Consider the following 72,089-nt stretch of genomic DNA (forward strand, 5'->3'; position numbering starts at 1 on the left):
GGACGTGAAAGAGGAAAAAGCCTCGCATAACAAATCCTTTTTGTCATTCTGTGGTATGCTGGGCATTTGAGGGGAGTGTCCTCTTCATCCTTGCTCAGTTTGCTGGCCTCCCCACACTCTTCTCGACATTGTGCTTCTCTGATCTAGGCATGGTTTGGATGTAACTCACCACCTTGAATTTTACACCAGCATCAGCCTTGGTTTGCTCTGGCAATGCCAACACCACGGCGGCCTCTCTGGCCCCAGAGCTGCACACTGCTGCCCAGAGGCCACAGGAGCTCGGGGGATGGCTGGGCAGTGTGGTGGCTCCACCAGGAGGTAGAGGAGGGGCTGCTCCATGTCAGGGCCTGTCCTGGACAGTTGGAAACCGCTCCAAGCAGAGCCCTCTGCTACCCCAGAAGGAATTTCACAGCCCCCGAGGAGCTGCATTTTGGGGCTGTGGTGGGTGTGTGAGCACTTCTGCAGAAGAGGAAAACTCCTGGTGAGTGAGCAGGACTGGAGAAACCCAGGGAGGCCATCAGGGCAGGCTCTGAAAGGCATATTCCTGTGCATTATCTCTGCCACACTTAGATAATCCCAAAATACAGCACATATCTGTGTCTGAACTGCTCTAAAAACGCAGAGACCTCCCAGAGAGGTCTGTGGTGCCACCGCGGGTGGTCAGGCCCTGGCTGACACAGTCCAGTCAGTGAGCTCCTCCCTTCACAGAGCTGCTGCCTGTGCAGCTGCCTGGCACCTGTAAGCATGGGAAAGGCCGGGACTTTCTTCTCCGGACACGTGTGGAGGCCTATTCTGTGGAAAAGTCCATCACCGGTCAGACACTGTACCTGTGGTGTGTTCCTGCTGCTGCTCGTGCTCATCCCACCCATGTCCACAGCTTCAGAGCCCCCCAGAGCTCTGCCTCCCCTTTCAACAAAACTCCTGTGTTTAAATGATGGCATTCCTGGCTTTCCTTGAGAGGCAAGCAAGCCCCAGACTCATTCTGTGCATTATCTTCTTTCTGCTGACAGAAAATCACCTGGGCTGTCTTGTGTGTTTGACTGTTTGCCACTGGTGTAACAGGGGCAGGGGGCTGGCTGCCCTTCCCCACTGGGCAGCGGGTATCACTGGCACCTGCTGAACCTTGTGTATCTCAAGATGTTGCGCTCCCCTTACAAATTTTGTTCCTCGACTATCTTCTTCTACCTCATCAGCATTGCTCACTGTTTTGTGCTGACTTTTGGCACATAAACATTGCTGAACTCTACATTAATGCTCATTTCAGGAGCCTTTAAATGTTGCTGAAGCAGCATGTTGGGGACATAGCATGAACTAGGTTGAGGCCCACCACAGCTGTCTTCCACCTTCCATATCCTCCAAGTACATGGGTTTAATTTCTCAGAAATAGAGCTGTGAGCTGCATGATGGTCTGCTGATTCTGCCCTGGTGCTGAGAGCCTCTGGCTGCCCTGTCCAGCCTCAGGTGGGACCTGCCCATGGCCCAGGAGCCCCATTTCAGCCTAGCTGGGGCTTCAGTCCTGTGGCTTGGCCAGGTTGGTCTGACACACATGGGCCCAAGGGAGGGAAGAACTGACAGATAAGAGGTGTGCCAGGCAGGCCAGCCCCCAGGGTGATGGTCTCCTCTTCTTGCGTGACTTTACCAAGCTAACATACTGGCTCCTGCCTCTCTCCTGAGAGCAGTGTTTTCGCCAGCCAAATATTCTCAGCACATTCCTTACCTAAAGGTATTTCCTTTCGTAATTAGGAATTGCAGCAGAAAGGAGGACTTGGCCAGCAGCACTTCCTGCTCAAAGCTAAATGAAGAAGGAGGTCTTAAGTGGAGAAGGAGGTATCTATAACCTTCCAGTTCAAAGCACTTTAGTGGCCAGTAGTGGCAACGGCAATTACTAGAGCATGGATCTGAATGCTGTTGTCCTTTTTATGATGGGATTTCAGATCTCTTGGATAACAAAAAACATTGTGGTAACATGTTAATTCCTCCAGGGCATTAGTACACCATTGTCTTTGGTTTTAAAAACTTGTGCAATATGGAGTTACCAAGGAATTAACTACATAGATTAAAAACTGGTTCTTTCACTGACCTCTGATCATTGATTCATACTAGTCACTAGGAGCCACCAACAAGCATGACCACTTTTAGCAGGGATGCCAAAGGGTTGGGGTCTTTTTTCTTCAATTCAGTTTGTTTATCAGTTTATCAGTTTATCACTAGACAATGACATAAAACTTTTGCTAGCAAAGTCTGTGGAAAATGCAAATTGGAAGGTAGTGAAGGGGGAGAAAGATGGGTTATGCAAACCTGCCTTGTCCGGTCACAGTCCCATGACACCCACTGGCAGGTAGCTAAATACCAACTTATACAACACCAGAGACAGACATGCAGACTGTCTTGGCAAGCAATAATTCATAGACAGATTTAGGAGTAATCATAGATGAACACTTCAGCATAAGCTACCAGTCAGTTGGCAGCTGAAAAGGCTGATTACACAACCCTTTCATCTACAAAATGAAGCTATCAGGAAGAAAGGGGGCAAGGATCCCTGTTCATGTTTGTGAAAAATCATAGCACGTGAAAGATCACAGCCCATGAAAGAACACTGTTAGAATGTCTTTAGCCTGTGGGCATTTCCTTCTCTATATAGAATATATATGCATGTGCATTCATTTATCTATTTATATAGAGAGATTTGTATGTATGTGTCTGTAATATAAATATATATACTTAGATGTATGTGACCCCTATACAGTCGGTATGTATAAAAGAACAATTATCTTGTCCCAAAGGACTCTGCTGAAACAGGTGACTGTTATCATATGAATAAAACTGCGGAGTCTTATCAGCATTGTACCATTTGCCACTGAGAATTTTATTCCAGTATGGCAAAGACAGCAGAAGAACAAGGATTGGTTTCACAAATGCCCTGAATTTTATGGAGTTTGATTTTCCAAATCTTCAAAGGATTCTTGACCTTGCTGAGAAAGGCATAGAAAGGCCAAGTGGCTGAGGTTGAAGTTGGACAAACTCAACTCCCAAACTGCGGTGGTAGGAATGAGCGTAAGCTGCTGGGAAAGAAATGTCCCTAGATGACTTCTCAAGAGGAAGTCACGTTTCACAGACCGGAGTTCTTTGAAGGAAACAACAGGTGTGTGGGTAAGGGAGATCCTTTTAATATAACCTACTTTTATTCCAGAAAGGCATACAATGAGGTTTGCTTATCAGACATCTTCAAGGAAGCTAAGAAGTTTTGTGATATGAGGGGAGGTACTTACATGTATACAACATTGATCAAAAGATAGGAAACAGTAAGAAAAATACTCAGCTTTCACAGAGAGGAGTGGAGTTTCTTAGTGATCTGTGCAGGAACTCATGCTGCTCAACATATTATGAAACAGTCTAGAGAAGGATGAGTAACAAGGGGACAATTTGCTGGAGATGCTGTTGCTGGAGATGCTGTTGTTCAAGGTAGTAAAGACATGTATTGATTGTGAAGAAATGCTAAAGGATCTTATGAAACACCATGACAGCAAATTAAGATTGGAGATGAAATCCAGTGTACATAAGCATAAACTGATGTACATATGACATAATCCTACCTCACACATGAAATGATGCATTATGAATAATCTACTACCACTTAAACACAAAATCCTGGAGTTATAAACAATAGATTAATAAAACTGCCAGTACAAAGCTCAGTAGCACTAAAACCAAGCAAACTAAGCAATTCAAGTGTTAGGAGAGAACAGAGAGTGTGACACAGAGCTTTATGCCATTGTATAAACCCTGGTTCTCTTGCATCTTGACTCCAGCATGCATTTCCCTTCATATATTGTCCCATTACAGAAAAGGATGGACTTGAATTAGAAAAGGTTTAGAGAGAGATGAAAACGAAGATCCAGAGCATGGAAGAGCTTCTGTACAAGGAATAAGTACGTAGATTGGGACAGTTCAGCATGGAGCAGGACAACAATACAGATCTACATACACACGAATGGCTTAGAAAAGGTGAAATATGTTCTTTCCTTTTCTGAAGGGAAGACTTAGAGCGAGAAAGTAGCTGTTGGCAGGATGAAAACAAACAACAGTACTAGCTCTTAACACCGCGTATAGTTAAGCTGTGCTATTACGATAGGTTGTTTCAGATGCTTAAACTTCACATGGTGTTTAAGGAGAGACTGGAAAAATTCAAGAAATAAAAGACTATTGATAAGTTAGTAAATACAATGTGTTTCCTGTGGCTTGGGAAATCCATGATCTGCAGGCTGGGGGTGGTGGATAAAGAAAGCTGAAAAAGAACTAGAGGCAGCCTTAGCCAACGCACCTCTCGTCTTTCCTACAATATTATAACAGTCACCTGACAGTATTTGTGTCTAACTGATTGACTACGGAAGGAGTTATTACTTATAATCACATGAAAACCTGCAAAGTCACTTTCATGCTCTTCTCATGCTGGTTTACAGCACACCACATATTCAATAACCATATGGGTTTTTGTCTCACAATGCCTTTGAGCAGGACTGTTGTTGTAGCATGGAAGAAACGGATGAAACTCTTTTTGTGTCTTTCCCAGTTCCATACAGGCTGTAAAAAATCAATCAGGGATGGAACATGAACACACTTTCATATGACAAAATAGCTATTGGAATAGCATCCACAGGTAGAAGCAGAGCTGGAGCTGAATTAGACCCACCAAACCCAACAAAAATGCATTTTTTTTTCTTTTTTATTCCTCTCAGGTGATCAGGACAGCAGCAGGATGTGTATTTCATACAGTGTTTGGAATTTCATGGTGGACACAAGACACGACATTGCACTCCCTATACTTGAGCACTTTGTCTTGCTGCTCTGTGTGCAGTGCTGCCTCTTTGTCTGATGGGATTAACTATGTGTGCAAAGCCTCTGGAATCTGGCTGAGACTGGTGAGTCAAGAAGCAGCTGCAGAAATCAAGCTAAAATGTTTGAGTATTCAGCTATGTTTTAGTAATTAGAAAGACTGTAACTGTATGTTTCAGTATACGGCATCACGGCATGTATAATTTTTAAGAAAACAAATGCTTTTAGTTTTGCCAGGCTCATGTATATTAACATTTTCATGGTCACAAGTCAGGACATGAAAGGCTGCACAGGGACAGCTTTCTCTTTTGGTTTTACTGTGCTAATCTATTTGCTTTTGTCTGAAGGTGTAAAGATTGCAAAACCTTGTACAAAGGTGAAATCTTCCTTTTACCTTGTGCAGATTTATAGCTGCAATAAAAGCAAATAATGGTCTTCAGGCAAGAGTGCTGGAGGTGAGGCTGCAAAAAACACAGTGTGTGGGAAGAATGGTAGCTTTAATGAAGTTTGTCATTGGCATTTGGCTTAACAAGTAGCTATAAGCCCTGAAAAATGGATTAAGGTTAGACTGGGGCACATTAGCACACCACTGCTTTGTTACCACATAGACACGGCCACCCCCTGTTTTGGCTGAACAGCCTCAATGCTTTTTTGCAGCAGATTATAGGATAGACTTGAACCTCCTCAGCTGAGACAGAAATCAAGGGGAGGCACCCTCACCAGAGGGAGATTAGCTGTCATGCTCTGACCCTTCTGTGACTTACAGACATATCCATACCCAAAGCCATTTAACCTACAGATTATCCTCTTAAATTGCTGGATAGGTCATCTTTCTGACACACCAAAAAACAAGCCACAATTCCTTAGGCTTAAACTAGGGCAACATCTCTTAGAACATGAAAAACTCCCTTAAAGGGCAGAGCATGCTAGCTTGTTTTCTTTAATCAGCTGAGGAAATTGCATCCCAATCAATCTGACAAAAAAGCTTTCTTCTCTTCCCTTTAGTAAGAAAAAGAAGAAAGATCAAGACTAATAATCACTTTTCTTTAGAAGGTATAAGGTTTAGTCCACACAATTCACCTGACATTTTTTATTACTCTTTTGGTATGAATACTCAGTCATTATAAAGTGTTTCCTCATCCTCTTGCATAAAAAAAGAGCTGATGTGAAAGCTTTAAATAGCTACATTAATAACACAATCTAGTGACAAAGAAGTGAAAATTCCCACCCCTCAGATCCTTCAATGCATTCTTTATCCATGTACTTGAATTTCTTAAATACCATAGTTTCAGAAAATGCTGAAACCATTTTCAATAATTTATAATTCCCTGGCTCTATCCAATATATGTACTTGATACAGGCATAGGAACAACCACCAAAAATTGGATTTCCAAGTCTCACAGCATTAATCAATGAAACAACAACAACAAAGTAAAGTATTTCATATAGTACTAAAGTATCCTTGTTTAATTATATATATATAGAGATCGAGAACCAATGTTAATTGGTTCAATCTAAACTAATTGGTTAATTAGTGTCAACCTAAACTGCTGGAGAAAAAGTTGTAAAAGTTGTAAAATCCAAATGTTCTGATTTTTGACCTAATGGTAAACTAGCTATAAACTAGCTATAAACTTGCCCTTCTTCTCAGAAGAGTTGTAGAAGAGGGAAGTAAAAACACTGCTAGAGTCATGAGGGACTCCTCCCTCCCTCTCCTTAGGAGACCTCCCTGCTCCAGCCAGGAGCAGGATAGAGAACTACAGCTCTGGTTCCAGGAAACCTCACCGGAAATTGAAAAGTCTAAAAATTCTTTTCAAAAAGCAGAGATAAAGAGCTGTAAGGAAACAACATTGAACAAAATATGTTACTTAAGAAGAATCCTACTGACTTCATTCCCAGATCTTTTGATTTGCTCTTTATTATCTTACAGCAGAAAACAGGGTACGTATCGATAAAATAATGACACAGGAAAAAACTTTTCAGTAAAGCTCTATTAAGTACTTCTCATCCCTTACCATAAAAAAACAAATAGATATACAAAATGGGTGTTTTTAAATCATTAGCAAGGTTGGCTGTGCTATCAGTAAAGCAATGAAAAAATTATCTAGGGTTAACAATTGTGATTTCAGTAAGCCTGACTTTATGGAGTAGCTTTAATTTCAGAATTTCCTTATTTCTGATGGCCAAGTTATTTAGAAGGCATGCAGCTCCCCACGTAACATGCCTCTATCTGTCAGGTTAAAAACAAGGGGATCACCTTTCACTAAGCTGTTTACAAATTTCACAGAGGTGTGTACCTATGGGATCCCAATGGGACTCTCACGGACAAGCAGAAACACACATTACTGCACGGAGAGGTAATTACCATTGCTCAAACACAAACTCATAGTTCCAGCCTTGAGCCACTCAGCACAGATACTATTTGAATCATTACAGCAGTATTAGGGGGGTGACAGAAAGAGAGACATTTGTAAGTCCCTTGCCTTCTCCTGCACAGTTTGAAGCTTGAAGTTTCCCTGTAAACTCCTTTGCACGATGATCTGCGAGCCCACCAAAGCACACTCACCATTGGCAGTCACTTTTAACTTGCACCAAGGCTACCTAGAGTAAGAAGAGCTGGAGTGTTACACCTGGATGTTTGTACCAGCATGGAAAGGAGGAGGAAGAGCCTTGCTTACCTACAACTTACGCTGTGTATGCTCTCTGTAAAGATAACGTAACAGAGACTTTGATTTCAAGTGTTAAGGGCCATTATTGTAGGCTACAGGTGTCCTTTTTTTTTTTTTTTTTATAGTCCAGCACAACCTAAAGGGACTGTCAACAAAGAAAGATAAATAATCTTTACACGTGTATTAGAGACTGTGCTTAAGGTACAATTTAAAGTTATGTAGGAACTAAATGTGTTATTTCTTCCAGTTATGAAAATCCTGTCCAAAGGGACTGGAGACATTCTCTCTATTAAAGAGCTGATATTTTTTGATAGATACTGAAGCATTTTTAACCGCTTTAGAGATAAAAATCTTAATAAAAATAATGAATCTTTGAGAAAGGATTATGTGAAATGTAAATGGAGGATATGACCTCATAGCAAATTCAATGGCAAGTGCTCCATTTTTAAGCAGAAGCACACCAGATATTGAAGTACAGATGTGCTCACACTCTGCAAGAGAAAAATAGAAAAGGGGAAAAAAAGAATCCAGTTTTCCTTTTCTTCTTTAGAACTAAGCTGACCACAAACTGCATGTGAGCCAACAGGGCAGTTCTCCTACAGTGGACTATAATGACAGCACAGCTGTACTCCAATCTGTTTGGCAACAAAGAGCACATGAACAGAATCTGATGCCCAACATCACAACTTTAAAACACAGTCAAATGGCTCTTATTTTCACTGCCAGAACTAAACTTTATTTCCATGTGTATTACATACTGGTATTTGATGTCAAATACATTAAAATTACTTTAACAGAGGATTTAAGTGAGGAATACTTATTCTTCACTAAACAGTTTAAGAAGGAATGTAAAAACCTACACGAAAAAAATGTTTAAACGTTGTTTTGACTTTGGCAAACCGAACAGTTAAGTACTCTTCTGTTCTCTCCTCAGGTCTTTCAAAGTATGAAAAAAGCATCTTTTCATAATCATGCAGCTTAAGAAAAAATAGTTTTATAAAATCCGTTTCTTATGCTAATTATGGTTACAAATAAGTGTATTAACACAAAACTCCCAATTCCTATTTTTAAATACAAATACTGTGTTATATTATGAAATGGGGATAATTAAAATATCTCAATGACTACAAATCTAGTAATTTAAAGCAAACTTAAACATGCTGTTTGCTTTTATGTGGAAGAATCAGGATACTGTATGGTTCAAGCACTGTAATAAGTTTTATCAACTCCTTGATGCCCAGAAACACAAAGACATGTATTCAGGTGTGAATAGCACCGGGTGTTCTGCCCCCCTCCTCCCCCTTTAAAAAGATATTAGCATTTATTAAAATGAGTGATGTGACAACCTTCTGAGAGTGACATGCACAGGTAGAGAATTTGCTTTTAAGTCTCCAGCTAACACGCTAAGTTTTAGAGAACACTGAACAACTACTGATGCATTTCTTTGTTACACAAGAAAACAGTGCTTCCACAGCATGTCCTCACTTTTCAAGTACAAAAATATCAGTTATGGGTAGTTAATAGTTATCAAAATTTTTATTGGTACAGAATGAAAGCAGCATTTACTCTTATTTTTTAAACCGTACATCATAAAATTCCCTAGTACATATCTGGAGGAGTAAAATAGGCTCTGTACTATTTACCTGCTATTGATCCTAAGTCCAGATTTAAATTCTTTCTTGGCCAAATACAAACAATATCATTAATAACAAAGGGAAGGCAGTTCCTCAGTGTGAAAGGTCAGCATTTAAAGTTTTACTAAAGCACTATTTTTGAAACAAGACATCACTTAAATGTATAATTACATACACTAAGAGTGGAAAACAAGTTTTTATTAACAAGAACTATTGAGACTGGGCATAAATGTCTTAACCACAAACCCTGGAAACATTATGAATGCTTTGATGTGGTCCTTGGTGACAGAATAAAAACAATGAAGTATGGCTTTTCAATCTTCCTTTAAAAGCATATTTTGTATAATTTTTGTAGGCTTAAGTGATTTTAGAGGACCCCTAACATTTTCCTGTAACATCATTTTCTAATTAGAAGCATTAATTACATCAGTATATTAAGTCATTGTCTGACAGTTGATCATAAACAAAATACAGAAACCATTTGTTTTTGCTTTTTTTTCCTTTAAATAAGGGAGGTATTCCTTTTCTAGTGAGAGCCATCCTACAGTACTATCAAACATTTCAGAGGTTACTACATAGCTTCTCAAATAAAATCCTCAACAGTTTTGTTTTCTAGCAGATATTCAAATCAAGCATATGCAGAGAGCAAGTACAATCAAGTGCAGATAGTTCAAAACTCTCTCTGAAACCTTGTTTTTACGGTTACCCTCTGCAAAATAAAAGCCCCTCCTTGCCCCAGTGAGACAGGGGAGAAGGGGAAACAGGTCTGCCATTCATGTAGGAGTTTGGCTAGCATAAAGTTTTATTAAAGTTGTTAACAAAAATAGTTAAACTTTTTTTTTTTTTTTTACAATTTAACATCCAGTCTGACAAAAGGCAAATCAATGAAAAAATACAAAAAAGTAAAAAAGTGCACTACCGAGTCCAGTATTTTGCTTTAAAGTCATGTCACTTACAGTATATGAAAAATAAACCCAGAAGTGTAATTACTTTAAAATACACCGCTTCCATATTTCAGTATTTTACACATATATTCTATAGTGGAAGAGGAGATCTCTTAAAAACTTTACTCTTAAAATATTGAGGTGCATGTGCCAAGTGGGATAGACTTGGCAAGTTAAGTTGCAGTAGAGAATCCTTTCAAATTTGGCATTCCATTTATACACCTTACCATGCCAGCAAGGTCTGTAGTACCTAAACCTTCTAGTAAGAACAGTAACTTTCTTTAATGTAGATTAACTAATACAGACAACTACAAGAAACGGTGAGGTCAGCAGTTCTATGGGATCTTAAGGAGATACAAGTCCTGATTTAGTTGTCAAATGGTACAATGTCACAACAAACTTTAAGGCCATGTTTTATTTGCTGATTAATGGACAAAAGGCAATGGATTCTCCCCCCCACCAAATATTTTCTTGAAAGTCTGTGCTCATAAAAATCATGAAAAGTTGGAAAGACTTAATTATTGAAACTTTAAATATATTTTACACAATCTTGTTTGTACAAAAATACAAGTTAAATATAAACATAAAGCAATCATGATAATTTTATGTAAATCCATTTTGTGATATTCTGTTATATATAAAAAAGTTTCTCAGCTCTGTCTCATTTGTGAAAAGATCAATACCAGATTGAATCACTACTGGCAAAGGGCCCTAAAAAGCACACTTTAGCATTAAATATGTTTTACATTGTAAGTACCATTTCCTGATTTCATCTTTTCTAAAGACTGGCAAAAGATAGGGCAGTATGTCCATAAACCAACAAATAATTTGGCTACAATGTCATAAAACACAAACACACAAATCTGTACAGTAAACCCAGTAGCTATGCAGTACATACTTGTTACACACACATACACGGACAAGGAATGAAACTTAGTGAGACGCCATTTCTAGTTCACTGTTCTTCAGCCTGGCATTTTGTCTTACTTCATCAAATGAATATGACTTCGTTACCTTTCCATTCTTAAATACTGTATGAAGGAGATCCTGCAAGAAACACCACTGTTTTAGCAAGATTCATTTGCCAAATGAACAAACAACACAGATTACACAAGCTACACACAAACTCAAAAGGCAAGGACCCAAATCAAAACCGATGGGACAAGCTTTTGACTGTCAAGATACTAGATCTTTTCAGCTCTGTCTGGTAACTTTCACTAAAGGTTAGACAGAAGAAAGGATTTAGCCCATCCTGTGCGCAGACAGAAGTTTTGTACTGAGAAATCCCCCTTCATTAAGTTGTCCACATCAGGCCAAAGACAAGCAAACAAAATAAATAAGCTAAATATATCCTACTAGACCAGCTACTGAGAAAGGAGACAATCAACCAAATTTTAAGTACAATTGAACTTCAGAGGTTTAGATTAAATCTTAATTTTCTCTACATCAACTATGGAAAAAACTTTTTTATGTAATGTGGACTGTTAGGAAAATATATTAAAAATGCATCAAAAAGTGCTCACAAGTAGCACACTGAAAGGGCAATAAACATAGCTTTGCACAGAAAAGTTAGCACAAAAGCAATGTTGGACAGCTGCTATGCCTGGTGACCCATGGCTTTAGAGAACCAGGACCCACAAAGGAGCACATCTCCCCACCATTTCCCCAAGTTCCAAAGATCCTGTACCGCATATACAACCTTCTCTAACATCCCATTACAGGAAAATACTTTATGAATTCTTTCACCTGTCAAAAATGAAGGAACCACACATCAACTTAATTCAGACCCCAAGGGTTGTGATTGAGTTGTTTGGAAGAACTTCTTACCACTAACTCCCGTTTATGTATATGTGTGTGTGTGTATATATATATATATATACACACACACATACATACACACACACACACGTATTTATAAATAGATATATATGAATCTGCATCACAAACATATACATGCATATGTGTATATACAACTCTGAAAGTACACTGAATGGTTTGGGCTGGAAAGGACCTTAAAGACCACCCAGTTCCAACCCCCTGCCATGGGCAGGGACACCTCCCACCAGACCAGGCTGCCCAAAGCCCCATCCAGCCTGGCCTTGAACACCTCCAGGGATGGGGTATCCACAGCTTCTCTGGGCAACTTGTTCTAGTGCCTTGCCACCTTCATAATATAGGGCTTCTTCCTTATAACTAATCTAAACCTACCCTCTTTCTGTTTAAAGTAGTTATGCTTTGCCCTATTATTACAGTCCCAGTTAGTTTTTTTTTGTTGTTGTTGTTCTTAGGTCTTTGCATCCAGAGCACATAACTACAGAGTACATAACTGTTTGTTTTCTATGTTTAAATTTCTCAGAGATCTCACTTTTATGCTTAAACAGCATGCCTGGAAAAATCCCTCTGTCTTGTAGCACAGAAATGTGTCTACATACCAGAAAATTCAAGAATCTTCGAGCTTTTAATGGCTGAAGAGCAATTTGATAATGTGTTTACTTTCAATCCCCTTAATTCAGGAAGAGACTCAACATACAGTTAAGCATTTTGTTGCCAGTTCACTGAATACTTAAGAGATCTCCATCTGAAAACCTGAGATTGGCCTAAAGATTGTACTTATTCTACTGAAATAGCACTTAATTTCGTGATTGTGAAGACTTAACAAGGAAACAGACTTTGTAGATTAATTTAATTAATCTTCGAAAATTGGGAAGTTACTCCAGGTATAGAGCATTAACACCTGAAGGAACTATTTACAAATCTCAATGCGAAAGTAGAAACAAGTTTAGTTAAGCTTGTCCCTCTCCTCCCTCCACCTCAAGCTACTATTCAAATACATGACTCATACAGAAGTACTTCGTTAACATATTCTCACAGAATATCCCAAGTAGAAAGGGATTCACAAGCGTCCAACTCCCAGCTTCACACAGGACCACCCAAAAATCAGACCAAGTGTCATGTCTGAGAACATTGTTCATGCATGTCTTGAACTCCATCAGGCTCAGTGCCATGCCTACTGCCCTAGGGAGCCTGTCCCAGTGCCCGACCACCCTCTGGGTGCAGAACCTTTCCCTAACCCCCAGCCTGACCCTCCCCTGTCCCAGCTCCATGCCGTTCCCTCGGGTCCTGTCGCTGTCCCCAGAGAGCAGAGCTCAGCGCCTGCCCCTCCGCTCCCCTCGTGAGGGAGCTGCAGGCCGCCATGAGGCCTCCCCTCAGCCTGCTCTGCTCTGGGCTGAACAAACCCAGGGACCTCAGCTGCTCCTTGTACATCTTGCCCTCTAGATCTTTAACCATTTTTGTTGCTCTCCTTTGGGCACTCTAATAGTTTTTATGTCCTGCTACATTATGAGACACTACTTTTGTGAAAAAGAAGCAACAGTCTCTTGTTTCCAAACACAGCAAAAAAGAGAGTGCTGGTTTTCAAGCCTGAACATTCTACTAACATCCTAGCATTCTACTGTTAGCAAATTTGGCACTGGGGACACTTCTGAAGTAGTGAGATAGGAGCTGAAAAAAAGACAACTGGAAACAAGTTGTGAAATTAAGTTATAACCTGTTTTTTTTTCAGTCTACTTTTTCATGAAGAATGATGTAATAAATCTTGACAATTCATACCTGTCCATACTCTTCAAGATCTCCCTTGCCTTCTTCAAGTGTTACATAATCTCCAGCAGGTGTCCTATGCAAAGACAGTCGGCCTTTCTTTGACCGTTTGTTTGGATCGGCTACTGGATCCTTGAAGACATTTACCTAAAATGAAAGGAACATTGGGCTTTGTCAGACTTGTGTACCCTTATGCAGATGGTGGTAATGTAACAGGAAACACGAAACAGTTTTCAAGAGGCCTCTACTGACAGCATAATGGTAGACATAGTAAAAGACATACCCCAAGACCGTTGGTCACCACATAGCTACATTTGAAGGAACAGTTTAAGAGATCTCTGGTTAGTTTCTGCAACAATGCTCCACCAGATCCAAAGGCAATATTCTCAATGCTCCATTTATTCTTCTTCATTCCTTCTACAATCTAATAATAAAAAGAAAACTATGATGGAACATGCTTTTAGACCATGCCATTTTTTTTCCATAAAAATATACTACTACTTAAACAAGATGCTTTTACAGACAATTAAACCAACTAACATTCAGTTTCCAGGAGATATATGTAACAATGCTGCCAATACTTGGCATACTGTTTGCATTTTTCATTGCGATTACAGCACAGGATAATTATAGAAAGTTTTTGCTGAAAAACTATTATAATGCTGGCACATATCCTTTCCAAACTAGGGTAGCACAGCAATACAATGCCCAGACAATTAGAGAAAACAAAAGACTTCGTGGGAGTTATTTCAGAGCCTTCTGATTTTTCAGAACTATAGGCAGTCCTCAAAGCATAGCACGTATCCTGAAACAAAGCAATCATCTTGCTCATCAACTCTAGAAAGATATTACCCACTTTGACCAATGACTTCAGCAGAGCAGTTCTGAAAAAAATCACGTCTAGAATTAAGATTGGCAATTTAGAGGATGGGAAATGGAAATACATAAAGTTGCTTAAAAAGTTTGCCTTGGCACCTTCTCAAGCAGATACAGATCAGTGTGAACTGCACAGGTATCAACAGTTAATTTAAAACTTACTACAGCATTCCCATCCTCCTCACCACATTCTATCCACACAAACATAGCATCCCCTAGCCTGGAGTCATGGGTGCTCGTTTAGTCACGCTCATAAGCAAGCAAGATTTGTTTCCCTGACCTGTTATTCTTATTACAGACTGAAAAGGTGGCTACGGCCCCGATAAAAGTGTTTGAACTCCTATCTCCTAAATATTTCACTAACAAAAGTGGGTGAGAAAACTTCAGACGAGGTGAAGTAGCAAAATCCCCTCCATCCAGAAAAAGGAAGGTGAGGAGCAGAATGGAAACACACAATCCATGTGGAACAGTGCAGAGTTTCAGAAATCAGTGTCATGTGAAATGGGGTAATCTTTTTTGTCCTCCTGCAAAGGAAAACACCATGGTAGCACTTAACATAACTGTTCTAGGAGTTACTGATGTGAAGTCATTTCTTCAAAGGACAGCTAAGACAAAAATCAAACTTTTATATGGAGGGGAAAAAAAAAAAGACCACTCCAATTTCAGACAATGGTAAATGGGTAGTTAATGTAAATAAAAATATCTAGTAGTTTTCTTTTTATTTATCCATTCAGTCACATGTAGACTGCCTGTCTCAAGGATACTCTCAGAGTCTGAATGCCTGACAGAGGCCAGCCAACACGAAAGGTGGCCTGGAGAGCCATAATTTGAGGGCACACCTCGAACAATTTCCCACTAGATTTTTAGCAGATTTCCCCAGCAGAGATACCATCAGTGAGTCTTCCTCATTCTAATGAGGACTGCTTATTCAGCCTCATCCAACAAACCAAGCAAATGGAATCTCTGGCCCCACCTCCATGACTTTTGCTTAGGGAAACCCTGGGGAAACACTTTGTCCTGAACAAATACTGCCTCAGTATGTGAAAATCCTGTGGATTTTAGTAGTAGCCATTCCACCCTTTCAGACAGTGACCCACTACGAAAGAAATCTATGTTTTCAAGAGATTAAGTTCTCCTGGAAGTAGTTTTAAAAGGGGTATCCATGGAGGATAAGGGATTTAGTACCATCATGGTGCTAATGAGATTCTCCCTTAAGCACCTCAGAAGTTACTGAACATGATAAAGGAAGGGTAAGAAAAGGAATTTTGAATACCCTCTCAAGCATAAGACCAAGTAAGACAGAAAGAAGCTAGACTTGACTCCCAGATATGGCTCTGCTTATCTACACTGTCTTTTGAAAAGGCAGGTGTTGGTAAGCTCCACCTGGATTCTGAGCAAGTTCTGTCCAGACACTGACCAAGCCTGAAGTCAGGTAAACTGTTGGCCAAGCCTGAGCCAATATATTCTGCCCCACAACTTATCCAGTTTTATAGATAGGTCTGACACTGAATTCACATGAATATGCCTGCAAGATTCAGCATAAACTACATGGTATAAGCAACATCCTGTGCCCATGCTTAGACTTCACGTTCTTCAATACTTGGAGGATAACATATTCTACGGGTACAAGTATAACACAGCTGGGACGTAGCTGCTCAGCCCCCTTGCCTAGGTGAGAAGAAATGGGAACCTTCTTTCAGCTGGAAATTCTGCTCTAATTTAGAGAGTTTGTTCATCTTATACTACAGGCACAACTTCTTACTTACCCTGGGTGAAGAACTTGCTTCCACCTTTCCATTCTCTATCAAGGGATTTCCTTAGCCAGACTGATCTTTGGTCAGTGAGGGGCAGAAGGGAAGGGAAATTGAGACTAAGTTGAAAGACAGTTCTGACTTCTACCGGTGACCCACAGTTGCCCCAGATTACAGCTTCCTCAGATATGGAGAAGAGATGGCAAACAGCAGCAGTAATGGCGAGGAAGAAAAGGAGGAGATTCCAAACAACTAAATCCTCCTCCAGAGGAAAAACAATGCAGAACAACTGATCGTCTCCCATTTCCAAACTTATACAGACAACAGATTCAGTGACAGGGTTTTGTCTAGCTTGCCCTGACCATTATGAACATGATTAATACATCAATTGTGACTCCAGGTTAGAGGATTTTTTTTCTTTATAACCATTTAAAGACATCTGGAAATTGAATGTTCAAAGAAAATCCTTTGAAAGTGTAGCATATTGTGGAGTTAGCAGATTGGAATGATTTTTAAAAGTGAAAATGCTAGAAGAAAGTCAGAAAAGGTTCCTTACCTGTTCTACCAGCAATCCCTATTAAAACAAAGAATTTTAAAATCCAGTTTATACTCTGTTTTCTGTATTTTTCTTTCAGCTAGGTCTGATATTTAAATGAGACTGATCTGTCATTACTCATTCTAAGTTTTCCTATTGTACCAGTTACCTTTCACCTGATCCATAACAGCAGGTCGATCTAAGGCTGATACAGAGTAATTAGAACAATCACTTGCATAGGTTTTAAGAGGGAAAAACGGATAGCCACGACAATGCATTCAGATTTGTTCATGTAAACTCCCTTATGAAAAGAATGAAGAAACTTGGGTTTTGCTGACGTAAAAGGAAAGAAATCCACGACATCTTAAACATGATCAAAATTAGGCTGCAAGCTCGTGGCCTTTTTGCTCCAAAATAACTTGTTGCTGCCAAATGAGAAGTGTCTCTTTCCTCCTTTTCTGCTTCCCCCAACTCAAGACAACAATTTGGTTTTACTCTTGTGTTGTACTGGTGGTTACTGGCCCCTTTTATGGGCCAATTTCATTAAAACAAAAGAAAATTGTTTGGTTTTGGCCAAGTTAGTTTGCTGCTACATTTGTGGGCTAAATTTGTGTAATGTTCAGCAGTTTAATGACCAGAGCTGACACGAAGTGCAGAGCAAGATTACAGAATCAGGAAAGGATCAGAAGGTGGCCACTAAGCAGCAATGAGTTCTGTCAGCTCCGTTAAGTCTTCAGGAACTGAATCCTCAACCCTCTTCTACATATTACAGATAAGACTTTTCCTTGTAATCAGCAACAGTTTGATTGAGAAAGATACATGAACAGGCAGATCATCTGAACAAAGAATTGCTCCCTTCTGCCTCTTATCCTCTCCCATTAGCTACTAGAATTAATTTCCTGCTCTATGTAGGACTTGGAGAGGACTGCATTTTATCCTCTAACATAAATACTTTAACAATAGTTTTGTCATTTCCACAGAATGGCTGAGGTTGGAAGGGATCTCTGAAGGCCATCTGGTCCAACCCCCCTGCTTACCCTGGAGCAGGCTGCCTAGGACCACGTCCAGGCAGCTTTTGAAGATTTACAAGGAGGAGACTCACAACCTCTCTGGGCAGCCTGTGCTAGTGCTCCGTCACACGCACAGCACAGAAGCACTGCCTGATGTTCAGGCAGCACCTCTTTTGTTTCAGTTCATGCCCACTGCCTCTTGTTCTGGCGCTGGCATCCACCAGAAAGAGTCTGGCTTCATCCTCTTTGCCCTCTCCCTTCAGGTATTTATAGACATTGATGAGATCCCCCTGATGGATCCCTCCTCTTCTGCAGGCTGAACAATCCCAGCTCTCTCAGCTTCTCCTCATAGGAGAGATGCTCTGGTCCCTTCATTGATCTTTGTGGCTCTCTGAGTACAATCAATGCCATATGAGCTTACCTCTACAAATTTTGCTATGTATAACCTACAAAATGAAAATTTTGAGTTCCTTACAGGAAAGGATTAACGTTCCATCTTTTTTCCCTGTCACAGACTCATGAAAATCTCTACAAGTACATATTTTGCCTAAGACGGGCATCAAGTCATGGTTAAATCCTGTTTAACAGTCATTGGGAAGTTTATTAATAAGTCTCTTCCCTTAGTATCTAACCATAAGACTTCCTTTCTAGTTATTAACCTCTCATGCTTGTGTTTCATTAAGCTTATTAGCACAAATTATTCTCAAGAAGCCAGAGGAAGAAAACAAATTTGCTTCAAAGGCTATAGGAACAAAACTATGGTGTTTAACTGCACTACAGATGGCATATCAGGAAACAATGTCAGTATTAACTGCTCTCTAAGGATTTGAGTGACAAACATCTTTGGAGTTCCGTGGTTCAGGTTAACATGATGTGCCCACGTTAAATATGCAGATAGTTTCAAGCCAGCGAGAAAATAAGCTTGCTATCTCTCTTGCCTAATTTGAGAAGCAGCAAAAGTCAACTTTGTTAAGAAGAGTCTAAAGGTGTGCCAGTCTAGGAAGCTAGGACAAGGTTCAATAAAATCCAGTAAAATTCATCTTAAGCTTATCCAAATTATTTCTGGTTTTGAACTCTAGTACCGCTAATGATGAAAGCCAGGACAAGCCTGATAAAGTCAAGTCCTTCTCCCCCTCATCATCTGCAGTTGCTGCAGCCTGTACCTTTATAACTGCATTATATTAGTATCTCTATCTAGCCAATAGTGGTCAATTTGTAACTAGTTTCTAGCACACAGCATCCACTAAAAAAACTATTTTTTTGGTCTTACTGAAACTGCCCTTTTTTTTTTATTATTACTAAAAATTAGTATATTTACTAGACTCAAGACATCAGTGGTGCAACATAGTCCAATTTGATTCAGACCACAGACCTGTTATTCGCATTTTCTGGGCTTTCAACAATCTTTATTCCATTAGTTGCCAAATCAGTAGACTCCTTACCTCCATTATGTTCGCTCTTAAACAGTCACCTTCACAAAACACACCTTCAAAATCTGAGTGCAAGCACTCTTCAGAGCATACGTAAATAACGAGCTACATCAGTTAATTACTACTATTGCTACAGCACAGCAGTCATGCAGTGTGCTTTAGGTATCAATGAAAGGACCAAACACTGCCAGGTTTTGATCTGAATTAGGCTTGACAAGCAGGATAAAAGCAAACAAAAGGAGAGACAGTGGGAGTAGAATGGTTACGACAGTAAGATTAGGATATGCCTCTTAGTTTTTTATGCATCTTAATAACTCCCTGTGGGCTTTTAATGAAGGTGTTTTATGCATTAGGATATCATTGCCAATGTCTAGGATGAAGGGCAGGGTGGGGTCAGGAGAGAAGCTGCAACACCTGACTAGTCGTAACAGATTTCAGATTAAATAGCAATATAACCAGTGTCACCCTTATACACGAACAGGATCTCCTACCTCTTGCAATGTGTTGATATCCACACCATCCCCTTGAATAACTCTGAGATAGGGTGGCAGCAGTTTGTAGCCTTTAGAGTTCTCTGTAATGGGAAACTTCTTCCCTAAGATCTCCAAGACCTATGGGAAAGAAAAGGGAAATAGCTCAAAATAAAAATAAAAATAAAAATCTGCCATTCCAGTAAAGAAACCGATTTCCACATCTGATTCATGCTAAAAACAAAACACAACAAACCAACCAAACAAAAAAAACCCAAGCACAAATTCATGAGTATACCCACGTATCCTGCTCTAAATATATCCATGTAGGTACACAAACAAAAAGCATGCCAGCCATTGTAGCAGAAGCTGTTAGATTAAAGCAGTCACAGAATATGTAGCCTTTATGCACTTGTACCCAAAAGCTAATCAGATCCATGCCTCCCTCCTTTCTCTCTTTGGTTGTGTCATTTATGGCTATTCATGAGTCAGCTGAAGATTCTGCTCTTCTTTTGACCTCCATTAAGATAGTGGATGAGGCTTTCAGTTTTCTAAGATTCTGTTAGCCATCAATAATTAAAATTAAACTCTCCAGATAGGGTTTTTCTTATCAGCTCTGAGAAAGATTATTCAAAGTTCCTATTTGTTATGTCATTTGCCCCAACAGAAAAAAAAAAAAAGGTGTTAAAAGCTATATGGATCTGATAGACTACCAACATACCTAAAATCTCCCCTACTTTCTTATTAAAACAGTATTGAGAGCTCCTCAAATTCAGAAGGTATCAACAGTTTTTGGAATAAAACCGCAACAATCATCATGCTCTCTATACAGCTAGAAGGCAAGAAATAGTTTTCAACTTAAAGGTCGTCTGTCACTGACTTAAATGCAAGTGTTACAAAAGGGAGAAGAGCACTAAGCATGTATTTGCAGCATAGAATAGTGAATTACACTAGGACTCCCAGATACCTAATCTTGGAGATAAAAAGTCTTACTTGCCTGGCATTTATCAATATTCAAGTTTTTTCCCCGTTTTATTTGTTACTAAGTGACGAAAGACTTCTTTATAGAATCATTCCAGCATTAGTCCATCAAAACTGGTAACTGCTGTAAAGGCTTCAAGGAACGGTATGCAAGAATGGTTTTGAAGAAAACAATAAAACCATTCAGATTGCAAAAGAGTTGCCATATCTACATTTAAATAAGGCAAGCATTTAGATTTTTCATATATAAAAAAACATCCAAAGCATAATAAACATACTAAGTTAGAACACTTTTTCTTATGTTTACTAGCCTGTCATTACAAAACAAAAAATTGTCCTTCCCGATCATGTATACAAATGACTTCAAGAAAGCATTACCTTTAAAACAGTGTCAAGAGGATTCCCAGAATCTGGTCTAATAATAAGCGGTGCCTCTGGACTTCGGGCTTCAATTATATGCCTTAAGTCATCACCCCATATTTTTTCACAAGCATTGTAAATGTCGTAGCTGTCGCTAACCACAGATACAGGCACTGAAGAAAACTGTGTCACTATGTGTTCAAAAGCATCTTTTTCATGATCTTTCCCCCAAGCTGTTATGGTACTGTGAAGTCAATTGAAAAATACATATTAGAGGAGCATTTGCATTAAATCACATATCCTGTACTTTCTACAAGAAATAATTCAAGATAACGATAGACAGTGTGATAACAGGAGAGCACAAACTATATGTTTATCAGCTTTGTGCTACACTGATAGTAAATATACTAACAGCAACCTGGATTCATCTTTGCAACTCAGACAAGCACTGGACACATGAAACTTCTTTCACATATAACTATTTTTTTTAAAAAACTTTTGTTAGAGTTTCTGTTAAATCTGACGTTCAGACAATTAGGGAACTACAAATACAAGAACAGACCATCTGCTCTGGCAACCTCAGACCATAAAAAGGGAAGTTGAGAACTAGCAACATAAATTAGAAAAAAACTTAAACAAAAACAATTTATTTGCCTTTTTTTGGATAATGATTTAAAGCCATTAAGCTCACTGATACAAAGGTTCTTCTACAGGAACCTCAGAGCATTACCCTTGGTACAAGGGTACAGGCAAGCATATCGAACAGAATTGCTATGAGAGGTAGTAAGTTACTGAACGCTAGCTGATCTGCAGCGGCTGTCTGTATGTGGCTGTCGCAGAGCAGCAGACATAACTTACATCAATAACTTGTGTATGGACACTAAATGCACTCCTACCAAGTGCAGGTGAGCAGTAAGAGCTAGTGGGCATTGAACTTGTACCATAAAATACTAGCAATAACTTCTGTGTATACGAGCCCTAGCTCGTGGTAATGAAGAGACAAAAAAATTCTTTTCCAGCAGGTTGGGGCAGTCACAGGGACCACCCTGGTGGTGTGCCAGAAGTGAGCACCACACACGCAAGACACAGCCTTAGATTGGAAGCTGTGGAACAGAAGAACAGTTCTGGAACAATTCAACTCTTGCACAAGACCCTTTTGGTGTACTAGTTTGAAAAGAGTGACTGCAGTCTACATTTGGCAATACAAACTAACACACTTAAGCTGTCTGCTCTCATACTACCACTTCAACTTGCTGTACAAAAGATGCTTCCACGTGTTTCCTTTCATTACAAAGGATATTATAGTCACTTTATTAATCATTTTTTGATATAACTGTAGTATTAAGCTAATCAGAGATGAGTCTGACAAATTTTGTTACTTCTACTGATCAAGCAGCAGTTTTAGAACAGCACTATTGCAATGGTCCAGAAAATTACATGAAGTAATGTACCTTCAAAGATAATCATATTAGAACTAGTCACTTGAACTTGTGTTATCCATCTTACAATTCTGAGTGAAAATAACCCTATTAAAAAGGACCATATTTGTGCTTGCTAGGAGAAAAAAACCACAACTGGCCCTTCCTTTATATTGTGCTCATTTCAGCATGCAGAGACACACAAGTGAAATCCAAAGACTTGCCCTCACTCCTGACCTTGTACATGATTCCTATATCAAAACCAAGAGCTCTTCATCTCAATTACCTGTTTGAGACCAGTTCCTTACTCTCAAACTTGTGAACAAATCTTAGTGTGAGATTAAGGATCAACTGGCTGAATTCGTTACGTGGATAGAAGCTTTAGAACAACTGCCTCTTTTGGAGGGAGAACATGATCCGGGAAAGCCTAAAGGTGCCTCTCATACAATTTTTCATGTTACTATTTTATGTTTAGAACAATTTTAAAGTTCATAACATGGATCTTCAATATCTACTTTTGCCTGTAGGCCTTCAAGTCCATTCTAAAAATCATCTACATTTAGAATCATAGATTCGCAGAATCATAGAATATCCTGATTGGAAGGGACCCACAACGATCATCGAGTCCAACTCCTACTCTATTTAGACTGTGTTAAGAAGTTTATAGTTAAAAACATTAAAAAAACATTTCGAGTTAAAAACAGACATGCCATTGCTGTGCCCCTAGAACATACAGAAGACATCAGTACCAAACTTTAGCCATAATAGCTGGGTCAGTCATGGCTAATACCGTGTGATATAAATGAAACAGTTTAAGCCTGCCTCATCCTTTTAAGTGAAAAATTTCTGAATACAAAGATGAGTAAGTTTAACAACATGTAATTTTTTTTATTTTTAAAAAAAGTTTTGATAGCCAAAAATCTTACCTGTGTTCAGCAGCTGGAACAGAATATCCTGGAACCGGATCTTTTGTTCCATAGTACTTTTTAATTAATGCAATTCCAGCTACAGTGTCTGTTCCTTTGAAGTTCACCAAATGAGCTGAAGCTCCTATTCCTGCAGTCTGAAAAAGATGCAGCTCTCAGTTGCCACGCCAAATATAGAAGCCTAAAACCAGTTACTGGCTAGCACTAGCTTGAAACAAAACTTTGACTCAGCTCCTGTTTTACCAATACACTCTTTATGCATTTACACAGGAAAGACAGTTTCTATGTGGAAGAAAGCTCTCTCAGCCTAGTACTCAGATACAGTTCAGACCCACACCCCCACCCAGATCTACCCCCTCCATGTAAGTCCAAATGCAGTGCTGTATGCATTCACAATTTCACTGTGGCATGTAGATGTAATTGTTAATGAATACATGCTACTATCCCTTACAGGTAAGAACAATCAGGCTTCTCCAATTATTAGAAAAGTAGCATTACCTCTTGTGAAGAAACTCCTCTGTAGCCGAAGTCATGCAGTTTATATTCCAGTCCTTCTAAGCTGCCAGAAGTCTCCAGCAAATACTTGGCCAAAATCTTTTTCTGCTCTCTAGAATTCGTAGCTACTGTGATTGGATACCATGACTGAACAAGAATAGTCTAAAACAAAACCCAACACATTATTAGGTGCAAGTTTGCTTAGGATTCCAAAATCCCCACTCGGTATTTAATCAGGTGCAAAAAGGGCTATTTATTTTCATCACCCATTTAAAAAGTACTGATGTCTCCAACAATTTGCTTTTGGTTAAAGTAATTTGCCTTTATAATACCTTTATAAGGTAGGGTAAGTACTGGCCATCTTGGGACTTATCGCTCCCACGCTACAGACATTTATCTCCCTTCCTCCTCTTTTCCTTGTTAATAAAAGTACTGCTGTGAATTTCCTGTAAAAACTATTACAGTCACTTGCCAGGTAGTGGGAAAAGGTCTGTGTAAGAGCAATGAAGAAAGAATCCAGGCTTACTTAAAGCAGAAGATGAAAGCTGCCAGAGAATTGCTTTAAGCCATTAAGGGATTCAACCCTTAAATTAAGTGCGTTAATATTTATTTAGCAAAGCATACTAGCTTTCCAAAACTGACCTCAATCCAATTTGTAAGCCAGTAGCATTCTGGATCTGTGTTTTCTACTGTGAAGAGAACATTTCCTCTGGGAATGACAGAGCCCTCAGGAACAGCCTTTATTTCAATAGGAAGATGGCCATCATATTTCTGTGTGAGAAATAGCAATATTGTTAGGTAACAGGAAGGTTGGAACCTACTTCTTATACTTAACTGCAGTGGATAAAAGTCAGTCTGTGAGTTTATTGATAAAGCTCTTTAGTTCTTTCTTTTGACCCTTAAAATAAGTGTTTGTTTATACTGACCAACCCAAACGAGTAAGAAAAATGCATTTATCAAAAAAGGAGTAAAACTCTATAACCTAAAAAATAAATAAATTATACAGAGTATCTTTATCAATCCAAATTTTGGTTATCACTTTCATTCCTTGATGCATACAAGCTTTAATAGTCAATAAAAAGAAATATGCTCTATCACAGAACAAGAAATATCTGCTATGCGGTTTTCTTCCATGCTTTCACATGAAGAAAGCAAAAAATCACAACTGTTTAGCTATTATCTAGACCTTAAACAAAAATCACTAGTTTTGCTTGGTCTAGATGCGTGCTTTGTTAATTTATTAACGTAGGATCTATTTAGCATCTATTTTAAAGAATATTTTATCATCTCAACTATTCACTAAACATGAAATCCAATCTTGAAGTGTCATTCTTCTGTCAAACTCAGTCTTTCATCCCTGAAAGAATAAATAGTCTGTGGAGCATGCCTTTTGCAAAAGAGTAAGTTGCAAACAGTTGCTCTAAAACAGTAATTATAACTTTGCAAGCTAAACTGACAATACTTAAAACATTTTGCACATTAATAATTTTTGACAGAAATCTTTGTGATATATTACTTCTTTAAAGGTAACAAAAATTGCATCACTTTAGAGAAATTACAGATTTCTTAAGTAGCATCAATACACGTTCTCCAGTGCCCAAAACACAAAGATCTCTTCTATAGTACAGCTAAAAGTTTTCTTCTGAAGTGTAAGATGCTGAAGCAAGTTATGTTTAGCTACCACACAGGGTTTAGTTGTCAGACTTGTAGATGCCAGTTCTGGTTTAATAAAGGGCAATGAGGCCTTCAAAAAGGCTCAAAATTATGTATTAATGATTCAATGAAAGCAAAAGTATACTTAGTGGAAAAACAAAACAGATTTAATAGTTGGTAAAGGTGTTGATTTTGTCCATGGAAAAAGCAACAGGGTCATGTCATAACACTATAGCACCATTCATCAAATACTATAATTCATCATAACACTATAGCATCTTTCAAAATTTTCAGGTAGAGTCAGCTTCTTTCTTGTAATGAGGTATCTCCTGAATGTACGCAGAGTGTCTGGTAAGCATTTTAGGCAAAATGCATCATTTACACCCTTTTTAGCCCAGATCAACTCCGTATGTTCAGGGCTTACAACTCTAACGCTCCTCACCAGCTCCTGTCTGCTTCCAACCTCTACCCATCCCCTCATTCCACAGGAATCCCACTCCTCACTTCTACCCCCTCCATCCTATAGGTATTTACTCATTCATTTATTCTGTACCAGTTCATGTACATACATTTCAAATTCCTTTTGGCACGTCACTCATACAGCCATTGATCCCTCCACTTTACCTAACACAACATACAAGTTAACAGAGCCAGAGAGAGCAGGCAATAGTACAGAGGGGTAGAAGCACATCTCTGGGTGCTCATAAGGGCAGACAAGCACCCGAAGGGAACAAACCATTCCACTTTGAGCACCATGAGCATCTAAGAAAAAAATAGAAATCATATTTGTTTTTATATTTGCACTGTTTCAGCAAGAAAATATGACCAAGGAATAAAGAATGTATACAGAGGGTACATGGGAAGGCTACTTTGAATAAGCCAAAAGCATGCATTGGAACAGGTTTAGTTAAACCATGTCAAAACTCAGTGTGGACAGACATGCAGCATTAACAAGGCATTAATTCAGTTTAGCCAAAGAGGGGTCAAGATTAAATACAGATTAGAGTAGCCCACAATGTATAATGTAACTTAAAAATACGGCTTGAATTCGCATCTGTAGTTGTTTCAAATGGATGCAAGTCCTCTACAAACATATCCCTAAGTCCCTCTTAGAAAACAATGTTATTTACCTTGCTGCCAATTTCAACACTTAAATTCACTTTTCTCTTGCACTCCTTATGGCTCACCCTTATTGCAAGATGACATCCAGATACATTCACAGATGCCACCATAAAATACATTCAGTCAGGGTATCCACATGAAAATAAATGCAAAAGGCTAAAAATTGTGCTTTCAAGCGTCAAATGCCATTCGTAAGAATCCACAATGAAACTTGGTATTTAATTCACCAGCAGAAATTAGAACTCTGGTGAGTGTTACTAGTCTGAATCTGCTGGCTTTACACAGAAGAGATGTTTGCAATTACTTGAAGACTGATAACTTTTTAAACAAAAGGGAAAGAGGATAAACTGAGGAAATACTTGGAAAGATTTGCGTGTCAAATACTCAAGCCTTGTATTTCATAATGAAGTTCAACTTCAGTTATCTCCGGAAAATTTAGGAAACAATTGAACAAAACACATTTTCTGGAACTATTTACACATACAAGAAGTTGTAATGCTTCCTGCATTGGAATAAAAATGGTTATGATTAGTTACAGAAAGCAATATAAATGATGCAACCAACCACAAAGCACTATATATATAAATGGAGACTTGCCAATAAGCCCTCATTTATTCTAACTGGCTGACAGCAGCCATAAATCCTTATTACCTGCAAAGCCATATTTGGCATCCAAAAGGATGAAAATTGTTTTTCCTCTATGGACTTGCAATTATGATTATTCTCTGACTGCTTCTATTCCCTGTACACTGTATGAAAAAGCTAAATTTACCCACACTTTGGTATTACGGTTAAAATATCTTGATTTAAAGAAGAGACTGTGGAATTTATTTTACAGTTTATACATAAATCTTTCAGGATGACCTTGCATTATTTTCATAAATTTTTACCTCCAGAATATAGTTCCATCCCTTTTCATTGAAGACATCGTCTTGAAAGTGCTCCCTATACACTTCTTTGGCTTCCTTGATTTTCTCTTTGGTTACCACTTTACCTGTGGTTCCAGAAACAAATGAAAGATTAGGAAATAATAACAAATAGGTTCAGACACAGAAAAGTTACTTTGCCTCAAAAAAAAAAACAACCAACACAGAAAACATGTCAAGTGCAGTAAATCGGCTATGCTCAAACCAAATTTAATTTATTATATAGATTACGATGCTAAGGAAGCTGTGGTCAGCAGGTGACTCAATAAAAGTTTCAGCTTTCTATTTTAGAACGGTTAATAACCTGTCAAGAGTTTTGTTTATCTGTAGTTTTCCTGGAGGAGTGTGATGATTGTGCAACTCAGCACACACAAGATACAACCTGACCAGGTCTCAAGCTACACTGCTCCAGAAAGAATCCCTATGGAGAGGCCTTAAAAATCAGATTAAACACTTCTGTGATACAGACAGACTAACCGCATTACTTGAATAAGTATTGCTGCTGCTTTATGACCAATCTTCTATTTGCAGTGTTAGAGAACAATCCTCAGATTGCTACAGAAAAGATTATCAAGTGCTTTGATTTCAGTCTAATTCCAATATCTGGCAGAACTGGCAGAGAGATTTATGAATTCTGGTTCGAGATAAAAGACAAGCAAGCTATATGGCTAAAGTTGTCCTTCTAAAGCCTGGCAGAAGGCAATTTGCATTTGGGTCAGAACAGATGACATTCACACATAATGCAAGAAAACAAGCGAAGTCTTAAATGCCACCATGGATTTTTCAGATGTTACTTTAAAATTTGTCAATATTGAAAACATGTTCACATGTAGCTGCCTTGTTTAGCAATCTGAGTGGCAACAAAAATCTAAGGAAAATTAACGTTACTGCCTTACACACTAAATAAATCAGCAAATAGACTAAAATTCATGTTCAAAATGTGAAGTGTACCTTCGTGTGGTTCTATGAAGTCTTCTTCTACTTCAATTCATTTCAATTTAACCCCCTGAAGTAGGGTTATGAACACGTCTTCATTTTCAGTAACCCATTGTCATAAAGAATCAGTAGAACAGTGCCTGAATTTAGAAGTCAATACCTTTTAACAAGGGCGGTCATCTCATTTTCAAAATCACATAAATAAGACCTTATGCCTGCCACTACCTGCATTGTACCAAAATAGTATGGAATTGTTTAAAATTCTACAACTCCAGCAAGACATGAGAAAAATTAAGGTATTTATTTACAGGTAAAGTTTTACTTTTGAGTCAGTTACCTTTTAAATATTTATTCAGAATGTATTGCAAGCCATAAAAAACAGTTTCTTCGTATTTCACTTTCCTTAATTTGGAATTTTCCGTCTTCTTTTCACGACATTCGAAGTAGGAGTATACTTTGCTTGTGTTAGGTGGATATTGCTTGTAGTGTGTAACCTACATTAAGAAAAACTTCAGTAAGTACTTGAAACAACACTACAAAAAAGAGAAATCAAAAGTCATTGGGCAATATCAGGGTTTCCAGCAGAGCTCTTTGTTAAAGCTTACAGTAACTCCAACTTTTCTGGACTATTCTCTGTTCACACTCTACAGTCAGCAAGTCTTTGGGGGATTTCCCACTTCTTCAATTTTCAGTTCAGAGGTCTGTCTCCTTTATCTTACTCTCTGCTTCCGTAACAGGCCTTTTTCCCCAGTAACCTTCACGGCCAGCTCTCAAACCTCTGCTTTGACTAACTGGGAAGGACAGCGGCTGGGGTTTTAGGAGCAGCACAGGGCACTGACCTACCCAGCCAGTTTTCACCCCACTGTGCTTTGGCCAAGCCCAAGAGCTGCAGGAAGCACAGAGCTGTCTGCCACTACCAACGTGAAGGTCTCTGCTTGTAGTTGAAGCGTTGAAGGCTATAATCACGTAATTCAAATGAAAGCCCTCAAGGCTCAAGAAGGCACTGACAATGGCACCTACCCAAGCGTCCCATTATCCACGAGCAGAGTGCATTTCTCAAGCTCAGATTATGTTAAAGCCAGCTTACAAACCTGTTAGTGCTGGTAATGCTGTTACGAGATCTGCTTGAGGTTTGTGCCTCCCCTTTTGTACTTTTTTCCAATTTCTGTAAAAGTTCACATTTGGCATAGAGGAAGCACAGAAAGTTGAAGTCTGAAAGCGTGTATCACATGGAAATTGGTCACACGAACATATCCAGGTAAGCTGGATTCAGCCACACCAGCTTTTATTAGCTATTGGTAATTAATAAACCTACCCAAGAATTTACTTAGGGTAATCTGCCGTTTGAAACAGCTGCACTTTAAACATTAGCAACTTAAATCTGCAAAATTGTTACCTACTAGTATGTAAAAAGCAAACCTCATGTAAAACCTCTAATTCCATATTACACACACACAGAAAAAAGAGTGATGTAAATCTGATACTGTAAATTTGAATGTTGAAATTACAGGATACATAAATCAGCTTAAAGCATACCCAGAGGTGAAGCATCAACATTTTTCTAAAATTATTAAGGAAAGTCTGTGAACAAGTCTATACGTTCCATAAGAGAAAACCATTCCTACAGCAGAGTAAAGTGCCATCACACCTCAGAACAAAACTTGAGAAAGGCATGAAATACGTCTGGATTTTTCTGAAATGTCCACATTTATAGGCTCAGCTATGAGTTATACTTGCTGCAACTCCTTACTCCAAACCATCCTAAAAAGTGTCCTTTTCAATATCACACTGAACTGGAAAAAGGTTAGTTTAACATTGTCCTGTCTTCTTAGAATGTACCTCTGACACTTTCAAAATAAAACATTTGAAAGTTTCCCTTACCTGTATTGCTAAAACTGTCTATTAAAGGATTTAAAATCATTTTTTTTCCCTCTTAAATGTCATTTCTATTTAGTATTTCACTCAGCTTGGATAGTGACCTAGACTGCTCAATTGCACCTTCTGGTCCTCCTATACCAGCAGTTGTGTTTGGGTTTCCAATGCTGCAAGGGAACGGTCAAATAACCAGAAGGTCAATTTTCTGATCTTCCCATTATCTTTACTCGTATGGAATTTTCGAGGCCAGTCAAATAAAACCCACGCTTGTCACTGCAAGCTGGCTGCCTTCACTTCAAGCAAGGCACCACAGAGCAGAGACACTGAACGGAGCACAACCCGCTCTGTTCCGATTCCACAGCCGCTCCAAAGGGAGAATGCCTACTGCTGATCATGTCAAACCCACGTCAAAAACTGCCCGGCAGATTTGGTTTCTAGCTATTAGGAAAAGTCTCGCCCCACAAACTATACCATGCCCGGTCCCAGTTCTAGGCAGAACTCCCAACAAAGTGAATCCCAGTGCCAGCCCAGGCAGTTCTGCCCACCCCATAACCACACGCACAAAACCACAACCACACAACAATCCAAAAAACCTACTACGGAGCAGTCTAACGCAATACGCTGTTTGACACGTCTTCCTAACTAACCTGAGTATGGACACCCACACAATCCCCTTACATGAAAAGTTTTGTTCTTTTTTGTGACCGCATACGGGACAGGATTTTAAGCTGGGGCTTTTCATTCGATTATATCGCTTGGGAACTCCGGTTAACTTCATTTTCATTCTCCCTCCTATTTGCATGCTACAGCTTCATGCTTTCAGAAACACTCGACACAGCCCACCAGCTTCAAATGCACAGAGCCAGCGTTCCAGGAACAATTCCCCAAACCAATACCTGAATTCCTTGAATATGATCTGGAACAAAACGATGTAGTGCTGTTTTACCCACAATGGTAAAAAGGTAAAAAAAAAAAAAACAACAATAACAAAAAAAACAACAACGGAACAAAGCTACGTCCACATGAGACTGCCTAATCAAGTCTCTCTAACAAAGTTTAATTATCCAAGTTACAAAGGCAGGTTGCTGAAGTTAGCACCTACATTATAATGAAAACTTGCATGACCCTCAGCTACCAGCTTAAAAAAAAACCACAACTCTGTCTTTTGCTGTTCCAAGGCATCTCCTCCAGCTAAACATTTCTCCCTGTCAATGGGTTACAGGCCCCAGATTCACTTAAGGTGCGCAGTGCACACGCTGAGCTGGTGCCACGCTTCCCTGGTGCATTTCAATGCAGTTTTCCTCATGGACTTCCCATTCTAGCTGTGCTTTGAAGCATGATCCCAAAACGTGGTGCTCTGGCTGTAGACTGGAAGTTGCTGAAACCCAGTTGGAAAGCCCAACAACCCAATTTATCCTTTATGGAGCACGCCTGGGGAAACAGCTCCTTCAGACTACCTTGCTGGCAGTTTCAACCTAAGAAAAAATATAGTCAAGTTCCTCAAACAGTAAATCACGGGTTTAAATAATTTTTCTGACTTTGGATTAGATCTTAACCTGAAAATATATAACCGCTAGCATCCAGAAATGTTATCTGCCAGGATGAAAACCTAGATAAAAATTGCTTATGAAAGAAATGTCAGTTTATCAATTAAATTTCATCAAGTACTTGAAAGATAATTTATTTTCCAATGGTTATATGTGTAAGACTTAATTCTATTCTTCACATACTAGAATCTATTTGGACAGTGAAAAATACACACCCCTGGCAATTAAGATATTTCACATCTAAGCAATCTTCACCTTTGTAATCTTAAATAACTTGTTCTTTGCTTTGATGCTTTACAAAGCTATTGGTTTTAGCTACAAAAATCAAAACACCCACTGGGTGTCTGCGAGGATCTCACAGACTTCTCGGTATTAAAAGGCACAAGCACAGCATGAAAGGACCAAATCTTCCAGCCACTGCTTACTCCAGGTGTGCGAGAAGCCAACCACGAGAGCCATTTCCCCTGTTCTTGATGGGTTTAGCTGGAGCTGCAGATCTCTGGATCCACTCCCAACCCTCCATGTCCCTGCTGTGCTAAGTCACGGTGTCACTCGGCGCCTCCAGCACGCATCCATCAGCCAAAGGGCACTCGTCCGGCCCCAGCTCTGCCTGCAAGCTACTAGGCAGGGCACAAAAGGTGCCCAGAAGGCACATCTGCCTAATAAGCATCACTGCAGCTCTGACCAGTAGCAGGGATTTCTGGATGTCTAGGAGGTAGGAAAATAATACCCACCCACCAGAGTGATGGGCAGGCACTTGGGTAACGTAGCCAAATGTCTGGGGTAAAAAAATAAATGAAATATGAGGAAGGATCAAGCCCTAGGGAGCAGGAACGCTCACAGAAGAGACAGAGCGCCAGTGGAAAACGAATCAAAACAAACTCCACAACCAACCACACAAAACCAAACAGGACTACAAGGCGCTTGCACAAGGAAAAGTACACTTTGAAAAACGCCAGAACTGCCCTTGTTGTCAGATGATGTTTTGCTTCTTTCTGTACTCTACATAAGAGTAGAAAAAACAATCTGTGACAATGGGTGGCATTTGAAATATGTTTTACGTGACTTACAGATTGAGACAGCATTGATAAACCCATGCTTTCGGGTAGGGGACGACAGAAGCTGGACCTGTACAGGCAGGCTCTCAATAAGCAGAAGTGACTAGAAACTCAATAAGAAACCCCCTTTTCTACAGAAACAAAAACCAAACCAAAATCCCAGTAGTGGACTAAGCGACCCCTTACCAAAAAAACAAAAAAAAAAAAACCAAAAAAAAAAAAAAAAAAAAAACCACAGAACTCCAAAATATCTTCTAAGGCCTTTTGGTACTTAGTTCAAGACTGTGGTTCAGGTTTTGTCTACTCCAAGTCTGACAACCAGCCATCTCCAACAAGGGTATATACTATGACTGAGATAGAGCACCTATCCTCCAGTTGGGATAGCTCCTTATCAAATTTAATCCAAGAAAAGGCGCATGCTGGGCAAAGAATACCTCTGTAAGGACTTCATCTATGCAGCTCTATCTAGTCAGCCATTTGAGAGGAACACGCAGCACAAATCAGATTTAGGTCAGGCATCCAAGAAAACACCCAATATTAAAAGTTAGATTTTAAGAGAAATGAATTAACAGGTACTCATAACAAAACAGGGAGAACTGAGGCAAAGGATGTATTTTTTTTTTTTGTAGGCTAGAAGATAAACCCTTTGTAGTAACAGCTTGTGTTTACAAGCTTTGATGTACAAGAGTTTGCAGTGAAACTACTTTAAAAAGGTTGTTTACGTCTATACACATCAACCATTTGAGAACAGGAGGGAAACCAGGTCTGATCTAAGTACAGGAGTCAGGTGTGGCCAAATTCTCCAGCGGTGGCTTATTCCTGGTGTTCAGCAAGTTGTAACCACAAACCATCAGAAAGATGCCTCTGAGCCCTGCCTGCAGCAAAGAAAACAAAACGCAGAACATCTACCAGCAGGGTCAGGCCTGTACTGTAACTCCACGAGAGATAAGATAACGCCAGCTCAACCAAGAAGGTACTTGAACTTTCTGGAGTTAGTTGAAAAATATTGCAGAATAGGTACAGAACAGCCCAGCTACTGAAACCAAGGCAGAAACACAGAGAATCAGGTAGAAAACAAGGGAGAATCAGGGAGAAAATAAGCCTGAAGGAGCGTGGTCCTGGAAGCTAGTAGATGGGCTGCTCAGCTGGAGCACTTCAGGATCTGCAGAAAGTTATTAGGGCACAAATTAGGGCTTGCTCACTGCACTACAAGCCTCGTTCATACACCAAAATGGGCCATATCCACGCCAGCATAGGCAAAAATTGTTTTAAGTGACAAAAAGGAGAGCCGAAGTTGCGGGATGAGGTGTCAGAACAGCTTGTTGAACTAACTTGTACTGGAAGAGATGTGTTTGGGGGATCCTCGCCCCCACACACAACCCGCTGAGAGAGATAACTTTACTGCAGTGGGGCTTTAGGCATTTCTGCTGGAGAGACTTCGAGGAAACACTTGTAAGACCCCCACTAGTGCTGGTATTACTTACCAGTTAAAAACCTCGTGTAGGGAGAGGGAGGCCACAATTTGGAAGACCACTTCACCTAACCCTTCATCGGGTTCAACCCACGGAGTGGTTCAAAGCAAAGCTTGCCAATAACCTTTGGGGAAAACACGGTTAACAACAGAGGAAGCGAACCAGGACTTGGGAACAAAGGAAAAGCTTTATCAAATATACCTCACTGGGATGAGACATAACTAACACCAGTTATTGCTGACCCTCTTTGGGAAGAAAAAAACCTGTGACTAGCAATTAGATTCAACAAGGATGCTTTTGCAGCTTCCAAAGCAGTCACGAAAGGAACATGTACCATAAACAAAAGTAGAAATGAAAACCAAGCCCAAAGTTGGTGTGGTTAAACAATAAACTTATCTGAACACAAAAGGCAATCACAGAAGAACCAACCTTTAAGAAGTTAACAAAAAGGGCATTCGACAGTAGTAGGTTAAGTGCAAGATGCTTGCAAGCAAGCATAAAAAACCCAAATACTAATAGTCAAGTACAATCTTCTTATTTTGATCATATATGAGCTTCAAATTACAGTAAGAAAATAGCCTTAGAGAGACCCCAGATGACTTGATGTGGCACAAGTGTAGCAAACACAGATTAAGGCAGCGTTTAAGTGAGAATATTGGGGTACCTGCTCTTACGGGTAAGGAGGAGAAACTAGTTCAGGTTATGACCAAGACTGAAAGCTGATTCTGTACCACTTTTAATGTCTCTGTATTCTGGTTCATCCATCATCTCTTACTTACAGGTTGCAAATAAGAGGATGAGAGGTGAGCAAGAAACAGTTAACAGATCAGCCAATACTATGAAAAGTAAGGGGAGCACATTCACACAACCAAACTTCTATGGAAGCTGCTCATAACAGCAAGAGATGCTCTAAGTGACCACATTCACATTCATCTAAAAAACAAGGTCAAGCGTAAGCACTGTAACTAAATGTATTCTAAAATGCTCAAATAAAAAAAAATACTACGTTTAAAAAGGTAACACTTTACAACAGATTTCTTTAACTCCCAAAATTCCAGTGGTTTGCATCCAAGATTATCATAACAAAGATGACAAAACACCCTATGTTTGCTGTTTACACATTTGAGTAGTCCTCTGTAGCATTTCACATAGTGCTACAAGTTTCCTGGTCCTTAAACATAAAGACGACGCATTCAACTTTCTGAGAAGAAAGCTGCAGTGACTCAGTAAAGGTGTACTTCCCATTCATTTAAAAACTGTCCGAATCCTGTCCTGTTGCAGCGTTCCCTTGTAGCGATGACGGCTTGGGGGCTGGGACACCACCACGTGGCTGTGAATCAAAACTTGGAGGATAACAGCCCCTGACAGAGCAAAGGCTGCTTCCTACGAGGAATGCCAGCCCAGAAGTTTCCGATGCCTGCCACTGCCAAAATTACAGGAGGTAACAAAACAGATTTGCACCCCTACCAACAGGTTTTTATTAGAATCATAGAATCATAGCTTATCTCGAGTTGGAAGGGACCCACAAGGATCACTGAGTCCAACTCCTATCAATTAAAATAAATATATATACATGTATGTGCCACAGAGAAGAATAATTTGCCGTCGCTGAGTACTGATCAAACCCAATAAGCTGAAGGATACTCATGACTCTTCCTCGCATACCTACAGCCTTCTAAATAAAGCACATGCAGCCTGCCAGAGCCTGAGAATAAACACACACTGGTGTGAAATGCTTCACAAGCGCTCTTCTACATCCACGCAGAGCGTAAGAAGTCAGTCGCAATGACAAATTATTAAGATGCAACATGGAAGACGGACAGAGTTAAGCAAAAATCTTTAAGCTGCCTCGGAGCATCCCGAAAGAGAAACAGATCTCATTTACAGTCCCGATGGCAAGTCGGCTCCTCCTATGGAGTAATTGCATCGCAGCTTGTTAGAGCTATCAGCTTAATTACAAACCATCCCAAGCAGCAGTCAGGCAGCCCACTGGTAAGAACAACAGAAGCTATCACTGCTTTAGCAAAGGAGGCTCCTGCCTCCCTCCGGCAGCCTTTCCCCTCGCTCCTCACGCTCTCCGGGCCGGGCCCACAGCTCTGCCAAGCTGCCCCCCAGGACGGTCTCAGATAGGGATTCCCTGGAAGAATTAATGCCTGTACACAAACAAATAAATGTGGGATAAACAGAGCACTGGGAATCAAAGAGGAAGGAAAGAGGGGCAGCGTGTCTGCAGCACCGAATGGATGAGGAGGATGAGAACGGATGAAGGACGTGGGACCTTTCGTTGGGAAGCACCATGAGTGAGCAAACCTGTCAGAGAGGGGCATGAGAAAGGCAGAGCCACAGGGAGGAACCGTACAGCCCTGCTGGGAGGAAGCGCGACATTAGGGCACACTAACCCCTGATAAAAAGGAGAAAAAAAAAAAAAAAAGAAGAAAAACCAGACTGAGGAACTTCCTGGTATAGACAGAACAAGACAGCATGCAGTATGTTTGCATGAGGAACCATGAACTTCAAGGAGTTTGCTGATAGCCCCACCTGCAGCTCTCAGACTAGCAACGAGGATCTTGACTTCACGTGCTGGTCTTTTTCAGCAACATCGGGTCACCAGCAGAAAGCTTCACTGCTAAAAGGCTCATCTCTGCGTTGGACTTCAGCACAAAGCAGTTCCCCAAATAACTCTGCATGGGTAAATTTCTTCAAAGTCTTGTGACCCAAAGAATTAAAAAATGCGTTTTTACTTATACTTTTACTTGTTTAGCAAGATGCATACACACCATACCAGATGCCCACGCCCAGACCTAGAGGGGACGGCACAGAATACCCAGCACACGGGGAGTTGTACTCCTGGGGGACTTGGAGAAGCTTAAGAATATCCAAGTACTGAAGGAGGAAAAAAAAATAATCTGATGTAAAAACATTTATATTGTTATTGGGGCTAGAGATAAACTAGGCAATCTGAAACCTTATCTCAAAATCATGGAGCACTTGCACAGATCTGTAAACCCCGTTCATAGTGGAAGCTGAGTACTGGGTTCAGGGAGTAGAAAGTCTGAAATTCACCTGCTGGGAATGACTCCTACCCAGGAAAACAGAGCACACGAGAATTAAGTACGATACTGAAACTGGGTGTTTGATAATCTTCTGTGACTTGAGATGAAATGTCCTGTGACACACACCCAGGCAGGAAAGCGGTTTGGGAGGGAGGAGGTTAGATCAGCTGTCAGTGGAAAAATCTTTGCCCACCAAATTACTTTGTTTTATGCTACTTGTTCCTGGGTTTTGACAGGCACTTAAACCAGTCACCAATTTTCTCGCCATCCCAAATTTTCCATTGTAGCAACACAGAAGTGGGACACTGGAGCCAATGCTGTCCTGCCTCAAACTAATGAGTTGTGACAGATACGAGCTGGAGACACCACAACTTGTTACTCATGGACAGCTGCCTAAGCTGGGGCTGTACTGGTTGGGACACTGCACAGTTTGTCCCCGAGCTGTTTATTTTCATGTGGCTTTTGCCACCGCCATTAGTTCGTACGGTTTGATTGTTGCGTGTTGCACATAAACAGATGCTGCGATTGTGGATAAAGCAGAAATATTGGAAAAAAAAAAAAAGAACACAACATAAACTCTCAATTTTGTTCTAATTGCTAATCAGAGCACTTGGTAACTCCTGTAAGAAGTCTGGTGTTGTAGACTACCAGCTATTTTAGCGCAATTGTTACTGAAAGTGCTTCCACTAAGCGTGCTTCATTGATTAGGAAATGACAGTATCATCCAGGGAGAAGGTAAGTGATGCTTGCTCCCGTTACCTAACAAGATAAAAGAAGCTACTTGTAAAAGCATTATTTAACAATATTGGAGCTTTTGAGACTTGGAACAAAGTATATGGGAAGATAAACAATTTGAATGGCCCTAACAAAGCAAAGCAGGCAACTCCAACTGCTTTTGATACAGTACGAAATGCTCCTAATTGCCACAGACAACTTCATCCAAATTAAATTTGAACTAGGAAAAACTCAGGCCTTTACTTGACTCCTTTAGGATTTCTACCGCTCATGGACTGTTACTAAATCATCCTGCCTATAAAACAGCAAATGAGACAGAAATAAATGTCGTCTGTCATCCCAGTTCTCCTCACTAATACTAATCCTTGACCAGATGCAGTGAATTTAAGAGTAGCGGCACGTTAGAATTAAAATAGATGCTCTTTAAACCCATGCCTACAGCATTTGGCGTGATTCGTCTCGAACATGGGGCTCTTCCACATTTGAATTAAGGTTAACAATGAACACTAAGCGCGGTTCTTAAAGAGCACTGGTGCCAGATTAAGCCCTGAATGAAAGCAGCTCCACAAGCCCTCAGCGAGATGCTCTGAGATTGTATCAGCATCCTGCAGGCTTCCAGCTCACCTTCCTGCGAACAGCGGCAGCAGGGGGCACGAATTGCAGAAGCGTGCCCCCCACGAGCGGACAAACCTTTAAGGGACTACAATAAAGTAAGGAGCGGTACTGTCGTTGCGCTTAGTGCCCCAGCAGCCCCTCTGAATTACAATTCCGCTCCTGAAGGGAAAAAAAAAGTTAAGTTTTTTCAGTCTAGGTGATGAGGGAGCGCGGGTAGGACCGGGCTCGGGGTCTCACAGGCCCAGCGTTTAGGGGCCGTAGGGTCAGCCCCGAGCAGCGCAGGGCTAGGGCCTGGCCGCACTCACCTCCCGACGCGCTGACGGCGCTTTGGGGTCAAAAATGACGGAATCGGGGAGCCGTGCGAAGGAGGGCAGCGGGGCGCGCGGCTCCCCAGAGGGGCAGCCCCGGACCCTCAACGTACGGGGCCGGGTGCCGGTGCCGCAGGGCACGCCCGGCTCCCCGCCGGATACGAAACCGCCCGCACCCGCCGCGCTTTCGCTTCCCCGAGCCCTGCGCCCGCCGCGGCCCACACGTGCTCGGGGCACCGGCCCCGGGACGGAACCAACAACCCCCCCGCGGGGCCGCCCTGCCCCGCTAACGGTCACCGGGGGGGGGGGGGGGGGCAACGGTTCCCCCCCCGGGGGAAGGGCCCCGCTCGGCTCTGCCCGGCTCGGTGCCCCGCCCGGTGCCGGAGGTGCCCCCCCGCCGCCCCCCACGCACCTTGTAGGAGTCGGTGGCGAGCAGGATGTTGAACTCGGCCCCCGCCGCCGCGCACTCCATGGCGCCGGGCCCCGGCAGCGGCGCGGGCACGGCACGGCACGGCACGGCACGGCACGGCTCGGCGGGGCGAGGCGCGGGCACGGCGCGGCGCGGGCACGGCGCGGACTGGGCTGCGCCGCCGCTCCGCCAGGGGAGGGGGGCGGGCACGGGAGCGCTGCGGGCGGGGCCTCGGCGCGGCGCTCCCCGCGCGCTGATTGGCCCCGCCGCGAGGCCGCCGGGGGCGGGGCCCCGAGGCGAGGGCGCGGGGGGCAGGGGGCGGGCGGCTCGCCATTGGGCGAGGGGAAAGGCGGGCGGGGGGGGGCGGGGGGGCGGCGTGACGCGGGGGCGCCGCGCGATCGCTTGGGAGGGGCTGGTGACGTCAGCGCGCGGCCCGCGCGCGCGCCCCCCGGATCGGCGGCGGGGGCGCGCGCCGCGGGGGCGCGCTGAGGGGAGGGGGGGGGGGGGGGGGGGGGCTCCGCTTTCCTCCTGCCCCAGGCCCTGCTGGGCTTTCCCGGCAGGGGGGTGGCTGGAAGCGAAAGGCGAGCTTCCCTCCTCTCCCTGCCCCTCGGGCTCCTGCACGGCGACATTTCCCGGCAGCGAAGGGGAAATCCTCACTTATGTTCAGAAAATAACAGTGCATGCTAATCAAAAACGAATTCATTAGATCAGTCCTTTAAATTGCAAAAAGTCAGACCCATGCTACAGGGCTCCTTTTTTAAAACCCTGACGTTCCTGGCTGCAGAGCGCTGCTGCTGGACCTCCAAGCCTTCAGTACCACAATTAACGATGATGTGCTCAGACGGAATTTTTAATTGTCAGCATCTTCCCACTCCTCCTGCTGGCTCCTTCTTGTGTCTTACGGCGTGCCAGAACCTGAAGAATGGCTTAATTTAGCTCTCGTGAGCGTATCTGAAGCCGTATCTGCACTGAAATATTGTAAAGTCAGGGCGTCAGAGTATTAATAGGGAATAGTATTATGCTGAACAGAGCCGCATTAAATCACGCGTTGCTGGTTAAGGGAACATATTTTATATCTGGGAAAAAAATAAATGCTCCTGCGGCAGTGGGAGTACAGTTAAATGGGGGAAGAGGGGTGATCCTCGGGACCTCAAACACCTGATGTCTGTGCTGCATTTGCCGTGTTATCCGTGAACCTGACTTCGGGCTGATCATCTGGCTTATTGAAACAAGGATTTGTAATTTACATGGGGCATAACTTCTCGTTTCAGATGGCACCCCATAAGGAAATACTGTCCTTCAATTTAAATGCACGTTCAGCTAAATCGGTTCTGACACCGTTTAGCCTACCGACGGAGCTGGGCATCTTCACTAATTATCTTTTAACATTTTCCTTTGACATACGAGACGCTATTAGAGGTACTCATTTTAGGTATTTTTAATAAACAGAGCCCTAATGGTGGGTTTAATAAGGCCATATTAATCCAGGGACGTGTTTTTCTCCCTGGGGATTTCTGATGAGAAGTGATATTCTTCATAGTAGAAGTGTCCAGTCAGCATTTTATGTATATGAAGTCTATAATGTAGCCTGCTGCTGCAGTTGGAGGAAAGCTCTCCTGCAAATGCGTTCTCAGGTTGATGTATTGGGAGGTGTGTAAGGACAGCCAAATTAAGATGGAGATTAGATCATATCACTTTGGTCACTATTGCAAAACTGGGTATTTAATTCCTCTAGCTGTGAGAGTCGTGTCACAGCTGCACAGAAGATCCGCGTGACTGAAATTTCTGCACACACCGTGGTTATGCACACAGTGTGAATTTTTCACCTGAAGAATTTCTGGTTAGTTTGGTAATTCTGAGCCCAGACCAATCCCTTGTGCTCTGTTTATCTTGGTGGTAATTCCAAAGCATATCAATGAACTAAACGTCAGCATTATCATGGAATCGTGGAATAATTAAGGTTGGAAAATCCCTCCAAGATCACCTGGTCCAACCACCCCCCTACCACCAATGTCGCCCACTAAACCCTGTCCCTGAGCACCACGTCCAACCTCTCCTTGAACACCCCCAGGGGCGGTGACTCCACCACCTCCCTGGGCAACCCGTCCCAGTGCCTGACTGCTCTTTCTGAGAAGAAATGTCTCCTCATTTCCAGCCTGAACCTCCCCTGGCACAACTTGAGGCCATTCCCTCTAGTCCTGTCACTGGTTACCTGTGAGAAGAGGCTGACCCCCAGCTCCCCACACCTTCCTTTCAGGCAGCTGCAGAGAGCAATGAGATCTCCCCTGGGTCTCCTCTTCTCCAGACACAACAACCCGAGGTCCCTCAGCCGCTCCTCACAGGACTTGTGCTCCAGGCCCTTCACCAGCTTTGTAGCCCTGCTCTGGACATGCTCCAGGGCCTTGACGTCCTTCTGGCAGTGAGGGGCCCAAAACAGAGCACAGCACTCGAGGTGTGGCCTCACCAGAGCCGAGTATAGACTATCTTTAAATACTGATCATTTCTGCTCAAATATGCAGGCAAAAGAACAGAGTTCTAGCTGCCCTGCTTTGTGCTTTAGGTTTTGTATGGGTTGGTGCAGCTTATAATGGTTGGCACCAAATGCCTCTGTGTCTGACAGACAGGTTGGAATTGCTGGATGGTGTCAGACATCTGTGTCTCTCCACCTCAGTGCATACCACTGTTCATTTTGGAGCTATAAGGAAAAGAGTGGAGCCTGGAGACTTTTTTTTTTTCAAGACTAAGTCTGCTAAATCTCCTTTTATCCTTCCTAAACCTTCCCACCCTACACCACTCTGCAGTGCTCCCTCTGTGTTCTCGAGGCATTTTTTCACCGTGGATGGGGCTCCGGAGTTAATCAGCGCACAACTGGCTAAGATGTTAGTGCCATCTAAGTAGATTTCATTAGGCTTGAGAATTTTATTCTTATTGCTAAACAGTATCCATCAATAGTCTTTTTAAATAGAATTGCAATCACAAGGAATCATGGAGAGGTAGATTATTTCTTATAGAAGTGAATAACAGAAAATCCTGACACATCACTTTAAATCATAGTCAGTGAATGAAGGAAGCACTAGTGTTTCTCCCTTGTAGTTTATCAAAGGCTTGTGTAGAAGCCTCATTAAATCATAACTCAAAGTACTCTTTAAAAATTCTGTGTTATGCAGGCTGTATAAATTACTGAACGTAATGTGTATGAAAATAAGAGGAATGTGCTATAGGACAAGGTTAAATACAGTGCAAGGCTCTGTTTACAGGAGATGGCAGAGCCTTTTGGTGGGCAGCCACACTAGATTTTATGTAATTTGATGTTTAGATCTTTTGTCTCTCTCTGTATGTATGTGTGTGTGTGTGTATACACAAACTAATATTCTGTTAAAATACTGCTTGGTGGTCTGTCTGCTGAAGTTCCTGTTCAGTCCATGGCGTAGCATCTTTTTTTTCTGAACTGCAGCCTACCAAGAGGTGTTTATATGACCGCAGGACCTGGGGCAGCAAGATTCACGTCTCAGGATAACCAGCCTTCAAATGGTTATCGGGCTTTGTGGTTCCACGTGTGGATCACAGAAAGTCAGGTTTTCTATATACCTTCCTAAGAGCTCCATCTCACTGTTAGGTCTTATCTTTGGAAGCAGATGTATGTCTTTCAGCTGGGGGCTGGATTGCTAGCCTTCCAGATATGCTGCCAGACCTCTTGCCTTGGTTTTTGGAAGAGGCGATTTTCAGGTTCATAAGGCTAACCTCATTTCAGGTTATGATTATGCCTTTATTCAGCACATGAATATTTATTTCTTGACATGCAATGCATAACCCGTACTGAGGTTTTTGCTAGTTCTTCAGGGAGTAAAAGTTCAATCACTTTACTGCCCAGAGTAATGTGAAGGTGACATGACTTGAAAATGCTGCCACACAGATGTATGAGTGCCACAGGATCCCCTGAAGTTTCTGAAGGTACTGAGATACTTGTCTGCTTCTGCATAGTCACTGTGGATCCACCACAGTCTGGCAGCTTTGGCTGAGTCCTGAGGCTCCCTCCACAACAGGCCGCTCAGGTGTCTCTGCTCTTTTTTGCCACTGCTCAAGATTCCTCACAAGTTAAGTGTTGTGCATGGATATTTGAGTGCATCTGCCTAGAACCAGCTTGGATCAAGACAGACCTTCCTGAGCCGGAGCTTGCTGGACCTGATGTCTCTCCATGAGTAAAGTTTCCTGTGCTGCACGTCTGAGTCTTCCTGATTTTGTAGTGTGGTTCAGATATACAGTGAATGGAGCTAGCTCGGTCAGTAAAGCTTACTCATCGCATCCCAGATCACGTAAAAACGGCGCAGCCACTTCCAGATCTGAAATGACACTGAACACTGTTTAACCTTGTTTGTGCAGCGCTGTACCTGAGCCGATGAACTTTGTATTAATAACCTCTGAGCTATACCGAGTGTGTCTATGGCACAATGTGCACCTGAAATCACCCTCCACAGCTAGTTAAATGTTATCTGTGGACTGTGGGAGGAAGGAAGGTAGCTGTCATGAATATTAGACTGGATCACCTGTGCTTTGCCGACACGTCAAGCTTCCCAAACATCCGAACAGCTCAGTTTCTTTTTCTTTTAAATCAAGTAAGCCCAGAGTATTTTCTTTGCCTCCCAAACCAAATTTCCTCCACTTCATTAGAGTGCCCTGAGGCTCAGCTCGGGCAAATAGAGTTCATGTTAATTAATGCGTCTGGCTTTTACAGGAAGAAGAGTGAACTATTTCCAGTAAATTTATTTCAGGATTCAGAAGTACTTCTAAACAGTTTCTTCAGCATTGTTTGGCCGATGGAGAATTTGTGCTGTTATGGTACAGTGTGAAGATTTTACAGTCATTTCTGTAGAATAACATTTGTAATTTAATCACTTTTTACTGCTCTGGAGTAAAACAATAAATTGTAAGTCCTCTGGAGCTGAGACCACTTCTAGTTCTGTGTTTGTTTGTTGCCTAATGTGGTGAGGACTGATTCAAACGAGAGCCTCTGCATTTCCACAATAGCAGCAACTACAATGTCCATGGAGTGTGACTGAGTTTTGTATGGTTTGGAGGGACAAGAGACCTCGAACAAAGCTATTCTTTTGTTGTGTATTTGAAAGAACCATTTTCAAAGAGAGTGAGCTGTCCAGTTGTGTGTCCAGGTAAGAATACATGGTTGACAACACCCAATGCGCCGTTGTGTTAGCAAAACATGCAAAGTTCAGCCGCTCTGCCACAGATATATCTGGCCGCCAAAGGACAGTTGTCAGGTTTAGAAAGCCCAGAGATGACTTCTCAGTGATCCAGGTCTCCATGCTCATTCTAGCAAGGTGAAGGTTATATTTCTCTTTATTTTAGTTCTACATACTCAGGAAGAAAAACCTGTATTACCTTAGAAACTCTGATTCCCCAAAATTTCTGGTTTTGTTGTATTGGCAACATGGAAGATTATATGTACGTGGTGATCACCTGGTTTCTGTAACATTCATGCTGGTTTTTCAGAAACACGAGATAAATCAACACATTTGTAAAATACAGGAGACAGCCCTGACACTTACCATTGTGCTTTAACCTGTCAGTTGTAGGAGTGGCGGTTTCACAGCTGGTAACATCAACCAGTCTCCTCACATGAACTTCAGCCTTGAACTGGGGTCGTGTTAACATACTCAGACACTTTCTGCTTAGGCATGATCCCGTAACAGGCAGCACTTCTCCAGTCAGTAGTCCAAGCTACCACTGATTTCAGTGAGCTCAGGATCTTGCATACTGTTTCTTTAAAGAGAAAAAATAATGAATAATTTATTTCTGCTCTCTAGAAGAATGGTATGGAGGGCAAGCAGTACTGAGCAGAGAGTATTCTGGCAAAAAATATCACAAGGCTACAAAATTTGTTGCACTGCATGTTTAAAGAAATGTGTGATTTTTTTTTTCTTGCACCCTTTCTAAATGGGAACAAGATCTCGCTCCTACTGTTCCTGAGGAGTGCAAATATTTAGATTATAAAGGGACCAGGACTGAGCCCCAAGTGATGTCCATTTTCATAACAGCTCATCACAGGCTTTAGGATTTGGCTATGGGAAAAATTAAAGCCCTTTCAGGCAGTCAGCAAGGATATTTGTACCTGTGGCTGGAGCTGAGATACTGCATACGGATGCAGGGCTGTTCTGCTAAGTCATCCTAGCTCTAGGTGAGCAAGCCCTGCATGCGGATGCAGAATCATTTCTGCTCACTCAGTGCTGGTGCATTTGAACTGCTGCTGGCTGTGCCATGGCTTGTGCTTCTCCTGTGCAGACGTGGAAAGCAGGGAAAAAAATAAAAGAGGTGGAAATTGTCTAAGAAAATACCTTCAAATCAGGGAATTTGAAATTGAAATAATGGAAATTGATATTCGGGTTTGCATTCTGTTGCTTCTGAAGGTAACAGTGAAGGAAAACAGAGGAATTTAGAATAATAGCCTAAACCCATAACCTGCAAAAACCACCTTGTGTGCTTAAATTTAGGGTGTTAGTGGATTTACTGACTTGCGCAGGATTAAAGTCAGCACGTTTGGTGAATAATCACAGAAGTGATGAAGTAGCGTGTGACTGTGTGCACGCTTTTGTGGAGCTGGGGATCTTCCTTTCTGATGTCCCAGACAGAAATGATCTTGGCAAAAAAGTTATTTTTTAAAAAAACAGCGCTCTTACACAATATTTGCACTGGCACGGGACGCTGTGCTTCACAAGATCTCTATTGACTGGTTTGTGCAAAACGCAGTCACTGGAGCAGCAGACAGGGCTCCCAGCACACTGCTCACAGACTTTAGGGTATAGATTAGACACAGGTCTCTTCTGCTCCCTTTCAGACCCAATCCATCTTCCATTCTCTCTACAGCAGACAACCTTGAGCAGGTTGGCAGGCAGCCTGGGCTCCCCTGGCCAGGAAGCTCTGCTGGAGGGCACACACACGCTGGGAGCAGCGGCCTCTTTCTGCTGGGCTGTCATTTAAATGGGTGGGCAGTTTTCAGCTCTCGCTCTCTGCGAAGGAAAAGATTGCAGCTACATTTTGCAAAGACCTTAATCCCATTAGCGTGCATGAAGCGTGGCCTAGAAATGCTCGCTAGATGCAAGCAGAGGGATGTTATCTGAGGATTCTGGCAGGCTGAGGTGCTGGGGCAGCTGCGGGTGTGCACAAACTGCCCAGCACCAGAAAAGTCTTTGGGCTAAACAGAAAGGCACCTACTACGTTATAGACAGCTGCACAGTTTTCTATGAATGCTACTTTTGGATTTAGGTCTTTTTACTCACCTTTGTCGTAATTTTCCTTTAGGACTGTGTTTAAACATGAAATCAAAAATGGAGATGAGAGACTGCTGTGTGGCAGGAGGAGATAGGGATGCAGGTTGTGCATTGATTTCTGATCAATACATGCCAGATTGATGCATTCTCTGATTCTGTAAATAAATAAAAAAACAATCACCGTATTACCTCAAATTATGAGGAGCTACAAGAGGTGCTGAGCAGTGGAAAGGAAGGAAAAGCTGCCTGAGCCCAGGAGGAAGAGAGATGGCAACCATGCTATGTAACAGCTTGTGCTGCATCGGGAATCAATGCGGGATCCCAGTTTGAGCAATGTTATTTGGACTGCACCTTCCCAACAAGTACCTGTAGGGTCTGGCTTTTCCTTTTCACTTTGGCAACGTTTGGAGAGTTAGTCAATCCGATAAATTGCACGGAGCTGAATTACAGCATGGCCCCCTGCACACGGTATTTTCTTGCCAGCTTCTCTTCTCACCCTGGTTTGCCAAGCTCCCTGAACTCAGTTCCTGCCTACAGTCTCGTTTCTTCCTCAGTGCTCTCAAGAAATGAACCAAATAATTAAAAAACACCCCTGAAATCCCATTCGTTTATAGCTAGTCCTTCCTCTGGGATCATTAGCAAGGTGACTTTTAATATTTATGTCTCTGTAGATTAGATCCTGAGATCTCCAAGTGAGTAGAAACAGGCGTGAGGTTTTAGACTGCTGATTTTAGAGGCAGGAGTTATGTGTCAAACCAGCAGTGAGGTTATTGCTTGGGATGAAGCAATGATCAGCTCTCTGGCAGTATTATTTTTTAGACATGGAAATGGGATAATCTTTACCACCAAATTTAAAAGTCAGGTCTCTAGCTGACCAGGTAGCAAGCAATATTCATTCCACAAATGTTTCGGGTATCGTGATCCAACAAACCCAGTGAGGTGAGTCGTTGGCTTATGACAATCCTTGGTGTCAAATGAAATGTGAAACTTTCTATAGCTGCTGTTAATTTTACTCTATTGAATCAGTCCCTTCCTTATATTTTCATCTTCTCATTCATTTTCTCTATGTAAAGCACCCCCTTTCCTGCTTCTGGCACACTTTCTTTCTTCTTGCTGGGAAGGCAGAAGGTTTCTGATATCTGATCTATTTTTTCTCTGCAGTTATCTCCTTCTGTGGTCTACATAGTACTCTTTTCTCTCTTTTATAACTTGATCATAGTAGTGGAAATTAATCCATATTCCTTTTAAGAGGATTTATTTCTGTTTCACCTTACATTTCTCAGTGGTTTTGCATTATCCACTCAACTAACTCCTACTGTCACAAAGATCTTCCATTTGATAACAACTTGATTCCAATTAAAAGGTTTGCATTTGTGAGGCTTTCAAGATTTACATTACAATGGCCTGATAAATATTGTACATCAGTTAATCCCAATGGTTTCTTTTATAGAGAATGGAAACTGGAGCGGGTGGGGGAATATCTGAGTATGTAGCTCAAGAAACAGCGTTCTATTTGATGCTGAACTACTAAAGAGTCAAAACTTCTCCTCCTCAAGGGAAATACACAGAGAACAGTGAGGGATAAACTATCTAGGCTGGAGCAATGGAAAAGAGTGGGTGTGAAATTAAAGACTGAAAATAGATCATCCAGAAGACAACAATGAGAGTATATATGTAGAAGAAATGGTCAGTGATCCTTGGTTATGCAAACACCACTGGAGTAATCTTCCCCACCCCTCTGATGAGTCATAGCTATGGGGAGGTTCTCAGCAGCTCCACTAAATCAGGAATCTTGATTTATGTTTTGATTCACATTTTCGTACATGGGTGTTTTGGCTGCTGACTATCCACCTTAGCATCTATTCTAGTAGATCAACTTTCCAAGAGATGTACCTGGGATTATTTTGTATGGTGTGTAAGGTAGGGTCAGGGCAAGGAGGACTGCTGTGAATTTCCAGTCTCACAAGGGTGATACGGGAGCTCCAGATACAATCAGGATGAGGTATGGTTCTAGATTCAGACCTGGGACTTAGAAGATATTCCTGGATGCAACGGTGTACTAAATAGTCTCGAAAACTGCATTATTTTGATCTGGGTAGAGAGGACATGCATCAGAAAGGGAAGAAAAAAAAAAAGAAAAAAAAGTGAGCTGAATTCTTGGCAAATCTCTAGCCCATTTCTTTTACCACCATTGCCTGATGGATATCAGGCAACTCACTTCAACTCTCTGTGATAATTCATAGAACTGTCCAGGTTGAAAGGGACCTCTGAAGATCTCTAGTCTGGCCTGCTGCTCAGAGCAGGTGAATGTGGAATTCAGACCACATTGCTCAGGGCTTTATCATGTCAGGTCTTGAAAATTTCCAAGGACAGAGGTTCCCCAGTCTTTCTGGACAATTTGTTTCAATGCTTCATTATCTTCCCAGTAATTATTTTCCCCTTATATCCATCTAGAACCTCCTGTTTCAATCTTGTAGGCACTGGAAGGCTGCTATTAGGTGCTCCCTAAATCCTTCTCTAGGCTAAAAAAGCTCAGCCTTACCTCACAGGGTATGAGTGATCTGATCATGTTGGATAAGACGAGATTTCTCAAGAGGTACTTGCCTCAATCCTCTTCCAGTGAGAAAGAAGTTCTTCTCCTTTGCTCCTACTTCTAGACACAGTGGCCTGGGAGACCTTGCTGGTGATGACTGAGGCAAAGGAAGCACTGAGTACTTCAGCCTTATCTGTGCCCACAGTCAATAAATCACCCATCCCATTCACTAATGAAGCAGTAGAAGCTCTTGTTGCACTTGATGTCCCTCACAAGTTTCAACTCTGTCTTTCCTGACTTCATCCTTGAGCTCCTGAGTGATGTTTTAATTTTCCTTTGTCTGTCCTTCTGTCCGTCCGTCCATCCATCCAAACATGCCAGAATTCTGCTGGTATAACTTATCTCATAATGTCTCTATGATTCAACTGATGTCATTGCTCTGTATCCAAATGTGGAGCCTTGCTGCTCCTGTTTGTTTCTCTGACTGCATATGTTTGTGTATAGGCATCTGAGGTGGCCCCTTTACATCTGTTTTATCCTTCCCAAGGGCTTTCTTGCTCCCATCAGCTTGTCCCATGTACTTACCAACCTGACCTCCCTTGCTTAACTGCAAGCTATTATCACTGTTCTCTGGTGTATCATTTAAAGTCTTCTTTACCAGCTGGCAGGCCTGCTGCCTATTTCTTCCCTGTAACATGAGGGTGGTTGTATTTTTCTGTCTTACAGGCATGTCATAATGATAGGTACATGAAAAAATTTTGAGCAGAGCTGGTGAAAACAGAAATATCTGCCTTGTGGAAAATTTGTGTGTGATGAAAAATATTTGTTAGAAACAAAGGTAGAAATGTCAGTATTTGATGTGGAGGGATTTCTTAATAATTTTTTAACATAAATACAAATATTTTGTTAAAAACAGACTTTTAAAATGTTGAAATTGGAGCAGAGAGCTCAGCTTCCAGACACCCACTTCAGTGCACAACCTGGATGCTCTGCCTGGAGCCCCAGAAAGATGAAGTGAATTAGCAGACTGGAAGCCCTGGGAAGACTGAATGAACCTGGAAGCTTCAGACTCGGCAGCTGCAGGGTTTCTGGGGTCCTCACTTTGTGTTGGAGCACCAAAAAAAGTTGGGTCTTCCATGCCTTTGGGGGTTCCTGGAAGTCCAAGCATGCTCTTGCAAAAATAATAATAAATCAGTTGGCAGCAAGCAAGAAAAGGTTTTATTTGAACTTCTCTTTAATAAATATAATAATAATAACTATTTAAAGCTTGCATATATTTATGAGCTCTGTTGGTTCTAGCTACTCAGTGGCTCATACCTGTTAAATCAGAAAACTCCCCAACCAGTTGCTCAGACAATACAGTACTGAGGGACTGTAACCATACAGATCTGAGTAATTCCAGGCTTGGTGGGCAGCTGGAGGCATTTTGTGAGCTCTGTGATGAACAGTTAGCTCACTGCACCTGCCCTAACTTCCTTGTGGAGGTTACAGCAAAGGCTGTTGGCAACACAATAAATGGTGATCTCTGTCACCACAAGCAGAGGTTGTGGAAGACTTGAATGTTAAGCCAGCACGGGAGGAAGACGACTACCATGTGGGGCATGAATCAGCTGTTCCCCTTTTACTGTGTACAGGCAATAACCTCACAAAGATAATTACTTCTTTTCTTGATGGGTGCAATGAGCTGACTGGAAGACCCATCAGATCAGGGCGTGTAGTGTGCAAATGCATGCCTGAAGAACACTTTTGAAGGACACTATAAGCAATGTAAATACCTTTGGCTAATTGCTGTAGTTACTACTTCCTCTGATTGTTGTAGTTCATGTGAAAGTAAATCAGAGTTATTCTAGTTCAGGAAGTGAGCTCAAGATGGTGGGACGAGTCTGTACAAGCAGCACATACTGAAATCTTTCTCCATGTAGATATTTCTGTTTACTTTTTGAGAAAGATTTAGAAGTCTGTAAATTCATCATAAGGAGCCAAGAACTTACAATATTTCTTTGAACACTACTGTGAATTACTCATGAATAAAAGATTATGTTGTATTTTATCTTCTATAAAATTTCTGATCATCTTTGGGGCTATCTAGAAAACCATAGTGAATTCCTGCATTGATTTAATGCTCTTGCTTATAGGTGACTAGGGAAAACCTGAACTTCACTTAACATTTTCTGAGCAACACCTAGCAGTTATCACAGAAGCAGCAGGATTGAAGTGCTTTAATCTTCTACAGCTCAGGTCTGCGTGGCTCTACCTTGAACTTTGTGGCAATCAAGCAAATACAGACAGTCCAGTTCTTAAGGGCACTACTGGAGCATAAGCTTTTACTCCTTTCATACATTCTAATTACATACACTTTGCTATGTGAATAGGAAAGGTTAAGAAGAGTCAAATTAAAATACTTTGGCCTTGCTTCACTCTCTGTTACATTGATATAAATGAGGCATAAGCATATTAAATTCAGTAGTGGTTACTGCTATGTAAAACTGGTGTAATCATTACAGAATTTGGCAAATTTAAGTTGAAATTTCCTTCCCTTATGGTTTAAGTAAAATATATTATCGCATGTGAACTCTGATTCAACAAAGGCAAAAGACTTAATTAGTGCAGCATTTCAATCCCCCCCCCTTTTTTTTCTGATCCACACACAATTTGGTTAAATCATAACAATTAAGTCCTTCAAAGATCAACAGAGACCTGTAACAATAACATAATTCTTTTTACATACTTGATAAAGCAAAGATGATGAAGGGCCTAAAGGGCAGGATGTATGAGGATGGGGCTGAGGTCCCTTGGTTTGTTCAGCCCAGAGCAGAGCAGGCTGAGGGGAGGCCTCATGGCGGCCTGCAGCTCCCTCACGAGGGGAGCGGAGGGGCAGGCGCTGAGCTCTGCTCTCTGGGGACAGCGACAGGACCCGAGGGAACGGCATGGAGCTGGGACAGGGGAGGGTCAGGCTGGGGGTTAGGGAAAGGTTCTGCACCCAGAGGGTGGCCGGGCACTGGGACAGGCTCCCCAGGGCAGTGAGCCTGCCGGAGTTCAAGACGTGTTTGGACAACGCTCTCAGACACATGGACTGATTTTGGTTGGACCTGCGTGGAGCCAGGGGTTGGACTCCATGATCCTTGTGGGTCACTTCCAACTCGGGATACTCTATGATTCTATTATTCAATGTCTTTGAAATAATAAATGAAATTGCTGTATTTCACATTAGTGTGACTGTATATCAAATCAAGACTGTTAAATTAAATCTGATTAAGCTCCCAAGGGCTGGGTTTGTCAGTATTAAAAGCGCCAGCAGGAACAGTTGTAGATTCTTACCTTCAACGGACTATCAGTGGACAAGATGAGAGGTATACTCCCTTATTAAAATGGACTGCGTTTTTACTTTACAAGTATCAGTCACTGATTGTTTATGCAATATTCACCAAGTCGTGCATTAAAGAATGAAAATAAAAGTGTCCACATCACTATATTGTCATGTAAAAATTGTTGGAAGGTTTTGTTAATGCCATCAATGCAGTCAGATATTGGAAAACATCTCTAATGGAAACTTGGTTACGCATGCATTCCTTGGTAAATGCCTTTTTATGTACAACACACAGATTTCTTTTTTTTTCTTCTTCTTCTTTTTTTTTTTTTCCCCTGCAGGATCTGAAATTTAACATTTTTCTGTCTCTTGCTGCAGCCAGATCAGAAACCCAAAGAGATCTGAGATGAAATAATTTATACTTTGATTTATTTGTGGCTTTATTATATTACAGAATCTTACAGATTTTTTACACATAAGAACATTAATCCAGCATTCTGAATAAATTTCTCATCTCTTCAGCTTATTTGGAATAAGGGTCTTCAGGTTATTTTTCATATGTTGTCAGACACTGCTGTGTGGTTTTGAAATGTCACTGCAATTCAGGGAGAGAGTATTTCCAAATATATGAGAGATTTTGATCAATAAGATGGCAGTCAAAAAGAATATGTTTTGTACTTCAACAGCAGTCTACCCTTTTAAGATCTTAGAGCCCTTTGAACATTGAAGGAAAGAAGCCTATAAAATATACCAAGTAGGCAGCATTATCTTCATTTAACAAATTGGGAAACTAAAGCATACAGAATTGTAACCATTTTTTAAATGTCCACTGATTTTTTTGGGAGGCAAAGATTTTGTCCCAGGCTCTGGGTTCAGAACAGTTTCTAGTATTTAATTATGTTTAGCCCTGATTTCTATTCCATGTATTCACCTGGTAGAGTGACCATTTTTTGTTGTACCTTTGTCACTGCGTACCTCACTCTGACTTCACTTTGCTTGTGTTACTCAGTGACCTGTAATGTAGTTCAAAGAAGAAGCCCTGCACTCAACAGCCAGGACCCATTGGCACAGGCACTACATTTTGCTGCTGTTTGCTATTATTCTGTTGGTTTTTTGTTGTTGTTGTTGTTTTTGGTTTTGTTTTTGTTTGTTTGTTTTTTGTTTTTTTGTTTGTTTTTTTGAGATTTAGGGCAGTAAATCTATGGTCAAGAGCATGTCAAAAATGATCTCACTTAAGATGATCAAGATGAAAACTTTGATTGAGCATTCATCATGGTGCTGCTTGTAGTTTGGCCTTCATATAAAGTCTGTTATAGTAGAGAAAACCTGGGACACTTCTGTTGTCATTCCCATCCAACATCAAGAACAGTGATCTAGGTGAAGTCCATCCAGTGGATGGACTGCAAGAATCAAGAAATGGATGGAATTCAGAATCAAGAAACCACTTCTTCTGTCACACCATTTTCAGTCTTCATGCCATGATTCTTGACTACGCAGAAACCTAACACTGGTGACTGCTTTGCTTTGTGCATTAGCTTCAATCCTAAGAGAAGGGAGAAGGGGATATGAAGGGAATGAATTGTGAATGCGAGCATTTTTTAAAGCTGTCCCAGCTGTTCTTGTTGCTTCAGACTGCCTACAGATGGTAGAGTGTACTGGGTGTGTTAAAGAGGAGTTTCCCCTATTTGGCATTGACTTACGTTCAGAAATCAGTTACATCACATCAGTTACTGTGGTTAAGAGCTTGCTGCAACAGTTGTGTTGGTTATGTACATTGTGATTGCAGTTCTGGGAGGAAAACTCCTTTGAACAGCATCTGCTTTCCTTTCTTGTCATTGGCCTGGTGTTGTGGTGTTACTGTCAGTGCTATTGCAGTTACATTTATTCACCTTACATGGTAAAAATCAGTGCAGCACTTTGTCCCCCTTCCCTTTCCTTTTCCAGAACTTCCTGGACTATGATGTCCCCTTCTCCATCTCTTTGGAAAACATCTACCTGTTGTCAGGTCCCACTGGCATTCCCACAGGGCCAAGCAGTCATCAGCGGAATTATTCCAGTGGTATGGTAGAAGAAGGAGGAAAGCCTGGAAGAAATAGGAACTTTCTGGTAAGACTAAGCAAAATAGGAACCTCTTACTTGTTCACACTGACCATCCCCAGCATGCACAAACAATTGTAAGGCCAGTGTATGTTGGAGGTGTCTTCCACTAAAAGCCATTAGAACTTCTTCCAGTCCCTACCTGAATCCATGTTGTGTCACATCTAAGCCCACTGAGAATGGGGCACAGAGGCAAGCTCCAACAGCAATGAGCTCTTCATGAAGTGCATAAAATTACAGAATAATTCAGGTTATAAGGGACATTAAGAGGTCTCAGAGTCATCTTTGAGATTGGACCATGTTGCTCAGGGCTTTATCCAGTTGGGTCTTGAAATCCTCCAAGAATGGAGACTCTACAACTTCTCTGGACAATCTGTTCTATTGCTTGACATTGAAAATTCATGATGATTTCTTTTCTTCTCATATTCAGTCTGAAGCTCTATTGTTTCAATTTATGCCCATTATCTTTTGCTCTTCTGCCTTGGATCACTTAGAGCCTTCTCTTCTCCAGGCTACAGAAGCCCAGCATCTCTTCCTGGAGAATCTGCTGCAGCCCCTTGATTGTTCTGAACCTCCACTGATCTTATTCCAGTTGATCAACATCTCTCTTTTATTGGAGGGCAGATGCGGTATTTCAGATGCAGTCTAATGAATGCCAAGAGAGATAATCACTTGGCTCAATCTACTTGCACTGCTCCTATTCATACACTCCAGGAGGCTGCCAGCCTTTGCTGCCAGGCCACATCGCTGGCTTATGTTCAGCTTGCAGTCTGCCAAGACCTCGGGGTCTTTTTCAGTGAAGTTGCTCTCCAGCCAGTGTCCAACCTGTATAGTTGCATGGGGTTCTTCTGTTGCAGGTGCAGAACTTTGCATGTGTCCTTGTGGGTTCTTGGAAAATTCCCTGTGGTCCATTCCTCTAGGCTGACCAGGTCCCTCTGAATGACTGCCATGCCCTTGAGGATACTGACCGGTTCCCCCTCCTTACCTGTCAATTTGATGTCAGATTGACAGCATGTGAAAAACCTTGCTAAAGTGAAAGTGAGTTGCATCCATTTCTCTCCCCCCACCACAAATCCAGTCATTTTATCACAGAAGACAATCAGATTGGTTAGGCATGATTTTCCCTTTCTAAAAATCATGCTGACTGTTCCAAATCACCATCTTCTCCTTCATGTACCCATAAATGGACTCCAAATGGTCTTATCCCATAATTTACAGTGATGCTGACCATGCCTTTTTTGAAAATGGGTGAAACATTTCCTTCTCTATATGTATTGGGGACCTTTCCCAATCTACTCAACCTTTCAAAAATGACAAAGTGGCCTCACTACAATATTGCCAAGTTCTCTCAGCACTATTGGGTGCAGCCTGTCTGGTCCGAGGTACTTGGATGGGTTGAAATCTTACAAATCATCCCTGACTTGACCTTCATCGACTGCTGATAGATCTTCACGGAATCACAGAATCACAGAATCATCTAGGTTGGAAGAGACCTCCAAGATCACCTAGCCCAACCTATGACCTAACACTAACAAGTCCTTCGCTAAACCATATCACTAAGCTCAACATCTAAACGTCTTTTAAAGACCTCCAGGGATGGTGACTCCACCACCTCCCTGGGCAGCCCATTCCAATGCCTAACAACCCTTTCGGTAAAGAATTTTTTCCTAATATCCAACCTAAACCTCCCCTGGCACAACTTTAGCCCATTCCCCCTCTTCCTGTCACCAGGCACGTGGGAGAATAGACCAATCCCCACCTCGCTACAGCCTCCTTTAAGGTATCTGTAGGGAGCGATAAGGTCGCCCCTGAGCCTCCTCTTCTCCAGGCTGAACAATCCCAACTCCCTCAGCCGCTCCTCATAAGACTTGTTCTCCAGACCCCTCACCAGCTTTGTTGCCCTTCTCTGGACTCTCTCGAGCACCTCCATGTCCTTCTTGTAGTGAGGGGCCCAAAACTGAACATAGTATTCGAGGTGCAGCCTCACCAGAGCCGAGTACAGGGGGACAATCACTTCCCTAGACCTGCTGGCCACACTGCTTCTTATACAGGCCAGGATGCTGTTGGCCTTCTTGGCCACCTGAGCACACTGCTGGCTCATATTCAGCCGACTATCAACCAATACTCCCAGGTCCTTCTCTGCCAGGCAGCTTTCCAGCCACTCATCTCCCAGCCTGTAGCTCTGCTTGGGGTTGTTGTGCCCCAGGTGCAGGACCCGGCACTTGGCCTTGTTGAACCTCATACAGTTGGCCTCAGCCCATCGGTCCAGCCTATCCAGATCCTCCTGCACAGCCTTCCTGCCCTCGAGCAGATCGACACACGCACCTAACTTGGTGTCATCTGCAAACTTACTGAGGGTGCACTCAATCCCCTCATCCAGATCATCGATAAAGATATTAAAGAGGACTGGCCCCAGTACTGAGCCCTGGGGGACTCCACTAGTGACCAGCCTCCAACTGGATTTGACTCCATTCACCACAATTCTTTGGGCCCAGCTATCCAGCCAGTTTCTAACCCAATGAAGCATACACCAGTCCAAGCCATGAGCAGCCAGTTTCTCGAGGAGAATGCTGTGGGAAACGGTGTCAAAAACCTTACTGAAATCAAGGTAGACCACATCCACAGCCTTTCCCTCATCCACTAAGCATGTCACTTTGTCATAGAAGGAGATCAGGTTTGTCAAGCAGGACCTGCCTTTCATAAACCCATGCTGACTGGGCCTGATCGCCTGGTTGCCCTGTAAGTGCCACGTGATGACACTCAAGATAATCTGCTCCATGAGCTTCCCTGGCACTGAGGTCAAAGTAACAGGCCTATAGTTCCCCGGGTCTACCCTCCGGCCCTTCTTGTAGATGGGCGTCACGTTTGCTAGCCGCCAGTCGACTGGGACCTCCCCCGATAGCCAGGACTGCCAATAAATGATGGAAAGCAGCTTGGCCAGCTCTTCTGCCTGTTCTCTCAGTACCCTTGGGTGGATCCCATCCGGCCCCATCGACTTGCGTACATCTAAGTGCTGTAGCAGGTCGCCAACCATTTCCTCGTGGATTGTGAGGGCCACATCCTGCTCCCCATCCCCTTCCACCAGCTCAGGGTACTGGGTATCCAGAGAACAACTGGTTTTGCCTCTAAAGACTGAGGCAAAGAAGGCATTAAGCACCTCAGCCTTTTCCTCATCTCTCGTCACTAAGTTTCCCCCCGCATCCAGTAAAGGATGGAGATTCTCCTTAGTCCTCCTTTTTGTGTTGATGTATTTATAAAAACATTTTTTGTTATCTTTAATGGCAGTAGCCAGATTGAGCTCCAGCTGAGCTTTGGCCTTTCTAATTTTGTCCCTGCACAGCCTCGCAACATCCTTATAGTCCTCCTGAGTGGCCCACCCTCTTTTCCAAAGATCATAAACCCTCTTTTTTCTCCTAAGCTCAAGCCACAACTCTCTGTTCAGCCAGGCCAGTCTTCTTCTCCTCCTTGAACCTGGCCTTTCAGTCCAGATGCCCAAGAGACCTTGTTAACAAAGGATGAGGCAAAGAAGGCACTACGTACCTCAGCTTTACCTGTGTGCACTCTCACTAAATAGCCTACCTCATTCAGCAATGGTTCCATATATTCCTTGTTCAGCCTTCAACTACTGATGTAGTAGTAGAAGTACTTGTTACCCTTCACATCTCTGGCAAGTTTCAACTCTGCTTGAACTTCGACTTTCCTAACCCCATCTCTGTGTGCCTTCTAAATTCCTCATTTGGTGCCTATCTCTACTTCCACTTCCTGTATGCTATTTGATTGCACTGGGACTTAGTCATTAGTTCCCTATTTACACCACCCAGTCTCCTGACAGAGCTACTTGACATCCTGTATATGGCACTTGTACTTGGAGGATGTTGTACTAAGGGCCTTGGCAGCTTTCCCGAGCTACTTCAGAACTGTTTCCCATGGGATCCCACCTGCCTGTTGTCTGGTAAAGCTGAAGTTTTCTGTGCTAAAACACGGGGTCTACACTGTCCTTTTTGCCTTCCTTATCCCCTTAGGATCTCAAACCCTGTTATTTTCATTGTCACTGCAGCCAAGGCTGCCACTCATAATCACATCCACAAGCAGTTCTTTCTTCTTTGTGAATATCAGATCCAGCTGTATGTCACTCCTGGTTGGCCCATTCAGTTCCTGTATAAAGAAATTATTCTTCACATCCTCCAGAAATCTGTATTGCTTACATCCCACCTTGTGGCCCTTCCAGCAGGTGTCAGGCTGAAACCCCTTAGAAGAACCAAGACCTCTGTGATCCAGAGACTTCCACGAATTGTTAGAAAAAGATTTCATCCACTTTCTCACCTTGATTGTGTGGTCTGTCACAAAGTCTGACCACAATGTCACCTTTACTGGCCTGTTTTCTGATCCTGACCCACAAGCTCTCAACCAACATGTCATCTACCCCATAGAAGAGTTCCATACATCCAAGCTTTCTCTTCATGTCTAGGACAAAACTCTCTCATCCTCTTCCCTCTTTTCATTCCTGAGGAGCTTCTATCCATCCCTCCCATCACTGTTGTTATGCAAGCTGTCCCACCACATCTCAGTTGTTCCAATGATGTTGCAGTTCTACATGTAGTGCTCTAGGTCTTCATGCTTATTTTTCAGGTTGTGTTCATACACTTGGGGTAGGTGTCTTTTTCCCTGGTCTTATCATTCCTGACATCTCTCTCATTCCCACCCGCTTGCATCATTTGCTTTCTACTGCTAACCTCTGTTTCCTCACTTAACTGTGGGTCATAACCTCCATTTCCTCTTTTTGGTTCTTACAAGCATGTCCAGCCTTTTGACAAAGATGCTGTTGCCCCAGCTACTCAGGTGGATTCTGTCTCTCTGTACCACTTCTAATCCTCAAAGATGGTCCCGTCTTTGTACAAGCCAAATCCCTGCTTGACTGCCAGTAAGGGTTGGTTAAAGTGTTCAGCAAGCATGGAAAGGGCTTTGTCTCTGTATTCAAAGATGTTGAATCTGCTTTCCCAGAGGACTACCTGAACCGGCAAGAGGTGCTCAATTCACTCACTAATTAGAGTTGCTTATAAAGTCTCAGCAGAGAACGGTATTTCCTATTGTATCCTTAACATACTGTGCATGAACTAACTCTTCTACTCCCTCCCTTTTCTTGTGCTTGTCCAATTCCTCTCTCTGTGATCTGAAGCATAGACATCTGCTGAGCTGAATGTGTTAAAAGAGTATTGCCACTCCATGGCCTGATCCTAGCTGCCAGTGAGATATAACAATTTGACAGCGGCAGTTTTGGCCCAGGAGTTCACTCCAGAACAAACAGTAAATGCATTCTGCAGACATACCCAGAGAGAAACGTACGTGTAGATGAACATTTGTTTTCCGTAACACCAAGACATCTGACATTGCCTGGAACCTGCTTTGAACTACGGATAACTGTAATGGTGAAATTACGCAACAAGCAAAATCTGAGCCAGGTCTTTTCCAGCACATGCCTTATAACAGGGGTATGAGCAAGCTGTACATGTTTGTTTTTGTTTTTGTTTTTTTTTTTACTCATCAAGTGCTGAACAGAGAAATATCTAGGTAAGTTTGGACACTCAGTCTCTTAAAGAAAATTATGCTCTGTTGACGATGAATATAAGGTCTCCAACTGCACAGTTTTAAATATTCTTTTATAAGAGGATATTGCTCATATGCAGCCTTGAAAATTCTTATCTTCCTCTGTGAATGCAGAGGTTCAAATACCTTGAAGCTATTGCATGCCAGCCTAGACAGCTAGCAGTCCACAGCTTACAACTTCTTAACTCAGCTGACTCCAGAAAAAATGCCATCTCAGACTAATTAAATAGACAGCTGCAGCCTTTCACAAGTTGCAGAAACATACTGTCCTTTGCCGTTTCCAACGCTTTTAGGAGGAATATAGTAACTCACATGGACTTCAGCATAGCCCATACACATACACTGAATTTAAACAACCCTCCGGTTTCCAGATTTTTCCATATTTAATTATGTACAATGAAAGTGTGATTGAGGACTTTAAAGCCAAGAAAGAAAAAAAAAAACAACCTTTAGGAAAAAAATAAAAGAAAGAGAGTGCAGAAGGAGGGAGGAAGACAGACTGGATTTAAAATGATCTTATGTCATTTTACCTATTAACATTTGCACAGGAATTCTGAATTAGATTAGTCTTTATACAACTCCCCCAAAATAGCTGGATTTATTCCAGCTATTTATTATGTGCTGAAGTACTGCCAGCTGAAAATATGTTGTCAGCGATCACCTTCACATGTCCTCAAGGAATCTCCATTCTCTTGGTCTTGGGAGAATATACGCAGCAAAACTCAGCTGTCTAATGGCTGAAGCTGCTTTCATCTGGTGTCTGAGAAGAACAGTTGAAGTTTGAGCATCTTTAAAGGAATTTGTGAAAGCAGGAATTCATCATTTGGCAGACCTTGTCCCGATTTACTGTATCTGACAGATGAAAGGAACATATGGAGTGACAGTAATTACCCTGGGGTAAACACCACTAACTTGTGAGTCCCTCTGAGAAATCTTTATTGTATGATTGTAGAAGTTTGCAACAGTCTCGAAATAGTGACACACATATACAAAACCGTTTATTCACCTATGTATTCCTGAGATAAATTACACATAGGAATTCAATTAAAATACTATCGTCATAATAGTCAACACACGCAGCTTGTTGCAAGTTAGCTGATCTATGTGTGTTATATCTGCCAGCTGGGTCCAGAAGGAGTTTCTTCCTATACCAACAGTGTCATTTTCACAGCCTGCAACATCTGATATTACAATATAATGTATCTGTGACTCAGACGTTCTTGTGCAATACCTAACTTCCATTTTACGTGAAACGTTTGCTAATGTTTCACTTTCACATTGGTATTTATTCTCTCACCCAGGGTTCTATCATTCAGACATCATGTGTCTGTGATTAAGGGGATCTTTAGCCACCACATCTGCTGACGGCAGAATTAACTGCCTTTGTAACTGTGTAATTGTACAATTTTATTTCCACTTTTGAATTACTGGAAGTAGGATTAGGGATCAGCATTAAAATTAAGTGCCTGGCCACTGCAAACAGCATTCCCCGAGAAGCTGCCATGGCTTTTTTCATTTAAAAGCATATTCTGAAAAGAATCTTTAGATTTCACAGTGCACTAATCATAGACTGTAACATCTGAGGGTATTGGGGGATTTATAACCACTACCAGAGTCTACATCGTTCTTTGTAAATTTAGACAAGTACAAATACAGCTGTCAGAAATTATTTAGATCATAGCATTTTTTGAAGTGATTGAATTACAGCAATCATTGCACCTTCAGATATAGCAGTGTTGGTGCTAAGAGCAACGAAAACTGAAAATCCAGAGTAAGTCAGAAGAAGCAACAAGGATGGAGTCCACCCAAATGCAGCACTTCTGCAGGCTGTCCCCATGAGCTTAAACCTTTCTTTAATCCCTTGCCCAAACAGGCACAGCTGGAGCTGGCCTGCATAGCTCTTATGTGATGTGCAGGAGACTATTTTCCCAGCTCACAGTGTAACTGCACAGACAAATTCTTTGAGACACTTTATGTAAGCCTCAGTGGTCCCGGATCTCTATTTAAAGAGCACAGAGGATGGTGGCTGCGTGCAGGCTGGCTGTGGGTAGGGCTTTGACTTCCACTCTGCAATCTCAGCAGATTCCCCCTTATACACACACAAATACACAGAGATAGCACAATTATAGGGCTGGAATTCACCCTAAAGTCGGAACAGTACTTGGCAGACACCCGGCTGCCAGGTTTCCCCCTTTGCAATGCTTTCCAAGGGATGGACAGACAGCTGCTTTTCAAACTGCCTTCACTTGGCAGCATAAACAAAGAAAATCAGCTCTGATAATGTTTGGCTCTACTTCTAAGACAGTTATTGCATTTTCTAATTTAAGTGAACCAACTGCTGATAGGCAGAGTTAACTCTCATGTTCATACTTTTGGGGATATACTGAGCTCTGCATCTTTCAAAGAGAGTGCTATGAAGGTATTTTAATAACCATTTCTCATGCATCCCAATGTTGCAGAGACACTCAATGGCAGAGTGTTTAAAAGAAAACCTCTTTTCCCCCATCTTATCATACGGTAACTCTCACAAGGGGAGCCATATCTCTCATAGCAGGTGGTCACTGTCCAGTGTCAACAGGATTCCCAACTACAAGGGTTATGCAAGTTCTCGGTTGCAAGCCACCCTGTGTCCTGCATGACAATGCATACTGCACTGCTGTTATCTGCAGTGGGCAGACGTTGCCGTCTGAAAGCAGCAGCCATTTGCAGTGGTGAGGTTATGACCTGCCACGTGCGGGTGGTTCCAGCCTGCCCTGAAATAAATTAAAAGAATACGGTGAAAAAACACACTGTGTACCCAAACTATGCCGTCATGTGCCAAAATCCCATCCAGAGGAGCACTGGATCCCTCTATCCAAACATGTGAGAAAGAAACCGGCAGCCACAGGAGGCTGGAGAGGGGGAAACTCCACCCAAAGGCACGTCCATCTCCAAGGGTCTGCAGCCCCTGGGTGACCCACACTGGGGCAAGGACATGCTTGAAGGACTGTGGCCCATGGGAGACACTCCAGAGGAGGGATTCTAAGGGACAGAGCAGCAGAAGCCTATGCAGCGTGGCAGAAACCATCTCACTAAGAGTGTCAGGAATCATTAGGTGTGGCGTGGCAGAAACTGTTACACACAGGGCAGCAGAAAAACATTATAGACACCACTGCAACTTCCTATGCCACCCACCACTTGGCCATAGGTTATAACTGTGGCAGAAATAAGGGAATTTGAGGCTGGGAAGGACAGAGATTCATGAAAGTGTCTGTATAATTGTGTTCTTTCCCTCACTTTCCAAATCAGTGATAAGAAATTGGTGTGGCCTGGCAATACATTCGTTCAGGTAAAGTTTCCCAACTCCAGACTGTTTTGTCCATGACAGCTACATACAAAGCATGTTTTAAATTTCTTAACCATGTACAAAAGTCTGTCCGACATGACTATTTCTGCATCTGCAGGAACAGTTCGTACTTTTTGCAAATGTCTTATCTATGTACAGCTTGATCACTTTTGCAACTGCAGAAGCAGCAGAACTGTGTGAGAAGCTCAAGGACACTCCACCCAGGATGTTAATCAACACGCGCACTTTTAGGCTTACAAAGGAGATGAGGTGCAGCAGGAGCAATATGGGAGAATCTGTAGAAATGACCAAAATTCCCATGCATAGAACTCCTATGAGTCAAGTATTTAATTATGGAGGTAGCGAGGAGTTCAGACCTACTTTCAAGGAAGACTGTTGCCTCAGACCAGCCCTAATATCTGATTGTATTGGGTTTACATGGCAAGATTTTGGTAGCGGGGGTGGCCTTTGTGAGAAGGGCCCAGAAGCTGCCCCAAGTTAGATCAGAGCCAGTTCCAACAAGCTCCAAAAGGGACCTGTCACTGGCCAGAGCTGAGCCAGTGAGCAATGTTGGTTGTATCTCTGTGAAAGCAGATTTAAGAAAGGGGAAGAAAACTCTTGTGCAACAACAGCTGGGAGAGAGGAGTAAGAACCACCCCAGCAGCCCCCAAGGTCAGTGCAGCAGGAGGGCAGGAGGTGCTCCAGGCAGGCAGCAGCAGTTCCCCTGCGGCCTGTGGAGAGGCCCCTGGTGGAGCAGGCTGTCCCCCTGCAGCCCATGGGTCCCACACGGAGCAGATCTCCACGCTGCAGCCCGTGGAGGAGCCCCCGGTGGAGCAGGTGGATGTGGCCTGGAGGAGGCTGCGGCCCATGGAGAGCCCCCGCAGGAGCAGGCCCCGGGCCGGAGCTGCAGCCCGTGGAGAGGAGCCCACGCAGGAGCAGGGGGTCTGGGGGGAGCTGCCGCCCGTGGGGGACCCGTGCTGGAGCAGTTTGCTCCTGGGGGATGGACCCCGTGGTATGGAGCCATGAGGGAGCAGTTCTTGAAAAGCTGCTGCCTGTGGGATCCCACATGGAGCAGGGCAGAGAGTGACCGAGAAGGAGCAGCGGAGATGAAGCGTTAGGGACTGACCGCAGCCCCCATTCCTTGTTCCCCCTTGCTGCTTGGGGGGAGGACATAGAATAGAGTGGATGGGGAGGAAGATGTTTTCTATTTGCTTTTAGTTTCTCACTGTTCTAGTCTGCTAGTGAAAGGCAATAAATTATATTAATCTCCCTATGCTGAGTCTGTTTTGCTTGTGATGGTAACTGGTGAGTGGATCTCCCTGTCCTTATCTCAGCTCCTGAGCCCTTTTCATTGTATTTTCTCCACCTTTGTCTATGAGGAGGGGGAGCGAGAGAATGGTTGTGGTGGAGTTCAGCTGCCCAGCTGGGTAAAACCACCACATTGAGCTGTTCTGAAGGCAAGCTGTGGAGTTCCTGGGCCACCCAGGGAACTGAAGACAGGTGCACTGGGTGTACAGGGAACCACAGCCCTGAAACCCAGCTATGTTGCAATTGTAACGTAAAAGACCAGTTTATAATGGGTTAATTGGGTGTAAACTATTAGGATAACAGTAACACTAACTTTAAACTTTTCTTCATTTTGATATTTGCCGTCAGTGGATTTCACTATTTGCATGCTATCGTGTTCTGGAACACAACAGGTACGTTCATCAAAGCAGTTCAGGCTAACAGAGGAAATAAGGTGGCCTCACAGACCTCTTGGGATTAAACTGGGCTGATTTCTTGTGCAAAGGTAAATGGGGATTGAACTGTGGTTCTGTTTTCCTCTGCTCTCCAAGTCCCCAGAGACACTTTGTCTTTCTGAAGTGCTGTTTTCCCCCGTCCCCAAGAATTGTGCCAGCCTGCACCAGACCTGCCAAGTAGGACACCCGGCTGCTGAGGTCCTCTGACCACAGTGTGCACTAGACCACTATTTAAACACAGTCTTTAAGAAGACTAGTGGATTTGTCAAGAACTGCTTCAGGAAAATGTTTCTGTTACAAGCACTGCATCATGCAGTCTCTCTTTTCCTCAGTAAGAAGAAAAAAGCTGCCCCAGGGACAAATCTCCAGGACAGCATCCACGGGCAGTTTTGCCTGTGTTTTACCAATTGAAGCAGCTGTCAGATGGGTGCAGGAGGCCTAGGTTAGCTCAGAATGTGGCAGAGGGTGTTCTGATAGGGAAGAGCAACCAGTATCAACAACCTTTTGCAGCAGAGCTGAAACAGCCTAAGCAGTTCACTGAAACATGTCTTCACAGTCATCCCAGCTAGCAGTTGCTGTAATATGGTGTCTAGTCTTACTCTCAAGTTGAGGAGGAAAAAAAGGAAACCATATTACTGAGAAATGGGTTTTGAAATAGTAGAGAGAAGTATTTGATAACATCCTGAGGTCAAGGCACTCTGCATCTGGGGCCTTCACTTCAGGTTTAGGTTTCTTGGGACAAAGAACTGTAACTCTGCCTGTGTATTTTTGTGAATACTGCCCAGCTGAGATAGGCTTCACTCCGAACTGAACACCACTGAAATACCAATGAATAAATAATAATCATCTCCATTTTAATAGCTGTCTGTGGGAATGTAGCACAACACTGTTTAATTTTGACCAGCAATAACCCTGAGCAAATTAGTACCATCTGGTTTCCACTTGGAGCTTTCCTGATCAACAGAAAATAAAATAGATGCAAAAGTTTCAGAAAATAGCAGCTACCCCCAGAACTGTCATATCTTATGTCAGTCTTTCCCTCCAGCAATGCCCCCAGGACTGTGCCCACTGTGACTCAAAAGTGACAAGGTCTGGATCCTGGAAATGTTCTTGCCTACAGCTTTGGGGTTCCAGCAAAAACAGAACAAGAATTTCATCATGTTATTAAATTATATTCATCCTTGCTAACCTCTTGTGATGAACGGCTCCATCTGAATTTAATGCTGCCAGCCTCTTTGCATCCATATGAAATACAGTTACAATATATCTTAAGGACCTGTCAGGGAAAAGAGCTACAGCCTTTTTATGCAGGATGACTCCCCAAGGAGGTGGGATGAAATGGAACAACCTCAAAGCTTACAGCAGGAAAAAGCATTTGAGACAGTTCAGTGGGAGACTGCTCCCAGAGGGGCCCAGGGACCTGGAACAAACAAAGAGACTTTGTTTCTGTCACAGGGCCATCCCTGCTGAGGGGTGACAAGCTCCTGGAACCAAACTAGAGCTAAAACAATGAAATGGTGTGAATGAAACCAATTTTCTTCATTTTTTTTTTTTTTCCAAATATAACAGTACCCTCTCCCTTTCTTGTGCTTACAACCAAACAGGAGTCCAGGCCAACCTATGCCTCAGTGGCATAGAAATGCTGGTGGCAGTGTCGTGCTGAGATGAGCTTGTGGTCAACGGACACAGGTGAGATGGGGCTCCGCGTGGGCTGACCTGCCCGAGGGCGACCGGCTCAAGGGAGGGCTTGGAGCCAGGCAGCTCCAAGGGAGGGCACCGTGGAGCAGCCAGGCACCACAGTGGCTCCCTGGCATTTTGTGGCCATTTGTCAGACTGCCGGCTGTAGAACGGGGGCGTTTCTTTTTAACGCGCGGCCTTGCACAGGAGCAGGCTGCAGGCTTGTTTCCTGACCCTCCCAGACACACAGTCCTCCAGCTAACGCCGCTCCTCCCATCAGCAAGGCAACAGCGGGGTGTGAGCAGCCGTCCTCCTTCCGCACATGCCCTTCTGGCTGGCGGAGCCATGCCCATGCCGACTGAACCCTGTGGCCATGGGCGTCCTGGTCACAAGAAGCCTTTGCCACCTCACCCTTCGCAGCAGCCTCCATGACAACACGCTGAGGCGGTGAGGCTGCTGCGTGTTCCAACGGGAGCATGGGATAAGAAGGATTTGGGGAGTGAAAGTATCCCCTGCTTTGCAGTGCTGTTCAGACACAGCGGGCTGTGCCGAGAGTGACAAATACAAGCTTATTTTTCCAGAATAAATATTATGCAAACAGGGATTTTCCCATCTGTACTCTAATATTAGGTTTCCAGCACTATCTACATGGAGGCAGACAACTTTTAAGTGAGAATGAAAATTCACCCCCAGGTGATATGTGGAGGGGAAAAAAAAAAAAAAAAGTCAACTTTATCATAATTTAATTCCACTTCCATGTTGGGATTCCTCTTAAAGCCCAGGCATACGGTGTAGCCCCTGTGAGTTTCTGAGTGCTTCCTGATATTCAAGACGCCCCGTGCTGAGCTCAGCACACCAGCAGGAACCCAGCTGGCTTCAAGTCCATGCCCTCAGAGGTGCCCTTTCAAGGCCCACTCTCTCAGAGACTTCATGAACTTTCCATTCAGCATTTTCTTGTCTCAGTGACCTATACCCTAAAGTTAGACTGAATCCTGACATGTCTGGCAGTCAGGATCTGTTATGGTCTGCCAGAACCTGACAGACTGACCCTTGAGACTGGGTACAAGGAGGGAAAAGAGGCAAAAACTGAGGTGAGCAGCAATGGTGGGTTGACTGATAATGAGAGCAAAGTTATTGCTAGGAATTATAGAGATGCATAGTTCTCTTCCTTGATATGGGAGGTGCTTATTCCAGAGTAATAAAATCCTGAATATGAAACCTGGAGATGCAACAGTTACTAGTCTTGTTTTGGGAAGTGCATTTGGACTCTGAAGTTGCTAAGCCACTGTCCATCATATTTGAGAAGTCGTGGCAGTCTGGTGAAGTTTCCAGTGACTGGAAAAGCGGAAACATAATCCCCATTTTTAAAACGGGAAAAGAGACCCAGAGGACTACAGGCCAGTCAGTCTCACCTCTGTACCCAGCAAGATCATGGAGCAGATCCTTCTGGAAACTGTGCTAGATTGGTTGACAGCCAATGTGGCTTCACTAAGGGCAAATCTTGCCTGACAAATCTGGTGGCCTTCTATGATGGAGTTACGGCACTGGTGGATAAGAGAATAGCAACTAATGTCATCTGCCTGGACTTGTGCAAAGCCTTTGACACTTTCCTGCACAACATCCTTGTCTCCAAATTATAGAGGCATGGATTTGATGGATGGACCATTCAGTGGTAAGGAATTGGCTGGATGGTTGCACTCAAAGAGCTGGAGTGACAAGTGGCACTCCTCAGGGACTTGTGTTGGGACTGGTTCTGTGTAACATCTTTGTCTTTGACATGGGCAGTGGGATCGAGTGCATCCTCATCAAGTTTGCCAATGACACGAAGCCATGTGGTGCGGCCAACATGCAGGAGGGAAGGGATGCCACCCAGAGGGACCTGGACAGGCCTGAGAGGTGGGGCCTGTGCTACCTCATGAGGTTCAACAAGGCCAAGTGCAAGGTCCTGCAGCTGGGCCGGGGCAATCCCAAGTCGTGGGGAGAAGGACCTGGTGGTGTTCGTGGATGAGAAGCTCAACGTGAGCCGGCAATGTGCGCTTGCAGCCCAGAAAGCCAGCCATTTCCTGGGCTGCATGAAAAGCAGCATGGCTAGCAGGGCGAGGGAGGTGATTGTCCCCCTCTACTGGAGAAAAAGAAAGGCCACAAGAAGAAAGAAAGAAAAGAAAGGCCACACTGAAGACTTGCCTGATGATGAGGCTGTTTTTGCTAGGAAATAAAAATCTGTTCTGACCCAGATGCCCTGGCATGTTTTGGCTGGTGTTCATATAGCCAAACCTTCTTATTCCCAAAACAGATGGCTGCATCCAAACACCCTGCAAGGAACAGCCCCCAGCTCATGCCAGCCCTGACTTTGGCTGGGCATGGTGCTGGTGGCCTGGGCTCACCAGTGCTGAGGGCCTTTCCGTTGATTTATTTGCTCATCACAAACTGGTGCTGAGGCCTAGGTTCTGGCCCTGTTTGGCTTATTGCTGGAGACTAAAGCCTAAGGTGTCCCACAGACGAGCCTGGATGGGCTCGAAATGAGCTGGTGTGAGCAGTGGGGCAGTAGCCCCCGTGCCCAGCTGTGCAGGCTGCAGCACAGCATAAGCTGGAGGGAGGGCTGGGACAAGAGGAGGAGAAAATGAAAGCCAGTGCAGCTTTTGCAAGGTGTTGAGGATGTTTGCAAGTGAGGCTGGAGCAGAACAAGATGGTAAGGAGGCGATGTCAGGTCTCAGGAAAGGCAAAAAGGGGACGGAAATTGAAAATAATTACTAATTCATCCTCTCTCCCCATCAAAATTTTATGGTGCTTCCTCCCCTTATCTCTAAACCAAAACATACTTCTTACCTCCCTGCCCTGCCTCACTTTTTTCTCCCATTTTTGACTTTTCTTTCTCCCCTTCCTCCTCCTGCCATCCAGCCCTTTTGCACGGTCTCTGCATGTGCAGGTCACCTACTAAATGCACCAGACAGGGGCAGCCTGGGGACACAGTAGCGAGTGTGGGGTCTCTCACTAAAATTTCCCCCAGCCTTATCTCGCTGTTGGGCTAATTGTGGCCAGAGCACAGGGGACATGGCACTGGAAGGTCACCGTGTCTCTGCAGTGGCCCCCAATCCAGATTTCCCTGCCTACCTGCAAGCTTGCAGAGACAAGCATGTGGCAACTTGGGCTGAGTAAAAGCAGCAGGTAGGAGACAACTGCAAGATATGGACACCATGACTGTTTGTGAATGTAAGTTTTTATATATATATTTAACATATATATATATGCTTGTGGGATTTAACATATATGTATGTTTATATATATATATTTAACATATATATGTATATATGTTAAATCCCACAAGCTGAAAATTATCAGAGGCACCACCAGTGTCAAGACCAAGGAGAAGTGTTGAACTTTTTGCAAAGCACAACCATCAGCACCAGTCACTTTTGCTGGCTCCCTTTGGCAGCTGTATCCAGATGGTCAGCACTCTCCCAGCTTCTCAGAGACACCTTGCTGATTTTCTGCATAGGCAGAAACCTGTCAGGAGCGGGGTTTGTCCCTTTTTGCAAATGTGGCTTTCAAAACCACTGATAACCACCTTCTATGCTCTGCAGGAGCCATGATTAGCACTCAAACTAAGCAGAGACTAAGATGAGGGGAGGAGAGTTTCAGGGCTGAGGAGGTCCTGAGAATGAACATGCTTTGCCAAAATGTGTCTTTTTGTTTTATCACAGCGAGACTGTGAGCTGACATGCTTCCACTCCCAGCACAGAAATGCCACAAAGGCGTGCAAAGGGTTTGTGGCAGAAAGCATTTCTGCTTGGCCATATGGGCTCCTGTGCCTGAGAGGGGATTTGGCTAACCCTGAGCGTGATGCCATCTGCCAGATCCATCCATTTCTCCTTAGATATCTGTGTAATACTCCTTTTATGTACCCACAGCAAATGGCAGACCACCTGTGTGTTTTATCTTTTAAAAAGAAACTCCTAACTTGCCTGGCTCTGAAATGCAGGATTAGTTGAGAAAGTTTTTTTCTCTGGACATAGCATTATTCTGTGATGTTCAGAGTTGAAGCTGTACAAAGACCCATGCCTGGATTTATTTTTTTGATGAGGGTATGTTCTGTTGACGTCAGTGGATATCTCAAGCAAGAAGGCATGTGGTTGTGTATTTCTTTATAAGCTCAGTGTCTGTTTTTTTGCAGTGCCAGAAACCCACAGTCAAGACGATGGTGCAACTGTGCTAGGTGCTGCACAAACGTGGTGAGGGAAAGCCATTTCACACTGAAATGCAGCTTGAAATCAGAGGAGTGTTTGCAGCTGGAAGTGCCAGTGGTTATTTCCACTCAGGCCAAATGTTTTTGCCTCTGTTTCCTCCTTTTTGAGGGTATCTCTTTTTATATTGCACTGCCAATCTCATCTCAGATTTTCCAGGCTCCAGGGGGATATGAAGTGTGTTATTTGTCATGCTGAAGGGAACATGAGCTGCATTTCAGGCAAAAAGGCTATTCAAGGGAAATGGCACCGCCAATACACTCTGCGCTGCAGAACAAGCAAACTCACATTGCTACTTGAAATTAAAAAAAGTGAAGCATCGCAAATCACTGAATTCCCAGACGCAGGAGGACCAGCCAGGCCCTGGATTCTCATGCACATTTTGCTGAGATGTGTGAGCGTGCAGACTTTTTTTTTTTTTTTTTGGAGAGTTTCCTCTAGAGCTAGACAGAAGTTTGTTTAGAAAAAAAATTATCAATGTTTGCTGACACATATCTTAAATTCATCACAGCTATTTACTGATTCACTTACTGTGATTAATGGGATAGCAAATGAATGTTTAATAGAGAGCACTCTGCAAATGGTCAAGGCAACTGCAAAATATTTAATGTTTCAGAGCAAGCAATGTGTTTGGGAACATCCTTT

At 42.6% G+C, this 72,089-nt stretch overlaps 1 protein-coding gene and 1 long non-coding RNA gene across 3 annotated transcripts; both read right to left on the reverse strand.

Moving 5' to 3' along the window:
• Positions 1-8,212: 8,212 nt before the first annotated feature.
• On the reverse strand, positions 8,213-39,815 carry NAMPT (nicotinamide phosphoribosyltransferase). Its single transcript, XM_083803232.1, has 11 exons — positions 39,642-39,815; positions 28,904-29,060; positions 27,595-27,698; positions 24,572-24,700; positions 23,933-24,091; positions 23,435-23,571; positions 21,109-21,334; positions 19,771-19,890; positions 13,961-14,101; positions 13,690-13,824; positions 8,213-11,127 (listed from the first exon to the last, which is right to left on the reverse strand). Exons 1-11 carry the CDS (start codon positions 39,699-39,701, stop codon positions 11,014-11,016), a joined length of 1,482 nt encoding a protein of 493 aa, XP_083659358.1. The 5' UTR covers positions 39,702-39,815; the 3' UTR covers positions 8,213-11,013.
• Positions 39,816-42,214: 2,399 nt separating this feature from the next.
• On the reverse strand, positions 42,215-53,068 carry LOC310904408. Of its 2 annotated transcripts, XR_014588305.1 has the most exons (4): positions 52,180-53,068; positions 46,928-47,073; positions 45,200-45,413; positions 42,215-44,963 (listed from the first exon to the last, which is right to left on the reverse strand). It is a non-coding gene; the product is annotated as an uncharacterized lncRNA (long non-coding RNA). The 2 variants fall into 2 exon arrangements; XR_014588306.1 differs by having other exon boundaries at positions 42,215-45,413.
• Between the last annotated feature and the right edge of the window lie 19,021 nt (positions 53,069-72,089).

The sequence above is a fragment of the Anser anser genome, assembly GCF_964211835.1.
Source record: "Anser anser genome assembly, chromosome: 1".
Classification (NCBI taxonomy): Eukaryota; Metazoa; Chordata; class Aves; order Anseriformes; family Anatidae; genus Anser; species Anser anser.

Excerpts from the sequence above, each read along its gene's own strand:
- NAMPT (XM_083803232.1), bottom strand. The coding sequence starts at position 39,701 with ATGGAGTGCGCGGCGGCGGGGGCCGAGTTCAACATCCTGCTCGCCACC. Across the intron at positions 27,699-28,903 it reads TCTGAATAAATATTTAAAAG|GTAAAGTGGTAACCAAAGAG; the intron begins GTAACTGACTCA and ends CTGGAACCACAG. Across the intron at positions 13,825-13,960 it reads TGGTGACCAACGGTCTTGGG|GTAAATGTCTTCAAGGATCC; the intron begins GTATGTCTTTTA and ends CTTTCATTTTAG.